The 72089-nt window shown below is 41.4% G+C and overlaps 1 protein-coding gene and 1 long non-coding RNA gene across 2 annotated transcripts; one reads left to right on the top strand and one right to left on the bottom strand.

The window, feature by feature from the left end:
* Positions 1-29397: 29397 nt before the first annotated feature.
* On the bottom strand, positions 29398-32732 carry ID4 (inhibitor of DNA binding 4). The gene is made up of 3 exons (XM_032140867.2): positions 31900-32732; positions 31453-31511; positions 29398-30881 (listed from the first exon to the last, which is right to left on the bottom strand). The coding sequence occupies exons 1-2, from the start codon at positions 32338-32340 to the stop codon at positions 31467-31469; spliced, it is 486 nt and encodes a 161-aa protein (XP_031996758.1). The 5' UTR covers positions 32341-32732; the 3' UTR covers positions 29398-30881; positions 31453-31466.
* A 32729-nt stretch (positions 32733-65461) lies between these two features.
* Positions 65462-66521, top strand: LOC131382086 (uncharacterized). Its single transcript, XR_009211258.1, has 2 exons — positions 65462-65546; positions 66310-66521. It is a non-coding gene; the product is annotated as an uncharacterized LOC131382086 (long non-coding RNA).
* The last annotated feature ends 5568 nt before the right edge of the window (positions 66522-72089 follow it).

Raw genomic sequence — 72089 nt, 5'->3', positions numbered from 1 at the left:
TTGGAGCTTGGCTGAAGTCTGGGTCAGAGAGTGAAAAAGAAATAAATATGGTAGATGAGGCAGGAGAAGCCAGGAAGTGAAGAAGATGGGAAGGGTAGAATGTTGCTGGAAACAAACAAACAAAAAAACTAGTGAGTGTAGTTCACCTCAACTAGGCTGAGCTTTCTCAACCTCAGCGCTATTGACATTTTGGGTTGGATAATGCTTCGTTGCCGAAAGCTGTCCTGTGCATTGTAGGGGGTTTCTTGGTTATCTCTGACCTCCACCTTCTAGAAGCTAGTAGCACCCCCCGGTTGTGATGACTAAAAATGTGTCCAGATATTACCAAATGTTCCTAGGGGGCACAACTACCCTTGATTTAGAACCACTGGGTTAGAGTGTCAGGCTGTTGTCATTGCAGATGCTTGTCTGTTTGTTCTATAGGTAACCTGGATTTAATTTCTGATAGAATATCCCGCTCAGGGCAAGTGCGTCTCTAAGACCATACAGTCTTAGTTGGTTGATCAGACTTCTGTTTTTCCAGGTAGGTTTCATAGACAAAGAGCAGTGCAGTCTTTCACCTGGTGTCTGTAACTTTTCTGCAATAATGGGAAGTAGTCACACAGTGCCTCCCCTTATTTTTTTCAGTAGGAGGAATAACTTTGTGGGTTAAGGTGAGCTTCATGTGGAACAGGAGGCACGTTCTGGCAAAGCAGATTTTCATGTATAGTGTGGGGAGCTTCCTGGGGGCTGTTCTATAGGTCTTCAAGGAGGACTTTGAAGGAACACATTCCCTTTGCAAGTAATAAGCAGGTCTAGGATTGCATGATTGATACATGTTGGGGAAAGCATCACCCTTTCTTAGTGGGGTCATGATGCTCCCATGAATGACAAATTCCCTTCTGCCAGGGGAACAGGACAGAATGTAGGAAGGGGAGGCATGGCCAGTGTCCTCTGTGGATTTTCCCTTGTAGGGCATCATCTCTTGTCTTCCTTCACTCCCATCAATATTCAGGAAACTTGTATTTGAAGTGGAATAGGAAAAAGTAGTATGACATTTTGAGACTGTCACTTTAACACTTAGCAGGTGACAGCTGTGGTGACATTTCTTCCCCACCCAAGCCCCTATTAACCCCTGTCCACCTTTTATTCTTTTCCTCTTCCTCCTCCATCCCTTTTCTTTAATATATTATTAGGTCATTTATTTAAGAATAGTTATTGAGTGTCTATTGTGTCCAGAGCCTGTCAGACAAAGGACCAGCTAGTATCTAGAGACTTTGTGCTGCCCTCAGGCCACCAGATGGGACAGGCTACCTGGGCGGGTGGCAGCAATAGGAATAGGAAGTGTCTGGGAGAGGCGAGCAGGATGTGCAGAGGAGGCTGGCGACTGGACATGACAGAAGTTCCAGTTTTCCAAGCCTGAACTGGGGGTCAGGAATCTAGTCTTCTCCTGGGAAAAGAACCAGAGACGAACACTGGACTAAATGGGGCCAGTCCTAAGTGGGTGAAACCCCAGCTCCTTGCAGAAGGTGGGGACACTCTGACAAGACAGAAACGCCCCAGCTGTTCTCACTGCAGCTCACTGCCCATCAAGGTGATTGGTACGGAGCTATCTTAGCTCCTGACATTCCAGGGGTCCAGGAAGAGGACTGGACTCAAGCCTCAACATTCAAGTATATCCTCATCCTAAAGGTGGAAAAGGATAGGGGTTTCGCACAAAATCGGAAACAGGAGAATGCTGATGGCTTGTGATTCTCAGAACTCTGTAATTCACTTGTGTTGCTACAAAAAAGGGCTTGGATTATCCAGAGTGTGTGTGTGTGTGCATGCGTGCGTGTGTGTGTGCATGCGTGTGTGTGTGTGTGTGTGTGTGTGTGTGTGTGTGTGTGTGTGTAGGACTGGGTTGATGTCTCTTCTGATACCACATAAAGTCTCACAACATACCCTTTCTCTGTAACAAGTGTTATTAACCTGGGGGTCCATGGCTGGAAGTCTGTGAATCTCTGAAATTATAAGCACTAGTGAATTTTTTTCTAAGCAAAGAGGTCCTCAGCATTCTTCAGATCGCCAAGCAACCTATGACTGATGCAGCTTGAGAACATCCCCACCAGGAAAAATGGGCCCTTGGGAGCCAGATGTACGACAGAGAGAGCCTCTCTGTTCATGCTACCCCCTGCTTTTCATGAGTTGCCTCTCTTTTTTAAATCTCCCCTCCCCCCCTTACAGTGGATATTCTCTCAGAAATCTATTTTTGAACACAGAGGAGGATAAATCAGTAATATAGGGTCTGATCCGATGAAACAACTTTGAACACTAGCATACCATACCAATGATTTTCATTTACATTATCTTAATTCTCACAGCCAGGTGAAGAGGGAGGTGTCAGTCCTCTCTTCTTACTTACAAAACAACAACAACAACAACAACAACCACAACAAAGAAAAAACAACCCAAAATCCCTGAGGCTCAGAGAGGTAAAGTTACTTGCCCACAGACACACAGCAAGTAAATATTGCAGCTGGTACACGAAACCTGTTTCCCTGATACTGGAAACAGCAAGCACTCTTTCCACTATCCTGTAATTCTGTCAGGCTGCAGCATGAAGACAAAGATCACACTGATCAGAGATTTACCCAGGATGCTATAAATACCATTGCTAATTACTCATAACCACAAAGTCACCACGTCTTGCCTTGTTGTTCCTTTAACCAATACACAAAGAGCTATTCTCAGCAACGTCAAAAGGTAGAGGAGACTGGATTTCTTGATCTTTGTTTCTCTCGAGGCCTTTAAACAAATGACAACGATGGAGAACAGTTATTAAAAATCCAGTGTACAAAAATCTATGTTGATAATCTTGGAGTCTGACTGTCTTGCGTCTCTCTGGTTGAGCAGGGATCTGAATCCTATATGAAGGGTGGGTCGACCCGGCTGAGAGTTGAGAGCATGATCTGATGATTCAAGGTGAAAAAACACTGTTGTTTCCATCACCTGGAGACTTCAGGCATCATGTTTTGCTTAAGGGAAAATTTCTTTGGTCTGACTTATCCGAATAGTCTCTTGGCTCTTAGCTTTGTTTTGCTTGGTGTCACTCTGGTCATAAAGGAGCTGATATTTCTGCAGCAAAAGCATTTCTGAATTTTATGAAAATGGTGCTATAAAAACAGTTTTCATCAGGGCAAAGGCTTCTGTTCAATAGGCTCCTCAAACACACACACACACACACACACACACACACGATCAGGGATTTTTTTGTGTGTGTGCACAGAGAGTGTCTTTATCGCTAGCCTTCTTCGCTTCCTTCGCCTTACATTGGAATGCTGCATAATATAAACATAGATCATGTTTATGATCGGCTAATTTTGCTCCTGTTCGGTGATCTCCCCTTCTCTCTTTTTCTCTCTCCCACCCTTCATTTCTTTTTGCTGTGCAGCGCTTCTAAAAGCCCCAACAAATATCTGAAGAGCTGTGATACCTCCAGTAAGTCCTCGTTCTGTTATGAGCTCGCCAAACACACAATGCCGGCGCTGCTCAGTAATCTCCTTGTCAAGTCTGCCTCTCTACCTTCCCATCCTCATTCCAGGAGCCTATTAAATTAATGAGATAGAAGTCAGTGCTACAGCGGTCGACGTGTTATTGGTGTACGGCGCCGGTGCTGTTACAGTGTGCCTGTTTTCTCTCCTGGGACATTTAATTTCCGCTTCTCAAATGAGCTGCGAAGCTGTGAGGCCGGCAGCGTTCGTTCTCGGCACTCTGTGATGCAGATAATGAGGGTACTGATAGGTGCCTAGGAGACTTCGGTGGCTCCAAGCTCAGCTATGGTCTGATAATGCTTTATGCCAGCAGTGTCACAGCGGAGCCACTATCATCCCTCAAGGAATGGTTCATCTTTGTGTGTAATACAGCAGCTGTCACCTAAATGGCTAATGCGGAAGCAAAGTAGAACCTTAGTGCTAGTAATCTTTGTCACTTAATAATTTTAAAGATATCAGACTTCAGTGGCTCCTGCAAGTTCTAATAAAAGCGCACTTGCCGATTTTAGGTTGTTTGTGGTGGATTAAATAGAAATTGAGAAATCTATGGTGCTGTTCTGTGCAAATCTAATTTAGTATAATTTGAATAACCAGGTAATTAAAATGTATTATAGGTATAAGATGCTGGGATGGTGGAGTGCCTACATTTAAGAGGAAGATTTACTGGGCTCGCAGCATCCACAGTGAACCTTCTACAACCACATTAGCTAACATCTGTTGGAAAATGTCGAGATTTGGGGCAGAAGACGTGCATGCAGAATATATGCTTTTGTGCATTGGAACGACAAATTGGAAACACGGGGCAGCACTTGGAAGTTAAATTAATTAGTAATGAGACCTGCATCCATGGGCACACGCATGCATGCGTGAGGGATATATGGGTATACGAAGGGGCATGTGTGTGTGCACATAGGTACATGCAAACACACATTTTTTCTAATTAACACCCAGCCCCTGCAGAATGGGAATCGAAGTTTGATTGGATTTAAGGAGCAGGGCAATAATAATAGGACAGTTAGTACAAATGATGTCTGTGTTGACACTCCACCATTAGTGTTTCCTGGCAGATTATTTTGTTTGCTTTGCCTAAGTGCACAAGATTATAGGAGGTGATTTAGTAGGCTAGGGCACTGGATTCTGAAGGGAAGCCAAGCAAATTTCAATCACACCTACAATCAGACTGTTAATCTTTGGGGAGTTACTGCACCTGTGCTGGCAAAGGTTAAGAGACAAGAGATTCTAGAAGGCACAGATATAGTAATTGTCCAAGGGAAGAGGTATAGATGGAAGGGACTCATAATTCTCTTAGAGGATAAATCAGAGGACATTTGGAAATCTGAAAATTTATGCTTATGGATAAGTGCAAGATATATTGCCCAGACAAACATAAAACATGTTCCAAGAAAATATTCGTCAGGAGACAGTCAAGAGTGCTGGCTACCACGTGGGTACATGGGAAATATGTTTAAATAGCAATGCATATTACAGTTTTCTTTCTTCATCATTGAATAGCTTGCGACAATTTTCAAATGTAAGTCCCGTTAAGAGAAAAATACTATTATCGTGGAAGAACTGAGGTTTTGGATGCTATCTGACATTTTCACCTTGTCTCTGCCTTCTGAATTGTTTTACTATCCTTTTCCTAAATCTTTGGTCAAATATGAGCATAGTTAATGAGAAATTTTAATGATGTAATCAACTTCCCTCAGAAGACTAATCCTACCCTGCTGAACTTACTTACTAGGAAATTCACTTATTGGAGGCTGTTATGTATTGTGGGTCTGCAGGTATAACTGTTTAGTTCAGGACCTTTAAGCTTCTGTCTTATTCACAGCACATCTCAGAAGATGCAACGATAGCTGAGTGTTTTGAATAAATATGTAGATTTTAAATAAGGTTTTACAAAGCACCCTCTGGTTTGTGATGTCTGAGCCAAATACAGGTATTGACATAAGTGTTGGAAACATTTACCAACACCTGCAGTCTGTCTCCTCAGTCATGTGCCTCTCAAGTAAGAGAAGAAACGCAAATACGACAGTCATCAAAAAAAAATTAGACTGGTAATGCAAGAATTTTAAAAGGTTGCTTTTGCCTAATATAATAATCACAAGATATTCTACATATATTAAAATTGGGCACTTTTTTTTGGTATTCACTAGAAAAGTATGAATCACCAAGATTCATACTTTTGGGGTCCTTATGGATGTAATTCATAAGCTCTATGCAAAATCCACTTAAATTTGTCATTCATTAAAGTCCACATCATATAAAATGTCATATTTTAGGTCAGATCTTCAGTTCATTGCCATTTCAATAGGAAGCACTGTTATTTGTGCTTTGAAAATCACCTAAAAGATGGCTTTTCTGAGGTGGGAGTTTGAAAGTCAATATTGCCAGCATGAAAATAAAAAAAAAAAAAGGAAGCTAACATATCAAATGTCTGGCTCCTTCTTCTCTTATTTATTCAAACCAAAGGTTTTGCCACACATAGAGCGCAGAGGTAATGACTGTGCATCTGTTGCCATAATACAGTGAACTGGGAAGAACTAACTATGTGCAATTCAATAAAGTATATTTAGCATATTTTCATTGCACCAAATATCAGCTGATCCACCTCTTATTAGTATAAATGGCATAGATTAGTGTCAGGCATTTTCAACAGTGAAGAAATTACAGGAGTCTGCAAGGCTCATTAGGTTCCGGCTGCATGTTAACGAGGGGCCAGGCCTTATTAATAAGAAGAGGAAAAGATAAAACTAAGCTGTGAGGAAAAAAGGGAACAAAACACTCCTTTAGAAATTCTCTGACATTTAGAAGTGAGAAGACTGCACCAGGAGGTTCTTTTTTTACGTCATCTCCTAGGAATTCATGAAGATACGCTTTTCTATATTCTTATTATTTTTTGCAACATTAAAAAAATTATTTTGTTTCAGTTCATTACAATTACGTACAGAAAGCATGCTTTTTAAATGGGTAATATGGTTGCCAACTTTTGCTTTTGAATAGCTGATCTGAAGTAGAGTCTAGATTTTGTATTTACGTCTTCTTTTCTCTCACCTCAATCAATTAAGGAAGGTGGTGAGACCTGCCTGCTTCAGCCTAGAGAAATAATAAGATTTGTGTCTTGTCCCTGCTTCCATACCTCTCTGTGCTGGATAATCCAGGTGGCAATATTCCCAAAGCAATCCGTCCTTGGGAAGGAAGGTCAAGAAGAGACTTTCTATAGTGTTACGCTCAAATGAGGCCAGTGAGGACTTTCTCTGTTAACCCAAAGGTCAGTGTGATGAATTCTGATTGAGAAACAAACCAACCAACAAACTCTGTTTTTAGCATTTTGCTTAAATGCTGAGAAGTTAATCAATAAGGCCTTACACCAGAGTACAGGGGAAAAGTAAGAGCTACACAGGGCACAGTATAAACAAAGGTCCTGGCTAGAGGCTACATTGATTTGGAACCATGTCAGAAGGCAAGAACTGAAAGCAAAGGAAAACACTCCAGGTTCAGTGCATGTTATGAAGTGCTTTTGGAAAAAAAAAGGAGAAAGAAAAATTAGGAATTCATGATTCTTTAAAAATTTTGCATATGGGTGTCTGTGTGGATGTGTGTGTGTGTGCATATGTACACATACAATGGAGCAATTTTATTGCAAAACTTTTATATTTGATTTGATTTGATTTGATTTTGAGACAGAGTCTTGCTGTGTTGCCCATCCTGGAGTGCAGTGGTGCAGTCGTGCTCACTGCAACTTCCACCTCCTGGATTCAAGCGATTCTCCCACTTCAGCCTCCTGAGTAGCTGGGATTAGAGGCATGCATGACCATGCCTGGCTAATTTTTGTATTATTAGTAGAGACAGGGTTTCATCATGTTGGCCAGGCTGGTCTCGAACTCCTTACCTGAAGTGATCCACCTGCCTCGGCCTCCCAAAGTGCGGGGATTACAGGCGTGAGCCACCATGCCTGGCCTGCAACGCTTTTAAAAGCAACAACAGAATGTGCATGTAAACGGTTGGTTTTTAATGCAAAAATTACAACTGCTCAGATTTTGCACTTCTACAGACTTTCTCAGCCAAGAATATTTCAATGTTTCTGTTAGGCTATGTTGTTAGAAAATGATAAGTTTTCCATTAAAAGAAAGATAAATTTGCTAAAGTAATAGTCTATTGTTGAAGAGTCAACAGTAATTAATTTACAGTTTCAGGCTGTTTTGAGTCATCCTCTATTATGTTTATATTATAATCCCCAAAGCTTAGAAATTGCATTTCCTTTACACCCATTCTGATTCGCCTATTGATTTCTCCCACTGTGTTTAAAATGAAAATGAAATGAACTTGACTCTGGAGATTTGTTTTGAACCAGCATTATCACCAGCATCCTTACGGTTCCCAAACATTGCCTTTTTTGGCAGATGACAATTGCAAGGTGAGGTGAGATGGCCAGTTTTCAGCATCAAACCCATTTAGTGATTACACCATGTCTGTGTGCTGAATGCCAACAGGGAGATGCTTGAATTCTGGGTCATAGCGTGAGGGGTATTTAGGGCTCTCTCAATACTGCTTTGTCTCAAACTATTTGGATGATTGAGACAATGGTGATTGTTATTTTAATCTGCACTAAAAATAATAAAACTTTCTTGCCTTTCTCCACTTCACCTAGCCTGTCTTCACATAGCAACAGTTGGTTGCAAATTATTGCAGACATACAATAATATGTGTAGAAATGTTTCCTCTTATAAAATATTGTGTATATACACACTTATGCCCACACAAATTTGAATATTTGCTTATATAAGCATTGTGGATTTTAGGCATCAGATAAGGCATTTTCCAAGATAGCTAAATCCAATTTCTGGGAGGATAATTTTTAAAATAAGATGTATCTATTTTAACCGTATCAGTTTCATCAAAGCAACTTCTGTGAAATAATGCCACAAAAGTGTCTCACAGAGTCAATGTGAAGAAAGCAATTGTTTCTTTTTTCTTTTTAATCTTTAATATGGAGACATAGAAATATTTTCTGGTCATCATCTTTCAAAGCAGCTCTTCCCAGTGGAATTGGAATCTGGTTCATGGAAACTTTGCAAAGCTCAAACCTCCAAAATCCCCATCGTGAAAGATCGTGTGTATTACTTGATTTTCTAAAGTGACAAGACGTACATTAAAAAATATTTCTCTTATTGTTACATTTCAGGCACGTTTACTGTTAGCTGCTTGGCTTCATTATGTATCATAGTCTGAATCTACAAATCAAGTATAATTAGACTTAGCGAACTGATTGGATTTCTAATTAAGCTACATTGGAAACAATGCACAATCAGTAAATATTCTGACTAGGTACATTTTAAAGAGCAACTCTTGGGCTTTTTGCTGATGACTAGACACCAGTGTCATTAAATTTGTTGGTGGCAAGCAAATTTTAAAGCTAAAATAGAGGCAATTAGTAAAGATCTTGAAATATTTAATCACGTTTGTCCAATTAGTGTGCAATTAGGCAGTGGTGTGGCGTGGGACAGGCATTCTGCTTCACTGCTTGGTGCAGAAGGATCCCTTTGAAATTTTGCTGTTTAGTTTATTGATATATAAAAAGGAAGTTATGGTTGTAATTTCCAATTTAAAAAAAATACTGTGCAGATGGTCTGACTATATATTTAACAATGTTAAACAAATCCAAACAAGGGAAGCATGTTACCTGAAATTACACAGCTGTGATCTGTGAATAAGCTCTGGATCATGGTAGATTACAGCTGTGCTTATCTCGATCATTGAAACCGCCAGGCATTTTATACTGGAGGAATCGGGAACCTGATAAGCTTGCCCAACAGGTCTTAAAATGATTGGCAGCTCCTTACTTGTCCAAGTGTGTGCTTCCTGGTGGTTAGCTTGGCTCCTCTGAGTTCCAGGGGTTTTAATTTTATGCAGAGGGAGAGATGGGAAGAGATCTTGTAAAAAGTTGATTTGGGGAGATGGATAAACTGAACAGCCATGGTACCTGATGTCATTGCAAACCGACTGCTCATATCTGCTTAGTTACAGCCTTGAGATGTGACTGTGTGAGGGGGAGGTTTGGCATGCCCAGTGCAAAAAGGAGGAAGAATGTCTCTTGTTTTCAACACTTAAATGGTTTTGCCCAGCTGCAGAAGAGTTCCACTCTCTTTACTTTTGCTGGAATGCAAAGAGTATTTTCCTGAAATTCTTTTTTAGATGATCTTTGGAAAGGCAATAGCATTTCCATTTTTAAAAGATAGGGCTTGCAGGGTGGCGGGTGTCTCAGGCAGTGGTGAGACCCAGGGTTGAATGATATCAAAGATGCCTGGGGAAGGGTCACTCCTGGAGTGACTGGATGAGGCAGTGAGATGACGATGAGAGAACTTTAGGGAAATGAACCAGGGAGAACCTGACGGGGAACCGGGTGTGTACCCAGGTAATCTGTGAGAGAAATATTCCCATACTCTTCTGGGGTATTGACTTCATGCTCGGTCAGACTGAACCATCTCAATATCATTTTAAGTGGAACAGAAACAATGTTCCTAAGTACACTTGTTTTTCTAGACCCTGGTAACCTAATAGGTTGACGTGTATTGCATCTCAGGAGTCCATGGAAGGATTTCTGGACAGAGACCCAGTTCTCCTAGGCATGCTGGCATTACACGTTACCAGGTGTAAGTGTATTTGGTTTGGAAAAGTTTTGGAAACTGGGTAAGAGGAAATTCCCGGGTATCTACAGATGTAGAAGACAAAGGAAAAGTGAAATGTAAAATGTCCTTGAAAAAATGACAGGTAAATTAATGTGGAGGTTGGGGGAAAAGGTACAAAAGAATACAAGGCCTTAAAATAGATTTACTGGGGATTTAGGGAAGCTTTATCGTACTTATTTTCCTATCTCCTGTCTCTCCCCAGTTGTGAAGGTTTTTTTTTTTTTTTCTGCCTCTCTAGAAGCAGCTTACTATCCCCATTAAGTCAACACCAGATATTTTGAGGCCTTTGAGTAAAACTGAATTCCCTTTTGAGATCAAATTAAATTCTATATTTAGAATGTTCACAAATTTACAGTTCTAAATATAGCAAATGCTAGGTTTAAAAACTCAGAATGTTAGTAAATTAGCCGTGGATTACACCTCTACCTAGTTGTTGCTGAGGCAGGTATAAGATTCTAAACTGAAGCTGTCTGCTGCTGGCGATGGTCTCAGTGGAGTTTTGTGGGATTCTAGCCAACAATGCCCTCTGCCACCTAAACTGTTGGGAGAGGAGATTCTGTTGATTGCTTCTAAGATGTGGCAGAATGCATACTTAGATGAGTTCAATAGCCAAAAGTAATTTTGTGTTTGGCATAAACATTCTTCATTTTGTGGTCTTTCCATGGTGTTCCTCACGCCCTCCCTGCAGGGTCTCCATGTCTCTGTGCCTTTTCCAGGCTCCCCTCCCACAGCCTGCTCTCTGGAAACCTTCTGGATAGGATTGGCCAAGGTTAGCAAGTAAAAATACAGGCTACCTAGATAGCCCAATGTTGAAGTTTCAGGTGTTCATTACGGTACTGGTTCTCTATCTTGGCTGCATATTAGAAACCCCTGGGGAGCTTTGAAACTATCAGTGGCCAGGCCAAAACCCAGACTAATTAAGTCAAAATCTCCAGGGATGAGACCGAGGCCTGTGTATTGTTTAAAACTCCCTGGTGATTCCAATGTGCAGCCAAGTTTATAAACCACTGAACTAAGGAAGAGTTTTCAACAACGGTACACATTAGAACCACTTAGGGAATTAAAACACATACTCATGTCTGGACCCCAATTCCAGACATTCTGACTTCATTAATCCCAGTGAGTGACTGGCATCCATAATTTTTAAACCTCCCCATGTGATAGGAAACCATTTAGTTAGGAGATAGGCAGAAGGGTCTTTTGAAAATCAATGAGTCATCCCAGCACTTTATAAATTTGCACCAGGGTCCCCAGTCTGCCCACATATAAAGCTATCTGTGATGCTTGGTTGCTATAAGAAAAGATTCCATCTTCCCCTAAGGGATCACATGTATCTGCTTCCCAGTGAAAATCAGGGTCTTCTATTTCAGGGGCACTTAGGATGCCCATGACAGTTGCCTCAAAAAAAAAAAAGTCAGATGTGACTGTGCAGAATTGAAGGCAACCTTTTTAAGGAATAAAATAAACTGTACCCTGCTGGGCCAGATGGGTAGATCAGGGAGTTACCATGGAATAAACGATTATCAGGAGATCCTGAAGACTGAAGGGAGAAATTAGGTCAGACATGAAAAAATGATCAAGGGGAAAAGGATTTCACAAAAAGATAGAGTGGGATGAATATGAAAATATTAAGAAGGATCCAGTGAATCTTAAATTAAGCTTATTTTGGTTGGAGACTATGTTTTGGCCATAAACCAAAGCAAACCCTAAGAACTTGAGGTGTTTGGGTGACAGGCAGCAACAGGAAGGCCCTCGTAACTCTGACAGAAGTTGGCCGAACATCATACTCCAAATGCTGTTGAGTAAACTGACACGAGACAGTTGATAGACATCAGCTCCATATCGTTTGTGACCCAGCATGTCCCGACAGTAACACGTGTTTGTCCATCTGTCATAGACTCTGTGGTTTAGAAAATGGGAGTCCCTTCAAGGCACTTGATGTGACAAGAGAGTCACAGCAAAAAACAATTTTGGCTGAGGTCAGATGCTGGGGAGGGCATAGAACAGGTACCAGAGCCCTATAGAAAGAAAAGCATGAGCAGATTCAGAGCTAGACAGAGGTCAGGGACTGGTTGAGAGTAGGAGATGCCAAGTCCCAATGTGTGTGTGTGTCTGGGTGCCTATGTGTGTGTGTGTGCCCATGGGTGCCTGTGTATGTGTGGGCGTGTATGTTGAGGATGGTTCTCAAAGAGGGTTAGCATGAGTCTAGGAGCTGGTAAAACAAGAAAAACTTGGAAACATACACTGAAAGTCAGGGGAAATTGCAGGCAGTTTTCTGCCTCCTTCCAGGCCCTCATGGGCCTGCCCCAAGAGCGTGGCCCTGCCGCCTGAAGGACAGACTGGGGTCTGAGGTGTACCTGGCCCCTTTGTGGCATGTGCCTAGACAGAGAGTGTCTGGGCAGAACCTGCCTTGCCCAGAGTTACTGATGGAGGAGCAGTCCCAGGCCCCTCTTTTATATCCTGTGACCCCACACTGCCCGTCTCACAGCTGATGGGGATAGAAGTGGGTACCCTCCAGAAGGGCAGAAAACCCTCAGGCTGGACAGCACCTATAACCCTGTTCAGGAAAAGACAAACTGGGCCAATCAGATTTTCTCTTGGAAATATGAACAAAAGCATCCTAAGACATATATTCAGATGATGGGAAGGGAGCTGCTTGGGGCAGAGCCCTGGGGCGCGAGGCCATGGTGGACTGTATGTAGGGGAATTAGAAACTTTGATGAAGCAAAGACAGCCAATAAGAGAAAGAAGAGAACATAAAAGATATGCTGATAAATGAGGAGATGTGGAAAGAAAGAAATAATGCCACCTTTGAGAAAACTAGCTGATCCCTAGAGCTGCCAGACTCCTAAAGAGCATTGCAGTTCGTGGCTCAACTCCAGTCTGTAAGGTGATCACTTCCTTTCTGGGAGAGAAATGCTTAACGTAGCTCTGTGGTTTGGTCAGCAGGTTTCCTTAGTGTGATCTCCCCATGAGACTGAACAGGGTACCCTCAGGACCACAGTTTTCGCTGGTGTAAACTTTTAGGTGGGGAGATATTTGTACCTCAGACTGAGTCTCTCATTCAGCCGTGGCAGTTATCTGCCAATCTGCCCAGCTGGTGCAGGACTCGGCTACTTCAATAAGAAAAAGGAAAGAAGACGGTTTTCTCCTTCATCCTTCCCCACTCCTGCCCCCCTCCTCCTGGCACCACTGCCACCACTCCTTCTCCCTATATTGTACAAAACCATGTGGATTTGCTGAACAGGTCTGCAAAATTAATTATACTGTGAGTGCTTGGTAACCAATGAATTGTAAATTGTACATTATTAAAACAGCATCAGAGCTCTGACTGATCTATTATTCTTTGGGGAATAAACGAAGATAAGAGCTTTATGCATTTTAGAGGTCTTTCTCGCCACCATACAGCAGGCATGGAGAGGAAATAGGGAGTAGTTATTTTGTTTTGTTTTTCTGCAAGTTGGATTAAATACAAGGAGTGTCATTTTTTTTATGTTATTAAATTGTTATTTGTGCTCTCACATGTGGGTTTGCAGCATCTAATAGTGTAGTGGTCACTCAATAAATGCTATTCTGTAGTGATTGTGATAATATGTATCCATATATGCTCATCCACAAACGCAGCACCATGTCAACCTAATGTGAACAGGAGATATATGATATGATATGGCATCGTAATAAAATAAATTGTGTTGATGTAGTGCTTCTCTGCAAAACCTCAGGAAGAATTCAGAGTAAACAGTAGGAAACATAAAGAACATCGGCTGAGTGTGCACCAGGGGCCTTGTGGCTTCAATTGAAAAGGAAGAATCTGGAAGAAATGGCTTTTCTTGTCTCTTCCTTCTAGACACAACAAGATTACTCCTGGGAGTTGCTTATGAACGTCTCTTTTTACTGAACTATCTCCTCCGTGCAGAATTTCTCAGCACCTTTCTACCCGCCATGATGATTCCTTCCAGGGGCATCACACGGTTCTCCATGGAAACTTCCACTTTGTATAATTGACCAAGCCTGTCGTCCCTGGGACTGTAACTGCCAGTCAGCCACGCAGCATTGCCCCAACAAGCAGGCATTCTAGCTAAGAGAACCGAAACAGGTACCAGGCAAACCACATGCCATCCCACCCCCAAAATAAAGTTAAAAACCCACCATTGCAGTTGGAAATCGGATGCCTCAGGACTCAGCTATCCCTCAATGCTGTGCAGGACCAGCTACATAATCTGAGGCTTATGCAAAACGAAAAGGCAGGCCCCTTGTTAAATAAAATTAGTTAGAATTTCAAGACAGTGATAGCAGAACATTAAACTAAGTGTGGGCCCTTCTATGCGCAGGACATTGTTCAATTGCACACGTTGTCACCCAGGAAGCTGGTGTACAGAGGAAGCCATTGTGTACAGAGGGACATTTGCCCACTGGTTTGGGAAGGTGTCTGTATTTTTTTGGTGCACTTTAATCTTCTAGTGGCCTGATTGGACCATCAGACAATTTCAGCATTTGTTTTGCTGGGAGAAGGACAGTGCCATTCATTTTTTTTCCCCCTATTTGGAGCTGCAGTGAGATCGCTCCTCCCTCTCAATGACCAGGTAATGGCCATTTGCGATATGAGACTACTATGGCAAAGAGACAGGTCAAAGGGGAGTGATGTTTCATGATCAAGCTGAAAAATCTATAGTCGGGGGAGCTCAAAGATGCCTGTGAGAGACAGATAGACAAAGAGATTGCCGTAGAAAAATAGATAGAAATCAACTTTCTGATAAGACATTCTTAGACTCAGTCATACTGAGAGGTGACAGCATGCTGGCAGTCCTCACAGCCCTCGCTCGCTCTCGGCACCTCCTCTGCTTGGGCTCCCACTTTGGCGGCACTTGAGGAGCCCTTCAGCCCACCGCTGCACTGTGGGAGCCACTTTCTGGGCTGGCCAAGGCCGGAGCCGGCTCCCTCAGCTTGCAGGGAGGTGTGGAGGGAGAGGTGCGGGCGGGAACCGGGGCTGCACGCGGCGCTTGCAGGCCAGCTGGAGTTTCAGGTGGGCGTGGGCTTGGCGGGCCCCGCAGTCGGAGCAACCGGCCGGCCCTGCCGGCCCTGGGCAATGAGAGGCTTAGCACCCAGGCCAGCGGCTGTGGAGGGTGTATCGGGTCCCCCAGCAGTGCCAGCCCACCAGCGCTGTGCTCAATTTCTCGCCGGGTCTTATTTGCCTTCCCGCGGGGCAGGGCTGGGGACCTGCAGCCCGCCATGCCTGAGCCTCCCACTCTCTCCGTGGGCTCCTGTGCTGCCAGAGCCTCCCCGACGAGCGCCGCCCCCTGCTCCAGGGCACCCAATCCCATCGACCACCCGAGGGCTGAGGAGTGCGGGTGCACGGCACGGAACTGGCAGGCAGCTCCACCTGCAGCCCCGGTGCGGGATCCACTGGGTGAAGCCAGCCGGGCTCCTTAGTCTGGTGGGGACGTGGAGAACCTTTATGTCTAGCTCAGGGATTGTAAATACACCAATCAGCACCCTGTGTCTAGCTCAGGGTTTGTAAACACACCAGTCAGCACCCTGTGTCTAGCTCAGGGTTTGTGAATGCACCAATTGACACTCTGTATCTAGCTACTCTGGTGAGGCCTTGGAGAACCTTTGTGTGGACACTCTGTATCTAGCTAATCTGGTGGGGAGGTGGAGAACCTTTGTGTCTAGCTCAGGGATTGCAAACGCACCAATCAGCGCCCTGTCAAAACAGACCACTCGGCTCTACCAATCAGCAGGATGTGGGTGAGGCCAGATAAGAGAATAAAAGCAGGCTGCCCGAGCCAGCACTGGTAACCCACTCAGGTTTCTTTCTGCATTGTGGAAGCTTTGTTCTTTCATTCTTTGCAGTAAATCTTGCTACTGCTCACTTTTTGGGTCTACACTGCTTTTATGAGCTATACCACCATGAAGGTCTGCAGCTTCACTCCTGAAGCCAGCGAGACCACGAACCCACAGGAAGGAACGAACAACTCCAGATGCACTGCCTTAAGAGCTGTAATAGTCACCGGGAAGGTCTGCAGCTTCACTCCTGAGCCAGCGAGACCACGAACCCACCAGAAGGAAGAAACTGAACACATTAGAACATTAGAAGGAACAAACTCCAGAGGCGCCACCTTAAGAGCTGTAACACTCACCGCAAGGGTCCGCGGCTTCATTCTTGAAGTCAGTGAGACCAAGAACCCACCAATTCCGGACACAATACTATAATTTTTCCCAGCACTGGTATTGTTGCTATGTTCTTGTCCTCCAAAAAACCCCCTATGATTTCAAGGAAAAGCTGGCAATAGTTTATTTTTATTTTTAGGGGGCATGTTCACCTGTTCTTTCTCGTGTTTGGTAGGCACTAGCAAACAGGAGCGTTGATGATCCAGAGACATCAGGGTAGCACAAGGAGATGTTATTAGGGAGGGGTTGAGGAAGGGGCCATGGTACCAAATGGTTACTGGAGAATGATCCCGTTGCAGCAGAAAGCAGTTGTTAGGGAGGTCTGCACAAAACCTGGGTTAATGAGCCGTGCCCAGCCCAGCAGGTTTAACTTCCTAGAAGGGCTGCCTATGTCCCTGTGACCTGTCACTGCTGTGAGAACCTCAACCTCTACTGTCTGGGAAGGATGGCTATCTTCAGCCGGACAGGCTTGCAAATCGTATTCTGGCATACTTCCTTTCAGTATCTTTATCAACAGAACTACATGCAGACACTTTAGGGGAATTAATAGATCAGCCGAGAGGGGCAGCTGGATAAGAAATGAAATTACAATAGCCAAGATATGGAAACAACCTAAATATCTGTCGATGGATGAATAGATAAAGAAAATATAGTGTATATATACATACTGGAATATTATTCAACCTTCAAAAAGAAGGAAATCCTCCTATTTGTGACAACATGGATGAACCTGGAGGATGTTATGTTAAGTGAAATAAACCAGAAACAGAAAACTGTATAACCTCACTTATATATGGAACGTAAAAAGGTAAAACTCATCAAAGTAGGTTTAGAAGGGTAGTTATGGGGAGGGGCTGGGGGAATAAGGAGATGTTGGTCAACGGGTACAAATTTTCAGTTATGCGAGATGAATAAGTTCTGGAAATCCAATGTACATCATGGTGACAATAGTTAATGATATTGTGCTGTATACTTGAAATTTGTTAAGAGGGTAGAGCGTAAGTGTTCTCAGCACACACATACACAAATGGTAATGATATCAAGTGCTGGATATGTTAATTAGCTTGATTGCGATGATCATTTTACAATGTATACATATGTGAAAACATCAAGTTTTATGCCTTAAATATATGGAATTTTTGTTTGTCAATTGTACCTCAATAAGCTGGGAAAAAAGAAAAGAACAAGTAATAGCATGCTTTATACTTCTTTTGCTGCTTCATAAAATTGGTTTTGCTTTTGCTTTGGAAGAACACCAGCAGAGAAAGTAGCACTCAAAAGGGAAGTTAAAGTGCTGTTCCAGCAGGCTCTGGATTAGCCAGAAGGTTGAAGCAGCCCCTAGACAGGGAAAAGAGGCTGTCTTCAGGCAATGGGCCCTATTTAGGAGTGCAGTGTGCCCTAAAATTCAAAAGAGGGCAGCAGATAACTTGCACTGCCTGTAGGACCAGGAAAGCATGTAACTTGAGGAATGTCAGCAGGAAAATTTACTGGTTTTTCAAAACTCACGTCATGCAAGGGTTAGGTGAACCAGAAATTTGTGTTTCATAAATTGTGTGTTTAAGTGTAAAAGCAAATATTTGATGAATGGGATCTAAGGAGCTTTGGTGATGTGGAGGGGCAAGTGCAGTCAGATTGTCCACCATGGCAGCCTCGTGCCCTGTTATTTAGTGATATAAAAACCTGCGGTGGCAAGGTCAGCAAAGTTAAGGCCAGGGTGCATGAGAAATAGCTGTGAAGTGTGAGGTGAAGAGGCTGTGTGTGTGCTTGTACAGTCTCCTCGTTGCTTTCACCAATTCTCTCCAATGAGCGGGACCCTCCTCACAAAGTGTGCACAGTGCTTCTCTCCTGGGTAAATTTACAGGATGTGGGAGACAATGATCTCTCTGAGATTTTCCAGCACTTCCAGAAGAAAGAAAGTTTGTGTTAGGAAGGACAGACCCCTGCTCCCTGAGGCTTCAGGGAGGCTGGGGGGAGCTGCAGTGGAGAAGAGGAAGAGTTTGCTGAAGGAGAAGCAGCCTGAAGTTCTCAGGTTGAAAACACAAACCTTAGCCCCATCCTGCGAAATTTTGGAATTTCATTCCTAGGATCACCCTATAGACCTCTTTATGATTCAGTTTCCTGGAAAAGATGGTATTATGGTATGGATCCAAAACACAGTTTCACAAGGAAGTTCTGTGTCTTTTGGCAGGGGAAGAATAGTGAACAAAATGCAATCTTATTTTTAAATTAAATCTTGAAATGATATTGCAAGTCTTATGAGATCTCCGATAATCTTTCTTTATTTGACCTGGTTTTAAGTAATTCTTTTTATTCTTGATGTTTTTCTTAAAAGAATCATTCAACCTTCTAAGAAAGCATCAAACCATGTAAGCAATCTAATCTAAAAAATGATACCTCTAAAAGTTGAAACTTTTGTTTATTTTGACTACATTTTTGAGTTCTCGAAAGAATAAAAAAAAATTTACCCTATCAACATTGGATTATATAAACTGTAAAGAGCTTCTACTAAGACTTGTGAAAATGCACATTTTCTTTTTGTATATAACTTCAAAATTAACAGATACTATACTGTTTAGATACATACCTGACGCTAGATAAAGAGTTCCTGAGAAACATGCCCTAAAATTTTGGACTGATTTAATATGAAACAATTACTACAGAGCTGAGTTAATCAGCCCCTTTATAGATTTTGGCGAAGATGATTCTCTTCACATGTATAATAATAAAAACCAAACTTGGCAAAAGCTCACAGGTCTACAGTGACCGTGTATTTCTTTGCATTCTCTAAAATATTGAGGGAGGAGATAATTTTTTGCTGGTGTTTTACTGTCAGGAAATTAGAATTGCAAGTGGATAAACAAGTTGATAGAGTCTTTAGGGCCTGTGTGATCAATCAGGACTTCTGGGGCTCCTGTAGGTATCCTTGAAGTCTGCTTGTGGGTTGTATAGTCCAGAGTGATCATGAGATCTTTCACCTCAGAATGACTGTGATGAAAAGATACATTTCTTTCGCCAGAGCAGTTCTCTAGATCTAGGGTTTCAAAAACAATAATTTTGTTCTCTCAGGAACATAGCCCTCTCAGGAATAACTCCAGTCGGTCCTCAAATTACAAATACAGAAAGAATGGCTGTGTTTACAGAATTTTTATAAGAGAAAAATGATCTGTAAAAAAAAAAAGAAATATATGCATCAGAACAAATAGGAATTTTTAAAAGAAACAACTCCTAAGTACTGAAAAAAAGAAATGCTCTGATCATATAAATGATTCTACTATGTACTGAACTCAGTAAAGGCTCCTTGACTGTGAGTTGGAAGCCCTGAAATTTTGCTGGCAGCTCTGCCCCTAAGTTAGGTCATCTTATGAAGGACACATTTTATTTTATTTTTATTTTTTTGTAGAGACAGTGTCTTGTTCCGTCACCCATGCTGGAGTGCAGTGGCGCGATCATGGCTCACTGCAGCCTTGAGCTCCTGGGCTCAAGTGATCCTCCCACCTTAGCTTTCTGAGTAGCTGAAACTATAGACGCGTGCCACCATGCCTGGTTCATTTTTTAAAATTTTTTTTATAGAGACAAGGTTGTGCTACGTTGTTCAGGACAGTCTGGAACTCTTGGGCTCACATGATCCTCCCGCCTAGGTCTCTCAGAGTGCCGGGATTATAGGAGTGAGCCACCATGTCCAGCCTCAAAAGGCATATTTTAAAGCGTCACAGCCTCAGTTTCATTTTCGGTAAAATGAGGGAATTGGATTTTATTTCAAAATTCTATTATTTTCTGATTCACTGAATTATTGCAAAGAACATAATGAACTCCCAAATACTGGTGTCTCTATCCTGTTGAATTAATCTCAGCTTTAGTTTATAGGGAAGCATAGCTACTAGAAATTATGTTAAACATAAATTATAAAAGGTACATTTTTCTAAGTCATGAAGAAATACATAAATTTTATGTTGTTTTCAACCTTAGTCTGTCTCTTAAATACCACTTGGCGTACTGTGTACCACTCTGTTATTATGTCTTTCGTTTTCAGAATTGTTTTCTTCCAGGAGACTATTATTAGGGTAGCCCGATGACTCTGCCCTGAATATGGGAGTTCATGTGTAGAGTTCCTCCCTCTGTCCCATCGTCAGCATTTATGTCAGTCCTACAGCACTTAGTTAACTATCAGAAAATGGATCAAAAAGCAAACAAGTATCCCATCTGACCATGTTAACAGCAAAATCAACAGATGTAAGGCCCCCTTTTAATTTCCTGGAGGCCGTCACCTGGTTTCTTCTGCTGTTTCACTACTGCAGTCCTTTCTTGCTCCTCAGACTCTCGTCCTTCCTCAAATCCTTCTCCTTCCGTCAACATTTATGTCATTTATGTCTTCCGTGTGCAGAGAACTTCAGGTTTATTCTGGAGAGAAATAAATGAAACAGAAAATAGCTTCTACACTGGGAAGGCTTAAAAATCTCTTCTCCCTGAAATGTTTGTGCATTTTTGAAATCTTTGTCCTCCATATGGAGTGAACACACACACACCCTGTTCCTCTATTCTTCTTAACCCCATTTTCATACTGGAAGAGGGCAGGCACATGCTAATCATTCCTGTCCCTATTCAGCAAGCATGCGACTTGCTGAAAACCTACCTCCTTGAAGCAGCAGGATGAATACAGATAGAAATGGTTAGAGGGGAGGAACTTACAAATACTGAATAGCTCATGTGCCGGACACTGTGTTAGGGGAGACTCCCAGGGCTGAGGAGTACTGTGTTACCATTATAAGAGAAAGTTTTAGGAAGGCTCAGAGAGGTTAAGTAACTTGCCTGATGCCACACGGTAAGTGTTAGAGCTCAGAATCTAATTCTACAAACTTACCGATTTTTCCTTTATAAAAGATCTTATTCAATTTTGGAAGAATTGAAGTTATTTGTTTCTTCATTGTTTTTTAATTCATGAAAATTATATACAGTTCTCTGAAGAAGGAATCTAATATGTGAAATTAAGGTATTATTGTATTATAGCATGTCCCAATTTTACATGGATTTGGTATTTTTGTGTTAGATAGCCATGTATTAGGATAGTTCTAAGGCAAATGCAGCAGTTGAGATAAGACCATTTAGCCTCTTTTTCTACATCATGTTATAGGCAATCCCTTAGGATGACATACTACACTAGGGGAAATGAAAATTTTTTTTTCTAAATTTGTTTTTCCAGAAGAATCTCTTTACCATTAAAGCGATCCTGCTCATGGCTACTTATATGGGCCTACTAGCTTCTCCAAACATCACATAGAGGTAATGAGAGAAGGTAATGATTTGGAAGGACATATAAGAGGGTGAAAAAAATTCTTTCTTTTAGGTTTTTGCTTAGAAAACAATATGATTTCGTGTGAGAACAAACTGGGTTATTATAAATGTTTTGACACATAGCTAGATTGGAATGAAAATCAAGGGTATGAAGGACTCAACATCTTGACCCTAGACCTGTCCCAGGATCCCACTCCAAGTTCTCATATATGTAGCAGCTCCCTCTTGGGCATCCCCTGTTACCAACTTCCTCCTCCCATGAGCTATTATTGCCACTTCTGTTAATATTATATTAACCTTTCCTCTTTACTTGATAAGAGCTCCTGGAAAATTAGAAATTGGTGTTGAAGAGTAGGAGAAACACACCGTGTGTGGCATAACAATAATAGCTTACACCTACATACCATTTTGTAGCTTACAATACTGTTTCTCAATGGTTCCTGGGACACTTGCCTCATTTACCAGGTAAAAGCTCAAATGCAGACTTCTGTGTCGTGCCCCACACCTGAAGAATCAGAATCTCAGTGGTTGGGGGTACCTGGATTAGTGGAACTCAGAAAGTCATCTCTTCAGATTTTTTTTTTTTTTTGAGATGGAGTTTCGCTCTTGTTGCCCAGGCTGGAGGGCAATGGCATGATCTTGGCTCACCGCAACCTCTGTCTCCCGGGTTCAAGCAATTCTCCTGCCTCAGCCTCCTGAGTAGCTGGGATTACAGTCATGCGCCACCACGCCGGGCTAATTTTGTATTTTTAGTAGAGGCAGGGTTTCTGCACGTTGGTCAGGCTGGTCTCAAACTCCCGAGCTCAGGTGATCCACCCACCTCAGCCCCCCAAAGTGCTGGGATTACAGGCATGAGCCACCGCACCTGGCCCAGATGATTTTTATATATACCAAAATTATAACCATTGTCTTATAAATATTTTCATGTATGTTACTTTCTTTTTCTTTTTTAAGAACCCCCTGAGCTAGGTTAGAATTATTATATACTCATTTTACCTATGAGAAAATTGGAATCTGGACAAGTGACTTGCCTGAAGGGACACAGCTAACGAGGTGCAAGTCTTTTGGCTTGGCCGGATAGTCTCTGCCCTTTCCCCACTCCACACTGTTCCCATAGACTGAAGGGTAGATCTGCACACACACATGTGGTGGATATAATTGTGGAGGACAACACAGGTTGAAATTCTTTCATAGAATGTGCTTTTGATGTTGTATTATATCTAAAGATTCATCACCAAATCCAAGATCACATAGATTTTTCTCCCACGTTTTCTTCTAGAATTTTCGATTTTGCACTTTATGTTTAAAATGTAATGGTCTGTGATCCATTTTGAGATAACTTTTGTAAGAGGTTTAAGGTCTGTGCCTAAGTTAATTGTGGACATCCAGTTTTTCCAGCATCATTTGTTGAAAAGACCATCGTTTCTCCATTGAATTGCCTTTGTTCATTTGTCCAAGAGCTTTGTAATTAATGATCCTTGTTATTAAAGTACTTTACCTCTGCTCTCTTTTTTAAAAGGCAGCCAGATCAGTCCAGCATTTAATAATTATTTGCTTAAGATTTGAACCCCACTTCTTAGGAAAGAACATGAGGCAAGTTGTAGATTAGGATAGGGAGCGAGATAAACCACTGAAGAGTAAACTAAAATAGAATCCATCCACACTGAACTTTGTGGCCTTGGCTTAGAGATGGGGAAACTAGGTTCTAGATCTGACTCTATCACTTCACCTTTTGAGCTTCTGTCTCCTTCCCTGGAAAATGAGAGGAATGTTGTTAGACATATTCCATGTTTCTTTCTTTTTTTCTTTTTCTTTTTTTTCTTTTGAGACGGAGTCTTGCCCTGTCACCCAAGCTGGAATGGAGTGGTGCAATCTCAGCTCACTGCAACCTCCACTTCCTGGGTTCAAGCAATTCTCCTGCCTCAGCCTCCCTAGTAGCTAGGATTACAGGCGCCCACCACCAAGCCCGGCTAATTTTTGTATGTTTAGTAGAGATGGTGTTTCACCATGTTGGCCAGGCTGTTCTCAAACTCCTGACCTCAGATAATCTACCTGCCTCGGCCTCCCAAGTGCTAGGATTACAGGCATAAGCCAGTGTGCCTAGCCTCCAGGTTTCTAATTATACGATTCCACTCTAGGGCCTCAGATCATGGTAGGGGTAATGAAAACTTCTATCTGTGAAAGGCTTTCCCATTCAGGCAGCAAGCTTGCCCTTTCAAGACTGACTCATGAGGATTCATTGCATTAATTGTAAGTGATCCATCCCACGTCATTTCATCAATTCACGAGAGTAAAGAAACACATGCAGAGACTTAACTGTACAATTTTTCCCAAGTCCCTGCTTGCTCAGACCCATCACAACCTACGTCATCTCCCCTTACCCCACATTTTCATCTCAGGCACTGACGTGTCTTTGTTTCCTTATTCCAACATGGGTCAGTACTGTTTCTTTTATTTTTTATTTTTTTCTGGGGATACAGGATCTGCTCTGCCTCTCTTCACCGCTTCTCAGTCTCTCCTTTAAACTCTCTTTGCCCTAGGCTGACCACACTCCTTCATTCTCAAGAACACGCAGCTTATCTATTTTCCATGTTCAAGGCAGCCAAAGGCTTTTAAAGATAATAAGAATCTCTCCACTGCAATTTTGAGCTGCAAAGAATTTGCTAGATTTGCTGGCACAGAGAGTTACAGGAATGTTCTCCTAGTACTTGTGGTCTGGAATCTTTGGAGGGTCAGGGATCTACCAGAAACACAGACATGTGAAAATAATTATAATATAGCAGGGGGGCCTAGAGGCTGTTGCGGGGGTGAGGAGGGGAGGCATCAAATAATTTTTGCTGAAGAGGTAACAGTTGAGTCTGGAATGATGGTCGGGTAGGAGTTTAGCAACAGCCAAGAGTGGGAGCGAGGGTCCGAGATCAAGGCAGGGGGTAACACACTGTGCAAAGCAAGAAAGAGTGAAAGAGGATTCCGTTTTGAATGTAGATGGCTCAGCTCTTACTCACAGGTGGGCAAGGCTGACTTAGGTGGTTTGGCTGTCTGGACAGGTGCCCCCTCCTTCGCTGCATTGTTCTATAGTGCATGTGTGTCCTTCCTGAAGTTGCTCCCTTCTTTTTTTTTTTTTTTGAGACGGAGTCTTGCTCTGTCGCCCAGGCTGGAGTGCAGTGGCGCGATCTCGGCTCACTGCAAGCTCCGCCTCCCGGGTTCACGCCATTCTCCTGCCTCAGCCTCTCCGAGTAGCTGGGACTACAGGCGCCCGCCACCACGCCCGGCTAATTTTTTGTATTTTTAATAGAGACGGGGTTTCACGGTGGTCTCGATCTCCTGACCTCGTGATCCGCCCGCCTCGGCCTCCCAAAGTGCTGGGATTACAAGCGTCAGCCACCGCGCCCGGCCACTCCCTTCTTAACTCTCAGGAAATCAAGCATACACTGTTAAGACTAACAAAATAAGCATGCTTTGCTGTCTAGCATATAGGGGGCAAGATCTTAGCATACATAACATGTGTGCTTGAAGACAGCCAGAGGTGGAAGAGACAGAGGACAGCTGGGAATGACTCTTGAAGGATCCGTAGGTCCAGGTGGGAATGGCTCTTGAAGGATCCATAGATCCAGGTCATGAGGAGGCCTTGCATGCTGCTCCAAGAAACTGGGCTTGCCTGCATAGGCAGAGGGTGACTGTTCAGGAGTCATGCAGTTAGAGCACATGGAAGGTAGAGAAGATAAAGAAAGATGAGGCAAGGAGACTAGAATAGGAGCTGACTGCGGGTTCTGATGCGAAATGGAGATACAGATACTGATAGAGTAGCAGTGAGGCTGGGAGGCTGGGGAGGATCTGAGAGAATTTTAGCAGGAATTTTTGTGCTCAGTTGAATATGATGGGGCAGGAGAAAGTCAAGCACAATCCCAGATCTCTGACTTGAGTGATGACAAGTGGCATTAGCCGAGATAAGGAATTCAGAAAGAGGGGCAGTTTTGGGGAAGACCATCAAATCCTATCTGGAATCTACTGCTTTTCAGAGGTGGAGAAGACCAGAGGCAGTTAGATATATTGGTCTTAAGCTCAATTGCGACTCAATGCAGATGAAAGGGCAAAGAAGGAGTGACTAAATACTCTGGGAAGAGACTCTTAAGGGGGCATTCAGTTCAGTTAGTAACAAATATTTTACAAGGTTACTTTGTTAGGCACCGCAGGACAGGCAAAGAAAAGTCTCAAACAAAGAAGCCTACTTTGTTTTAACTACAGCTGTGGACTCAGGTTAAACTTGTATGAAAAGTGTTTCCAATAATTATTGCTTAGGTAAATTGTAAAATTTTGGTCTATAAGTTTATGTCTGTTTTCCTGGCTTTCTCTGAGGTTTGACCTACAAATAAGAACTTCCCTATTTCTCTCTCGCTCTCTCTGAAATTAATCATGAGGTTAAACCAAATTCTAGGAGATGATATGTACATGACAGTTGATTCACCTGTTCTTTAGTTTCAATCCTGCCTTACGCTTAAACATAATATGGTTGGTTACAGCAGTCCAAAAAAAATGGAAGGTACACCTTTATGGAAATTCCCAATCTTAGGAACTAAAAAAGCAGAGAAAATAGAGAAAAGTTTACTTACTTTTTAGAGTAAAAATCCCTTTTGAAAGATATTTTTTTGTATGTCGGCCAACTATTTTTAAACATACACACTCATACTTAACTACAATCACTCAACTGCTAAACCTTATGAAGGAAGTAGTATTTGAAAAACATTTAAAATATTTAAGAGAATATTTAAGTAAATACTTAAGAAACAGTCTATGAACTTGCATGAAGAGCTCTACAAGTACAATACTTTCCTTTGGAAATTAAACTTTGAAATAAAAGATAACATTTTAAAATGCGACTTTTATATGCCTGCCCAAAGTCCTGATAGGTATTTTATATCATAAAGAATTGAGAAACAGTAACTAAAAGCAAATAATAGTGTCTCATTTCACTGGGAATTTGCATATTTTGCTATTATTAGTATAATCTCATAGAAAATTCTCATCTTCAGTGTGAGGTTTCTTATTTAAAAAAATTTCATGCGTTCATGTAGAAAATTTTTCTTGGGTCTCTTTATTTAAACATTTTAAGTTCAATTCCTCTTCAGTTATATCTTAGCCAGTGGAATACACATAATGCATTTTGTTCTTTCCCCAGAAACTGATGTGTTTACTCCTATGGACTCAGAGGGGCTTTTCAAGTTACTTCAATTTTTACAGCTCTTTTCATATCCCATGTGTGAATTTACTGTGAAGACTTATGAATGATGGAGCTCCAGCAGCCTCACCATGGCCTTACTTTGCTTTGGTAAGTATTGAAAACCTTTGGCAATGTGGCTGAGACCTGAGTTTTAACACTTAGGCAAAACTTTTTAGCAGGAGCCAGGATATGAATAAATATGAAGGAGGCACTTGAATGCAAAACACACTTTAAAAATTCATAGCAAATTTGAGAGCATTTTCAATTAAGTATATATGACTGCGGGTTGTCTCCCTTGAACAAATTAGTTCTCGTTTGTAAGGGTTTTATCTTTTAAAGTATCGATCATATCAGTGCTCAAGGTAGAACTGTAAGTAAAGTTACAATCCTAAAACATTTTGGGCAATGGTTCTAATTAATATAACGAATATTTTAGCAAAATATCCTGGGTTGTAATTGAAAGAAATCATCTCGGTCTGAAGAATACCTACTGAGGGCAGCCCTATTAAGATTCATTCTGAGACGGGTTAAATTAATTTCCTGGACTTGCAAAGCAGAAATGGGAAGGTTTTCCTTCCTCATAAGCCTGCAGGGTTTGGTGTTTTGCCCTGTTGAGACCCAAGGGCTATCTGGGCTGATTAACATATATATAATTAAAGTGCACCAGCTAGAAAGGCAGAGCCAGTTTCATTTGGCTCTGTACTACTGTGAAATAAATTCTGTCTGCATTAACTTTTTTTTTTAGTTAGTTTTCCCTGGACATCATCCTGCTGCCTTCTTTAGGAATATTGCTTCCTATCCTAAGCAGGGACTAGAGTAGAGAAGCTTTCTCCAGCATTCAAACTAGATTTTCTTTCCATTCATATCGCCACTTTTCATAACATGGTAAGAAACACTGTAAATAATTGAGGTGATCCATCAAGAGACCCATTCTGGATAATGAAAAATTGCATAACTCAGTAAAAGTCAATTAAAAACCACAAACTCCAGTGCCTTTTGCTCAGTGAAGATTTATTGTTACAGAAGGCAACTAATAACAATAGATTTGTGGGGTCAAAATTTTAAAAAGTTCTAAAAAGGCAGTTAAAGCTTGACAATAAACTTGAGTAAGGTTTACACAATATCAAAGTATATTAGTTCTTTGAAATGAAAAGGTATTTTTTTTTTCTTCCTTTAACATGAGATGTCTGACATGTCAGGATTTTGTAACATTCTTAGAAACAACATCCACTGTGTGGGATACTTTTTTTCCTTCTGCGGTTTTAAACCAGTCTGACTCTTTGGTTGTGCCTATACAATGAATAGTCTACAAACGAAATGAGAGAAGTCAGGATATTTTCCTTTGTTAAACGAAGTATCTGAATAATTAGAACTACCTAGATAAAAGACTCAAAATGTTTTTGTTATCTGGTTGCCTGGTTAGGACATAGCCAACATTTCAATGGAATGTAGTATCTTGTATAACTGCATATAATTTTTTAAAAAATAAACATGACTTTGCTTCTTTAGATACATCAAATGCTGCTTGAGTGGCCAAGGGAAAATGCCAACTCTTTGAAATGTAGTATCTGTAACACTTTTCTTCTTTTAGTAGTTTTTCATGCCCCAAATATAAACTTTAAGGAGTAACATCTATCCTCAAAACCCAAAAATACCCATTTGTTTTGAGGTTCATAGTCCACCAGTGTAAGTTTTAAACTGCGCCCAAAGGCTTAGGTAGGGTTCAGCAGTCAGGCATGACAGATGCATAATTCTAACCAACAGTGCACATGTGACATGCTTCCTACTGAAATTAAACTGCCAAATAAAAAGGAAGGATTGTGCCCTTTTTAATAACAAAGAATGCAGTCGTTAGAATTCTTCAGATTTGGAATTCCAGCAGCGCTCTAGTGTTTTCTTCTTGATGTGTGACAAGAATGAATAATATCAAAAATAAAAATAAACCTCATCTAAACAAGCAGTTCTTTGACTTTGTAACTAACGTTCAATATCAAATACATCAAATTCTAAAAATACTCAAGACCAGTAAATTGTCAGAGCTGAGAAGTAACATGCTGAGGAGAGGATCAATTTTTAAACCTTTTGATTGATTTTAACCTACTAGCATTAGTTTTGTTCATTTCTGTTTAGACATTGCCACTTCAGCTGACTAGTAGGGACCATGGTATTTCATATTCATATAAATATTTGAATTTGACCTCATAAAAAGTCCCTTGGGTCTATAATACTTTTATTCTTGTATAATCTGAAACAAATCCTTTCCTTTTAAAAATCAAACAGACCACGTTATCCACACAGTTGACTATTTACAAAGCACCCAATTAAATCCTACTTAATTCTCTTTCACTCTAAAAATTCCATCTAACTTGTGTGTAAAGTACCCATAACATTAAATGCATAATGTTCACAAACCCTGATAGTCCTGTCTAACCTAGAAAATATTACCTTCCTTAAGGAGAAAAAAAGAGCCTTAAAAAAAAAAATAAGAGTAAGGTTTTAGAAATGAGACCAGAAATCACAGTACAAGACAGAGAAATCTACTTTAATATTCACATGTAGAAGTTACACATCACAAGAGATTGGACAGTAGCTTAGCATAACTAACATAGCTATAGTGAAAATCATTTTTATAAAAAAATAATCTAGATGCGGTCATCAGAATTTTTGGTCTGCTTAAGTTAATGTTTGAAGATCGACTTTTATCCCTGCTTGAAGGATTTGCCATTATGCCTTTTTTTTCTCTCCCACTGTTGCCTATTAATTCTTTGGAGGAAGGAAAGCAGAAAGTGTTCATTTCCAAGAGTTTGTCCTTTGGTAGCAAGCAGAGAACATTTTTTCATTTCCATGATTTAAATAATCTGTACAGACATGAAACTTAGTGACATTAAGCTTTAGTGTAAAATGAAGAGTGATAAGCAATTTTTTTTCACTTTGATAAAACAGCAGATTTCGTAAACTCCTTAAGGATCCAAGCATTTCCTCATCCCATATGCAAAATCATTCAGAATCCATTTTGACCTCAGTTGAAAAACAAAAACAAACACTTACTGTGTATATATTACACTATCAAACCCTGTACTTAAAAACTGGTAAGGTATATTATTTTCAACATGTATGCTTCAAATACGAAGATTTCAATCTACATTTAAAAAAACACATTTGAATGGACTCAGAACAAGTTTAATTTGTGATTAAACATCTCATGCAATCATGCAAGACCACTAGCTATAACTGTTACTTCCGAGTCTATACTGGGCAAAACAAAAGCAAATTAAGAGCCAGGCCAAACAGAAAAGACATTCAAGATATCAAGAGCTCTGTAATTGAGCTGAAAAATAATTTTCCAAAAGAAATATTCCCATAGATTAAAAAAAAAACACACACATAATATTTACAAAAAAATATTTAATTAAAAATATCTTATAATTACAGTAGTCTATTAAAGCATATACTTTCTCACACTTATAGAACATCTCTATATATACATGGTATGAAATGTCACTCATTTATCTATACAATATGTAACATTCTTGCAGAGAAAAGAAAGTTCTCTGCCCCGTTATAATCATCTATTTTAAACAATAGATGTAAAAAAAAATATCTACAATGCTCTGGTAGATTAGTAAAGCTTCAAAACAAAAATTGAGCTCCTTGGTCACAAAGTAGGTTTCTAAAGTCGGATCTACTCTTGATCTTCTATTTATCAGTCCTGTCACACTTAAGCTTAAAAGTTTAACTGCACCTCCAAAAAACACAGAAATGTACAATTCACAGCAGTTATAAATGAAGAGACAAAAGAGAATACGTATGTAGAATGTTTATGAACGTGCAAAGAAAGGATGAAAGTTGTATTTTTCTTTCCTCTCCCTCTCTTGGAATGACGAATGAAAACGTTTCTAGGTTGGCCGATGTTTTTTCCTTTCCTCCGGTGGCTTTTTTTCTCTAACTTCTGCTCTTCCCCCTCCCTCTCTAGTGCTCCTGGCTCAGGCGGCCGCACACCTGTGGAAGAGGAATGAATAGAGGGGGTGTGTGAACCTTCTCGCTGCAGACTAACTGGCGCCACCGACCAAACTCAAGACATGCTTGATCAACAACCCAAAACAAACCACCAGGTCAGACAACACCCGCAGTCCGCGGCCGGGCCAGGCGCCGATCAGGCAGCTGCGGCCCTCGGGAAGCCCGGAGAGGGGGACCCACTCCGGGGCCCTGCCCGTGTCCTCCTTTGTGGGTGACAGACTGCACGGGAGAACACAGGGGCAGCTCCCATGCCCACGAGGCTGCCCTCCCTCGGGAACGAGGGAAGGCAGAAGAGCCCGCTGACCACCAGGAAAAACACGGGGACGGAGGGGACAAGGGCTGACCCGTCTCCACTGAGACTGAACCTCGAGTTCTAAGGCTAAGTACGGGTTTATTTGCTACTTAGGTGGCAGGGAGAGAAGGGATTTACTTCCTTGGGAGTTTGCTCTCAGAAATGCTGGGGGCAAAGAACACCGCGGTGCCTGGCCCCGGAAGCCCTTGGGGACGGGCGTCTCTGGTGACCGGCCACCCGAGACGGGAAATGCGCGCTCACCTGGACAGCGCGGCTCAGCGGCACAGAATGCTGTCGCCCTGCTTGTTCACCGCGCCGGCCTGGAACAGCAACCGAACAGCAAGGGAAAGGTTAGCAGGCGCAAACAACGCGCTCGTCACGGTCCTGGATTGTCTTCGGAAATCGGGCTGGCGCGCCGGCGTCCCCACCCCAGCCTGTAGCCCGGGGGGCCCCTCCGGGCTCAGGCGGGACCTAACAGCCCAGGGCGCGCACAGCCCTGAGTCCCGCCCTGCGCGTTCTCTCGGACCCGCGCTCGCCGAGCCCGGCCGGCTGCTGGCGGCCCGGGGGAGCCCGGAGGAGCAAGGGGAGGGGGCTGTCATTCCCGGCCCGCCCCTGCCCGGAGGACGGTGAGCGCCCGCGTCCCACCACCCCACCACCAACCTCCCAACCCCCGCGGCGCCCGCCCACGGCCGGCGCCCGGCCTCTCACCGGGTCGGTGTTGAGCGCAGTGAGCGGGGTCCGCGCCGGCGCGGCTGGACAGGTCCCGGCCGGGTGGTGTGGCGGCCCGGGCGGTGGTGGCTGCCTCAGCAGGGCCGGGTGCGTCTCCAGCGCCAGCTGCAGGTCCAGGATGTAGTCGATAACGTGCTGCAGGATCTCCACTTTGCTGACTTTCTTGTTGGGCGGGATGGTGGGCACCAGCCTCCGCAGGCGGCTATAGCAGTCGTTCATATCGCACTGCAGGCACAGCGCCGGCTCGTCGGCCGCCGCCTCGGCCGCCTTACAGCGCGCTGCCGCCGCCGCCGCCGCCGCGGCTGCCGAGCCACCCAGGCTGTGGCCATGCTCGGCCAGGCAGCGCAGCGCCAGCTCCCCGCCGCCGCAGCCCGACGGCGCCTTGCGGCCCGAGGGGCGCACCGGGCTCACCGCCTTCATCGCGCGCGCCCTGCGCCCTGCGCGAGCGGACCCGCTGGGGCGAGCGAGGGAGGCAGGAAAGGTCCGGGCCCCGTCCGCGGCCGGCTCCGCTCCCTTTGCCTCCGCGCCCGGCGCGCTCAGGGCACTGCGACGCTCCCGAGCCCAACAATTGACGGGAGGATCGCTCTGGGTTTTACGAGGGGATCTTTGCTCAGTGGGCGACACTCAGCCCGAGCCCAAGGCAAGAAAAAGCAAAAGCGCCGGAAGAAAAGTAGCCCACCCAGGTCCCCTAGTCACTCCCTTCGAAGCTCCGACTAAGCCCGATCGCGGCCGCCGCGCTCCCCTAGCCCGGGATCACCCCACTCCCGGCACTACTCACAACCGCGCCTCCTCCACTACGCTCTCGCCCGGCCCGCCGCGCAGCTCTATTTATAGAGCCGTGCGCCCCGGGGGCGGGGCCAGCGCGCGGGCCGGGTCGCAGCGCGAGCCGAGCGGAGCCCGCTGGGCGCGCGGGCGGGTACGCGGAGGGAGAGGCGACGGCGGGGGCTCCGGGCGGTGCTGGGGGGCGGGGAGTCGGGCTACCCGAGTGCAGGAGTGGGCGGGGGGTCGGGAGTGGCCAGCCAATCAGGCGGGCAGTGCCACCTCGGGGAATGATGCTCGGGCCAATGGGAAGGGCACTCCATTCCGTCAACGCTGTGGGTCGCGGTTCTGAGAAAAGAGAGCTGAGTGGGAGTCGGGCCAGGCTGATGTGTGCCCAAGGGAGGGGAAAAGAGAGAGCGAAGTTCCTGCGAAGAACTGCGGGAATGTGCGGCCGGAATTCACTCTCCACCACCCCGCCTATCCCGACTAGGCTGCTGAGGGAGCGCCTGGGCCCTGCTCGCGGATACCTTGCCACTCCTAATAGCACGGCGCCCAGGGACCCTCCGCCACCCATCACTCCATCCATGGGATGCCAGTGGCCTTAAGAAAGACGCGCTGTTCAAGAAGGCACGTTCATTCTGTTCTATATTTCCCTCCTCCGTTTCATTATTCGCCTTTTCACATTTGCCGAAACCATAATGATGGAATGGAATGTGTAGCCTTTCCGTTTTCTTTTTTAAAAATGCTAAAGCTTAGCAAAAGTAGAAAAAAAAGAAGAAAGAAAAGAATGCCGAATCGAATGCAGGTTTTTGGTGAAGGGAATATAAATAAAACAAAAACGTGGGGGGAGGTTCTTTTACCCCATCTAAATGCAAAAGTGGGCTCAAGAAATGCAGTTGCCTTGCGCATTCAATTAGAGCACGTAAAGATTAAAAATGCATGGACACGGAATATTTAAAATTCCATTATGACATATAATATTAATCTGTTTTATGTGAAATTCATACCTGTAACTTAATTTAGGCCATTAATGCACAGCTTCACGTATTAGTCAGCGTACCCCGCTTTAAATAAGGTGATGAGTATGTCCAGAGTCTCCTCCTTTGACAACAAAGCATTAAAATTCACACTTCCAGTCTCTGGGATCCTGCTTGGGCCCCACCCTGCAAAAAAAGCCTGTTAATTAAGGGCGTTTTTGTGTTAGATTTCTTAGAGAAAAGCTGTCCTTCAAGGGTTCAAAATAAAATTGCACAATGAGCTTTGGTGGAGCATTGTGTGTACCCTTCAAGAAAAAAATTGAGCCCTTCAGATGAGAAAGGAGCATAAAAATTCTCAGTGAATGGGGAAATGAATTTTGAGTGCCTTCACTCTACAAACCCTCCCACCTTTAGACACGCTCGGAGATGAATTAACCCAAGAATTTTCCTCATTCGTGTACATGACATGGATTGGTGTCTTCATTTTCATAGATAATTGAAAGAAAGAGACATGGACCTCATTTCTTCCTGTCTACCCCTATATGGACTTTTTCTACATCCCTTCCCAGAACTGAAGTACCTGCACCAGGCAGATATTTCGTTTAGCTATGTCAGTACTTTATGACTATTGCACTATTACCCAGAGCACATTCCTTTTTCCTGATGAAATGAGGAGCAATTATTTAATTCTGGTTTCACAGGTAGATGCAATAACCCTCCTCTCCCCTAATCCTTGTATGTTACTGCTTCTAATAATTGTTTGGAAACAAGTGACATTCTCATTTATTTACGTGCATACGTAGATGGTCTACATACACATTTATCGAGAAAATCAGAATTATGAAACTCAGAAGGACTTTCTTCTAAAGACAGGCATAGTTATATACATCATTAAATTAATGCGAATACAGAGAAAATGTTGTAATTTTAAATGGGAAGTTGGGGAAGCCAGCACTACTGGTTGTAAGCTGTTATCTTGGAGCCAGTCATATGAGCACAGACGATAATAATAAATAGATATATGTACAGATGTTTTGTTCCATTGATTTTTCTCTTTCCTAGAGTTTAAAATTTGCTTCCAAATTCAAAACCCAAGACTTTCCTCTGTTTGGCAAAATAAAACTATGCTAATGTGCCCAGGACACACTTACATTTAAACATTTTACATATCCTAACGATTAAAATTAAAATTTAAGTTTTGAATATGTAACACAAAGGAAGAATCATATCGACCTTTTTGGAATTTGCTAAATCTCAGAAAGCCATGCCCTGGGTGTGACAAGTGCCAAAGGCGAAAGTTTCAGGTTTTGTTGGAGATGCTCTGTGTGACTGGCTTAAAGTTAGAAAGACTGAGTTACTCTGTGTGGAGCGGGGTGGAAGAAGTGGTTTCAAAGGAATGTACCTCAGCCACAAGATCAAGAACACCCAGGAAAGATGTGATCCGTAAATCCTGCTGGCAGAGTAGGCAGAGGCAGTTACTGTGCTCCTTGTTTTGAAGGTTGGAAGGCATGAAGACATTAAAAAATTAAAGTGCTGCCTAAAAGGTTATACTATGGGAATAAGAAATACAATCCTGCACTTTTTGGTCCATGAAACCAGAGAGTACTAGGGGCTACGCAATGTAAGTTTTTGTATTCTTAGACACAGACACTTACATGACATCAAAGCTGGAATCATGGAAGACTCCTGGCACTGATAATTCAAAACAGAGTTTACCCAACAATTATCACTCAGATTTTAGATAAACCTTACAAGCTATGTTATTTCTACTGTGCAGAGAAGGTAACTTAGTCTGTTGGTGACTCTTTTACATCAAAGTGTTTCACTTGCACCTGTAAAAGTAAGATGGGCTAACCCAAATCCTTTTGTCATGGAAATGCTAGAGACTCCCAAAATATACCTCAGTAGGAACCTGGAATGAAACATTCCTAGGAGAATTGCTAGAAAGCCCTGGTGACCAGAGTCATGGATACACCCTTCCTCCAGACAAAGAGGTCTGCTGTCCTCCTTGAGATGTATTCTAGCTACTAAATCAGGCCCTCACTGAACTGCAACACCCAGGCCTTTAGAAGTCATAGTCACCCTGTGTTTACATGAAGCAAGGGTATGGAAGCATATTGTGCTATTCAGTCCCAGTGCCTTTTTAGGACTTGATACTTGTTTCTCCATAGCCTCCAGGGAAACAGTGAGTGGACTCAGACACAGATAAACGTGAATGTTCCCATGCCTTGGTCACTCTGTAGGTTTGTGGTCACAGAAAGAGGCACATGCATTCTTTGAGGGCATAAGAAACCACTATGTACCCTGCAGCAGGAATGTCCCTTGCTCCCAAAGAGTAAATTGGGCAATGTGGCAATTCAAGCTCAAGGCTGCTTTATCAGGCATTAAGTGTTACAAAATTACTTGTGCTACCCTTGGATTGCTGATACTAGTCCCGGAAACGCTGATAACCCCTTAGTTTGCTAGGTCCTGGAAAAGGCTTGTAGGAAGAGGATGTTGTACGTTGAACATGGCTGGGTGGATGTGGTTGTCAAAAATGCCTTGTTTGGAGAATTTTAAAGGTAGTTGGTTTAAATAAGAAGTGACTTTTTGAAAGCCCCCCTTAGATTAAAAGACAGAAAAATGGGGAGAAATAAGTGGAATTTGTTTTTACCTTAGGAGATGTAAACAGCATGGACTCTGAAGTGAGACAGCCTGAGCCCCAATTTTGGCCTTTTTGCTTACTAGTTTTATATCATTCAGCTTGGTTCTTAAATTCCTATACCTTTCATATTTGGAATGAAGATTAAAATTGCATTTACTTCATAAGGTGTTTATGAGATACACATATATATGGTCTCTGTATAAGAAATTCAGTAAAGTTCTTAGAATAGTGGTTGGCACATAAGTGGGCAAACCATGTTAAAATGTATTACCATTTTTGGCAAATATCTCTCAGTCTGTGGCCTGACTTTTCATTTACTTCACAATCTTCTTTTAGAGCTGAAGTTTTAATTTTTTTTTTTTTTTTTTTTTGGGACAGAATTTCACGCTCGTTGCCCAGGCTGGAGTGCAATGGCATGATCTTGGCTCACTGCAACCTCCGCCTTCCAGGTTCAAGCAACTCTCCTGCCTCAGCCTCCCAAGTAGCTGGGATTACAGGCGCCCACCACCACGCCTGGCTAGTTTTGTATTTTTAGTAGATATGGCATTTCACCATGTTGTTCAGTCTGGTCTTGAACTCCTGACCTCAGGTGATTCGCCCACCTTGGCCTCCCAAAGTGCTGGGATTACAGGCGTGAGCCACCATGCCCACCCTAAATTTTGTTGGTCTCTTGTTTATCAGTTTGTTCCTTTATGGCTCATATTTTTGATATTGGATCTATCTAAGAAATCTTTCACAGCTCAGGTAACAGAGGTTTTCTTCTAGAATTTTTATATTTCTTAGGCAGGGTTGCTTGCATGGTGTGCAGCTTATGCAGTCACACAGGGTCCTGCACTCAGAAGAGCTGTATGCTTGGGTTAGTGCTCTTGCCTTCTTGAAATTCTTAGTAATTTTTGAACAAGGGAAGCTGCATTTTCATTTTGCATTAGGATCCACAAATTATGTCTCCAGTCTTTGTTTTCTGTTTTATGTGTAGGTCTATGATCCATTTTGAGGTTATTTTTGTATGTGGTGCAAGATATGGGTTGAAATTAATATTTTGCATTTGTAGATCCAATTGTTTCAGCACTCTGTCCAAAAGTCTACCTGTTTTCCAAAGAACTGCCTTTGCACCTTTGTTAAAAATTGATTGTGTACAGTGTATACGTGTCGGTCTGTTTCTGGCCTCTGAAATCTATTCCATTGGACAGATTATCTGTTTTCATGCTGCTACCACATTTTCTTGATTACTATAGCTTTATAATAAGGCTTGAAATCAGATAGTGTTGAGGCATTGATCCTCCAGCTCTATTCTTTTTCAAAGCTGTTTTGGCTATTCTGGGGATATTGCATTTCCATATGAATTTTAGAATCAGTTTGTGAATTGCTTCAAAAAGGACTTGTATCCAAACATATAAAGAACCTGTACTCAGAATACTGTATATAAAGAGCTTTCAAAACACAACAATAAGAAAATAAACAACTTAAGAAAAAGTAGGCAAAAGAACATACAATCCAATAAAGAAGAAATAGGCCAGGTGCCATGGCTCACCCCTATGATCCCAGCATTCTCGAAGGCTGAGGCAAGGCGGATTGCTTGAGCCTAGGAGTTCGAGACCAGACTGGGGAACATGGTGAAACCCTGTCTCTACAAAAAATACAAAAAATTAGCTGAGCATGGTGGTGCATGCCTGTAGTCCCAGCTACTGGGGGGTGGGGTGAGGTGGTGGTGGTGGTGCTGAGATGGAAGAATCGCTTGATCCTGGGTGGGTAGTTGAGGCTGCAGTGAACTGAGATCGCACCACTGCACTCCAGCCTGAACAACAGAGTGAGACCCTGTCTCAAAAAAAAAAAAAAAAAAAAAAATGAGGAAGAAATAAAAATGGCAAATGAGCACATGGAAGATACTAAACATCATTAGTCATTTGGGACATACAAATCCAAACTATAACGATATACCACTGCACACCTGCCAGAACTGCCAAAATTAAGGACGGAACATACTGAGTGCTGGTATATGGAGCAACTGGAACTATCGTACACTGCTGGTGGGAATGTAAAATGAGGAAAATTACTTTGGAAAACAATTTGACAGTTTCTTAAAGTTAGACATATAGATACCATATGGCCCATCTGTTCTTCTCGTAGGTATTTACCCAAGAGAAATGAAACCTTCTATCCAAGGGCCACAATGGAGCCTGAGAATGATGAATGTGTTTATTATCTTACTAACTCTGTATCATATTGTTGTCAGCTAGGTATCACAGCATTAACTGAACGGTAGTGAAATACCCTCCAAAGCAGTCATGAGACTAATTTAATATTTCAGCTATCATGGTTACTCATTAACATATTTCATCACTTGTTGGAAATGGACTACGCTAAAAAAGCACATTCACTCTTTCTTGGGTTGTATGGCATGACATGGATTTAAGGCTTCAAGGAGGACCCTATCTAATTATTTGAAATGTTTCTCCCTTTTGCAAAAACTAAAGCCGTGTTCTGTACTCTTGCTTCTCTGCTTCACTCCTGTTGTAGCCTCTGCTGCCTTGATTACCCCAGTTGGCAACTGCCTTGGTATAAACACCCACCGGGTGGGGAAGATAAGAAGCCTCATTATTCCATATTGAAGATGGTCTACTGTTTTCTTTTCCTCTCCACTTTTTTCTTAGCAAGAAAAGAAAAGAGGATCGCAAGATTAGATATATCCCACTGCTATTTCCAGAGCAAGGAGCAAAGATTCCCAATGGGTAACATATTTTTGCCTTTAAAATTCTGTGGTTCAATCCATGCAAGCACAGCTTCTCCAGCTAGCAAGAGGTTCACAGGGATGGGATGAAGATTAACTGCTTTTGAAAGCCCCAGGAGAAAGGCAGTAAATGAATGATAGGGGGTAATACACCAGTATCTAGTGCATGCTAGATACTGAATGTCCACTGATGGCTATACCATTGTTGAAAGGGGGCTTGTAATAGGTAAAATGGTTATGAAGATGCCAAATAGATCAAATTGGTGCTTTAACTCATAATTATAGTTTAGTAGAGAAATGCAAGACAAGAATTATTATTATTCCTTAAAATTCATTCCAATAGTGATATGCATTTGTCTGCTACATTCTTTCTTTCAGCAGATAATACCAAAAGTGAAGTCATAAATAAAAGCTATTCTACTCATAGCAGAAATTATTTCTAGATTCACATTAATGAAAAAGTTTTAATTTTATTTTTCGTTCTTTTAAGGTGGATGCAAAATAATTCCAAAATATAGAAAAAGCATTATTAAATGTATTTTAATTACTTAGAGAGAAGACACTAAATAAACAGTAAATTGCTTTGCATCTTCAAACTGAATACTGAATATGGGTCCATCACAGTAAATCAGCCTTCACTGAGAGAAAAGACTTTCCCATTTTATTGACATCTAGGTCATGGTTGCTAAGAACTGATACAATGTTCAAGGAACAGCTGCCTTTTTTCTCCCACAAAGAGGAATTTTTGAGTCATTTTTGTAGCTCCCTACACAGTTGTCATAAGTTGTTGGATAGGCTATGATGTCAGTGACCTTCGTACCAGTAGTGGAAAGTGACTGTGTGTAAAGTTGATGAACAGTATAAAAACTCGTATGTGAAATAATTGAACTAGTACGTTTTTTCTACTGTCACAACATGTGCAACAAAGCACTAAAGGAATGTTAAAAATCACAATTAAAGGAAAAAGAACTGGGTTAACTTTGAACTTCATCAACATTGGCAATTCTATATTAAAAGCCTCCAGTTTAAACAAAATCATCTCTTTGCAGGGGATTACAGGTATAACTATTTTCCCTTGAATAGAATTAAATCAAAAGTATAATCTTAAAAGACTAAAAGCCTTAATGAAATATATTTTCAAATATAACTGTTCAATGGAAAAATCTAAAAGTTTGGTCAAGCTGTAGATAATACTTGGTGTGATAAAACCATACTTACCATTTTAAAAATATTTTGTTCATTAGGTCAACACTAAAATATCAATCTGTTTATATTATGTTCTAAAAATAAGCAAAATATATGCTATCAGGCAAAATAAGACAATTACTATGACAACATTGCAAAAAATGCAACATATATTGTCATCAAGGCTTGTGGCATAGGATTGAAATTGTATCATATGAAAGTAACTTGTTGAATATATTTTCAACACCAATCTTCAACCCACTGTTCAGTCTTTATCAGGAATCTACAAACTGTAATAAATAAAATAAATGTACCCTTTGGCAGATTGTTAAATGGATCATTTTTGGCACCTTCCAACATTGTCCATTAACAGCCTTTCCAGAACTGCCAGCTCCCAACTCTGGAGAACACGGTTGAAAAATGGTAACGCATTTTTTTATCCAGCTTCTAGAAGAACCATCCTCCTATACCAATGAGGTATATGCTTAAAACCTCTATATTATGAATTCTAGCAAACCTATCTATTCAGCCCCACTTTTCAGGCTCTCTGCTAACCAATCTTCTCCAAAATGGTTTTGGTTCAATTAAAGTCAATTCAAGCCAATCCTACACAAACATGTATGGTACATTTACTATATGACAAGACTGTGTTCAAGAAAAATAAGTCCTTTACCCTCATGGAACTTGTTACTTAGAAAACGGCTTAAACAAATTAAAAATCAGTTGATGCAATACAGTGTGTTCTGTTCAACAATATGGCATGGAGAGGGCACAGTGGGGACAAAAACCAAAGCCTGAGTCAAAGGAAATTTGATGGAGGAAGGGTTACTGGAACTTGATTTTGAAAGAGGACTTCATCAGCAGAAGATGTTCCATGGTGGTGAAAACAGCATGTGCAGAAGCTTGGAGGAGTGAAACTGCAAGGTTCTCCCTTGTTCTTTGCTCTGCTTCAGTTTAAACACTCAACTTTGTTTCTTTCTTTCTTTCTTTCTTTTGAAACGGAGTCTCGCTCTGTCGCCCAGGCTGGAGTGCAGTGGCGCAATCTCGGCGGCTCACTGCCAGCTCCGCTTTCCGGGTTCACGCCATTCTCCTGCCTCAGCCTCCCGAGTATTTTATCTCAATGTTGCAGGACAATGTGCATTTGTTGACATAATACTATACAATTCTTTTCAAGCCATGTCAGGATTATGTGTTTCAGATCTTCGATTAAAGCAAAGCATCTTAGAGGCAAGGCCATTTCTTCCTTATGTTTTTACAGGTCAGTAAAGAGAATTATTCATATAACGAGGCTGTCCAGGTGGGTTGGCACAATCTACTAGGATGACATCCCAATATACAGTTGTTTAGAGATGACCTGCAGATTTTGCTTATGTTCAGAGAGCGGCTGGCCTGTTGACATGGGAAGCAAAAGGGCTGGAGCAGAGTGGTGGTGTATCCATTAGATAGGTGATGTCCCAGGAAGGTTCTGGTACACTTAGCAAAAGGCTTTAGGAGAGCAACTAAAACTTTAAATTATAAATTTGCTAGAGATTTTCTCAGGTGAGGAAAGTAGTGGGAAGGAGAGGCTATAGGGGTAGAAAGAAGAGCGTGTGGGGGTTCTGAAAGAGCAAGAACAGGAACCGTGACATTTACGATGAGTTGGATCATGTTAGGACTTCCACTGCCCTTGTTGGTTCTCTCTCTACTCAGCGTTCTTCGCTAGGCTCAACTTCCTATTCTTTCCTTTCAACTCTTTATTTTCTTGCTCAATCATCTCCTACAACCAGAACATAAATGCGGCTACAAACAATTTGGCAATAGAGTTTATATCTTTCCTGCACACCAGCTACTCACTATATTTACCCTTATTGACCCAAATCTTTTTATTCCCCTAGGTTGGACCAGTTTTCTTTAGAAATCGTGGTAACTGCGGCCGGGCGCGGTGGCTCACGCTTGTAATCCCAGCACTTTGGGAGGCCGAGGCGGGCGGATCCCGAGGTCAGGAGATCGAGACCACGGTGAAACCCCGTCTCTACTAAAAATACAAAAAAATTAGCCGGGCGTGGTGGCGGGCGCCTGTAGTCCCAGCTACTCGGAGAGGCTGAGGCAGGAGAATGGCGTGAACCCGGGAGGCGGAGCTTGCAGTGAGCGGAGATTGCGCCACTGCACTCCAGCCTGGGTGACAGAGCAAGACTCCATCTCAAAAAAAAAAAAAAAGAAATCATGGTAACTGCTAAACTGTAATCTCATGGCAAAAGATAAACCCTCTGTCCTATTGGTAAAAATGTAAATGAGGCCTAAGTAAATAGAAAAGCAATTTTTATCAAAAAATTTCTTTTTTGATAAAAAGAAGTTTCTTTTTAGAGATTCAGATGCTCATTTAGTTTTTGGAATGGCCAAACACAGAGTTATCTAATTTAAGTAAGTATAACTGTTCTATTCAACAATATGAGTTTTAAAATGGCTATAATCTCACCAATACATGTTGTTTATTTTGGCAAAATTTGTCTCGGAGTAAAAATATTCTTAGAATAAAAATGATTTCTCATGTTTCCAATTGGAATATGATTAATGTTTTAACTTGTTGATGAAACAGCAGTTTTATAATCCAGGCAATCAGAAATCTATTATTTAATTTCTGAAAGGACATGAAGCAGTGATAGTATCCTGCAGTGGCGTGTTTGCCTAGGCATCAGGCTCCTGGAGCATCTTTGTATCTGGTGAGCTGAAGAAGATTGGCTCTCATTTTCTTAAAATGCTGGTTCTACAATATTTATGGCAGGTGTTATAAAGGGGCCTCCTCCTTCCTTCTGACTTGAGTAGCCTAAAAATAAGTGTTATCTGTCCTATGTCTTGAGCAAACTTAGAATTGTTTCGAAAAGTAGAAAGCTGTAATGACCATAGTGTTCTATTTCTACTGTTTTTGTCACTAATTTTGGAGACAATCCTAGATATTAGGGGTGAGTAAACAGGTGAAGCTAGTGTGGTAGCCAGCTCCAAAGACCATTTTTCAACTTGCCAATGGGATGGTACATGGCAGAGAAGGGGAACTGGCTCAGAATCTCCCTGCTATTCTCCTTCCTGTGTCATGAATAAAAATCGCACATCTAGAACAATATGACTTCTCTTTGGGCCCGTTTAATTTTTATGATTTTACCAATGATTGTAAAACATGCTGAATAAAGGGTATTTTATAGTTGGTGGTGGGTGGAGAGAAAGTAGAATGGATCAGCAATTCAGAAGCATCTAGGCACTAACTAAGCAAATGCCCAAACTTTTCAGATATAACATAGACAAGAAAATACAAGGGATGTGGTCAGGGATCCAGGTCTGACATTTAGGAAAGCAAATACAAGGAGGCAAAAATATTAGAGATTGTATTTTGAACCAATGAGCTATGTTAATTACAGTTACTGGAACGTGATCTATTTACTAAATACATGGAACTTCCCCTACATTCAGATATTTAAAGTAAAATATTATGATCTGGCTAGGTGATTGAACTGGAAATTATCTAGGTCTCTTACAAACGTATAATTCTGATTCCACAGCCTTCTTACATTACTGTGCTGGCTATTTCTTCTTAACATGCAACATCCAATTAGCTTTACAATTATAGATTTAGTAAAATGCTTCACTGGACTTCACTTTTGAATACCTAATACTACTTTAGTAGAGGCAGCCAAGAGATAAAGAGGCATCTTGGTGATGAAGGTACTTGGCCTATATCAATAACACTAATATTTTATTTTGCAAAAGATTTAGCACTTATTTTAAGGCAACCAGTTTGCTATGTGCATGCCTTGTTTACCATCTAACACAATAGTCTCATCTGCAACTTGGGGGATATTTAGTAGCTGTGATCTTAAAACACAAAGTATGGTTCTAAATAGTCAATTTTTATTTCTATAAATCATCAAAGAAAAATAGACCCATTACTCTATAGTTTTATCATACAGATGAATTCTTGTTATCTTCCACATTTTTACTGACTTGCTTTTTTATGGACACTAGAAAGTAGAGTCTGTATAGTTTTAAAAAGAATTTGCAACAACTTACCTCATATGCAACAGAGCATTGGCAAATTCAATCTTCTAATTAAAGCGGGAAAATAAATAGCCAATTTTCCTATAACTGTGTTACTTAAAGTTTACAATTTAGAGAAGTATATGCATTATTTGTTATTTATTGACTATGTATTAAGCACTATGAAATGGTTCTACATATGGATGTAACCTTTAACTTCACAACAATTCTGAAAGATGTTATCTCAAAATGAAAGACTAAAATTAGTTAGCAGTTGCCATCAGTAAAGGTAGGAGAAGAACTTTAAAAGCTGGGTTTGGTGACTCACACCTGTAATCCCAGCACTTTGGGAGGCCAAGGTGGGCTGATTGCTTAAGCCCAGGAGTTTGAAACCAGCTTGGGTAACATGGCAAAACCCTGTCTCTACAAAATATACAAAATTTAGCCGGCCATGTTGGCACGCCTATATAGTCCCAGCTACTTGGGAGGTTGCAGTGGGAGAATTACCTGAGCCTGGGAGGCCAACCAATATCTATATAGATAGGTATGCATATACAGTATACTTAGTCTTAGAAGTCTAACCACTAATCATTTAAATACTAGTATTCATGTGCATGCTATATTTTCAAGCTTAATATCAAGCCAGGCATGGTTGGGGAAGAATTTGTCAAAAAATAAATACAAAAACCCCAAGATGAGCAGGGCAAACTGGTTCTCCAAATATAGCCTCTTAGGAGAGAAAGGAGGAGTAGAGTTTACCCAGCCAAGTTTCGCTTTGGAGTACTCCCAATGCAGTGTAACCACCACAGCCGCTTTGGCATTGATGTTGATCAGAGCCAGCAAAGGCGAGGGTGGAGCCCTTCTTCTGACAATGAAAACTCTTCACTGAGTTTGGTGAGAACAATATGAGCTCACTCCCTAAAAGATCTCAAAATTCAACAGAATTATAAATCATGAGAAACATATTATTAACTCTGGTACTTAATTTTAAACCGAAGTTACATACAACATATCTTTTTATGAAACTGAACTATGTAACTTCTGTAATTAGTGCATTATCTGAAGAAAAAAATCAGTTGATCTGGGGAAAATGTGATTAATCCTCTGCAAAATATTCTGGGGGAAAAATAAATAAATAAATAAATAAAACCTCATGGATCCCCGCTCTGAGAAGTAATGAGACCTGAGACCTAATCTGACCGTGGTGCTAGCTCTACCATGGACTGAGTGAGGCTCATTTAATCTTCTCTGCTTCAACTTTGTCCTCAATGCAATGAGCGCATAAAACTGATTGATTTGAGGGCTGGGTGTAATGGCTCACACCTGTAATCTCAGCACTTTGGGAGGCCCAGGCAGGCGGATCGCCTGAAGTCAGGAGTTCAAGACCATCCTGGCCAACATGTCGAAACCTCGTCTCTACTAAAAATACAAAAATTACCCAGGCATGGTGGCACGCGCCTATAATCCCAGCTACTCAGGAGGCTGAGGCAGAAGAATCGCTTGAACTTGGGAGGTGGAGGTTGCAGTATGCCGAGATCGTATCGTTGTACTCCAGGCCTGGGCGACAGAGCAAAACTCCGTCTCAAAAAAAAAAAAAAAAAAAGAAGAACTGATTAATTTGTAACTTTCTGCTCAACTCGAGTATTATATGCTTCCAATTAATTAATTAACATGTTCATATGAAATCTTCTTTTCAAACAAATTTAAGTTGCAGGCTATTATGATTTGTCTTCCACGGGAATGACAGCCATTCCCTCAAGCAAGTTTTTAAGCAATGGTCAGTAAGATATTGAGAGACACAGGGGAAGAGCCTCTGGCTGCTGTGTTGAGACCATTCTGTGGAACAAAAGAACAGAAGGAAGGAGGAGGCTACTGTAATTATCCAGGCTTTGACCAGGGTGATTCTGCAGAGGCGTTGAGAAGTAACTGAATGTATTTGGAAGGCATGGCCAGTGGGATTTGCCTATGAAGCGAATGTGGGTCATAGAGAAGAGTCAGAAACGATTCTGTAGCATTTGGTCTCAACATCTGGAAGGACAGGGTTGACATTGATATTGACAGGGAATCCTGTGTGAGGAGCAGGGTTGGGGGAAGAAGAGTTTAATTCTGCAAATATTAATTTGAGATGCCTACTAAGCATTAGCATGGCAATGTTGAGTAGGTAATTGGACATCTAAATCTAGCGTTCACGGGAGACATTTTGGCTGGAGATATGCATTGGGAGTGATTATCTCTACGTGAACAGAATATGAAATAGTAAGACTGGAGAATGTCTTCTAGGGAGAGAGAGTAGCTAGAGAGGGGGTCCCAGAACCGAGTTCTGCATCCCTTCAACGTTCCGAGGTTGCAGAGAAGAGGAAGCAGAAAATCAGTGTGAGAAGAGTGGCCAGCGAGAAAGAGAAGGAGAAGGAAAGAAATGGTTTCAAGAAGCAGGGAGTTCCTCAGCCAGGTCAAATGCTGTTAACATGACACAGCCTGGAAGAAACCTCACAAGCAAGGGAAGAGCCCATTAAAATGGGAGATGCCGGCCGGGCGCGGTGGCTCACGCTTGTAATCCCAGCACTTTGGGAGGCCGAGGCGGGCGGATCACGAGGTCAGGAGATTGAGACCACGGTGAAACCCCGTCTCTACTAAAAAATACAAAAAATTAGCCGGGCGTGGTGGCGGGCGCCTGTAGTCACAGCTACTCGGAGAGGCTGAGGCAGGAGAATGGCGTGAACCCGGGAGGCGGAGCTTGCAGTGAGCCGAGATCGCGCCACTGCACTCCAGCCTGGGCGGCAGAGCGAGACTCCGCCTCAAAAAAAAAAAAAAAAAAAAATGGGAGATGCCTTATCTACATGATCTTGTGCGTTGGGACAGCAAGCACAGGAAAGAAAGACGACTTTTAAATTTGCTATATTCAGAATGTAGATAGGAGCATATCAATTTGTGTAAAAATATTATCACCTGTTTCTAAATTCAGTCTGCTAGGATACCATCTAGTAATTTCTTCCAAGAAAAAATGCTTTTCTGTGTTTTCATACTGCTGATGCAGCCACCCAAAGTGCCTACTTTCCAAGTGGAAGAATGCATTGTAGAAGAATCTTTTCCAAAGTCTCTAAGTCAAAAAAGTATGTATTTTTTTCTCTTTTTCTTACTTGTCATTTAAAAGTATTCCTGGGTTTCCTTGTAAATAGGATAGACGAAATGAATGAATGCACTCTAATAGAATGTCCGCTGATTTGGGGACACACTCCACGCCCCACTTCACAAGGCTCTTTGTAGTGTGTGCATCGCCCTCCGAGCCTCCTCCTTCAGCTAGCACACATTGACTCTGAGATCTGTAATTTAAAACTTCTCTTATCTTCTACCCTCCTTTCATCTCTGACTACCCCAGAGAACATTCAGGGGTTTGTCAGGCGGCCGTGAGGTCACCTGTATTTTTTGCACTTCTCTAACTTTGGTCAGGAAACAGTACTGCCAGCCGCTTGGAAACTCTGATTATGGATTTGGTCTCATTTGCCCAGTCGCTTTGTGGGGGGTCAAACAAAATTATTCCCACTTAGGTTAGTTCTTTCTTTATTTGATACATTTGCTAGTGGATTTCAGAATCTCATATATTAAAATGATATTTTTGCATATTCTCAGAGAGAGAATACTCTTCTTGGTAGCATTAAGAAGAGGCCCCGTTAGTAGCCAGCAGTCTTAGAGAACAACGGTTCATTTAATAACTTTATTATTAAGCTGAGATGTTCCACAGAGGGGATTAGGCAGCTAGCTTGGCTAATTATCTGATATTTCCTTGTTTGTTTGTTTTGAGACAGAGTCTCACTCTGTCACCCCGGCTGGAGTACAGTGGTGTGATCTCAGCTCATTGCAACCTCTGCCTTGCGGGTTCAAGCGATTCTCCTGCCTCAGCCTCCCAAGTAGCTGGGATTACAGACGTGCGCCACCACACCTGGCTGATTTTCATATTTTTAGTAGAGATGGGTTTTCCCCATGTTGGCCAGGCTGGTCTTGAACTCCTGACCTCAGGTGATCTGCCCGCCTTGGCCTCCCAAAGTGCTGGGATTACAGGCGTGAGCCACCGTGCCCAGCCAATTATCTGATATTTCAAGTCACTGGATTCTTACAAGTTTTTGTTCTCATTTATGCAGATTGTATTTATAAGGCGCAAGCCATGGGAGTAACCCAGCAGAAGATGCTTTTTGCTTTATTAAGCTATGTACTGTTTATGTGATACTACTTAGAAAGGTCTGCTTATCATAACAAAATCTAGCATTTCATTCTGTTTCCACAGTCATCTTAACATGTAATTACAGTACACTGAGTGTTCTTTTTCCTTAGAACAATTAAATATTAATTTATAACAATAAAAACAAAATACATGTTTTGTCTTTACTTCCTAAAAGTTCCACAGCAAACATGAATTACTGTTACTGATATTAAAAATGAAAAAGAAATATACCACCAAAGAATTTCTATGGTAAATGTTTTTTATTTTTTATATTTAGCTGTTCTTGTTTAGTATTGTTATTCAAAGAATACAGATTACTTCCCAGTGACTTTTCTAGCTTAATGAGGGACCCTGGGAATATCAGTTCTAGGTGAAGACAATACGCATAACAAACAAGATACATGTGAATTTTCCCTAGAATATACATACAAATCTAAAATCCAGAAAGTCTGGAAGGCAAAGAATAGCACAGAAGGTTTGTAAAGGAAGTCATTGATTCCCTGCAGTATGAGGCGCCTAAGATATTTCAGGTTGTAATAATACATCATGGGGTCAGTCTTCGAGTGAATTTGATTTCTCTGTAGGTGATATAATGCTCTGAATATAATTCTTAACGTTCTTCAATTTTTTTTAAATAAAATTTTTATTTGGAATAATTTTAGGTGTACAGAAAAGTTGCAAAGATAGATCCAGATTGTTCCTATACACTCTTTATCCAGTTTTCCCAGATGCTTCTATCTTCCATAACTGTGTCACATTTGTGATTATCAAGAACTTAGTTATATTACTATCAACTAAGCTATAAACTTCATTTGAATTTCACCAGTTTTTCCACTAATGTACTTTTTCCATTCCAGAGTACGATCTGGGTACCAAATTACATTTAGAACTCCAACTTTGGAGGAAAATTAGGACCTGAGTTAGACCTATGAAGATCTCAGACCCAACAGATAACAACTGAGATCTGCAATCAGGAAGAATAAACAGAAATAGCACAGACAAAAGCCTTAGAAAAATCCTGACTTCAAAGATGTAGCTATACTTATGTTTTACTTTAAGTAATATATACACACATACATACATATGTATGTATGTGTGTATGTGTTTCTGATGCCACTGTCAGGGTATCTGAAATTTTCCTTTATTATTATGGTCCAAGAAGGATATTTTTTAAAACCAAATGATACTGAAAAATCTGTTGACTATGATACACTCTTGGACATGAGTGAAGAACAATATTTCTGAGAGATTTAGCAGCAGCATCTTAATAAAAGTATGCATGTAACCTGGGATACAGTTATCTTTATACATAGTGGTATCTTATGCATCTCATCTCATTCCAGGTTCTCCCTTTACCCTTGAATTTAGCTACATTAATTATTGCAGTGTTTCTTTAATTCATTCATTGACCCCAAATATACATTGAGAAACAGCTGTGTGTTAAGTAATGGGCCAAGTTATATGGACCCAGTGGTCTTTTGGATGAACTCAGATAACTAGGTTTTACTATATAGTGGATAGGTGCTAATACAGGCATTCATAAAGTGCTATGGAAAGAGGCTTAGACAACATACATGAGGCAGAGGAAACTCATGCAAAAGACATGGAGACATGCGGTACCATGGTCTTTTAAGTTCCATTCCACCTGCAGCACATTCCCTGCCTGGGAGGCATGGCAGGAACTGGAGCTGGATGTTGAATGGGGGCTTAGAATGACAAAGGCCTTGGATGCCAGCCAAGGGGTCTGAATTCATTGTGAAAAGGATGGGAAATCAGTGATAATATTTGTGATTTGGAAAGATCAGTATAGGCTGGGCGCGGTGGCTCATGCCTGTAATCCCAGCACTTTGGAAGGTCAAGGCGAGCGGATCACCTGAGGTCAGGAGTTCAAGACCATCCTGGCCAACATGGTGAAACCCCGTCTCTACTAAAAATACAAAAAATTAGCTGGGCATAGTAGTGGGCGCCTGTAATCCCAGCTATTTGGGAGGCTAAGGCAGTTGAATTGCTTGAACCGGGGAGGCGGAGGTTGCAGTGAGCCGAGATGGCGCCACTGCACTCCAGCTTGGGCAACAAGAGCGGAACTCCGTCTCAAAAAAAAAAAAAAAAGATCCGTATAGATAATGGATTGCTAGAGTTAAAAATGTGAGGCAGGGTTACTAGCTGGAGCTTTTGGGGTAGCACGGTTCAGGTAAGAAGACAAAAAAACCCCTTCCTCTTCTTTACTGGACCAGCATTTAGATTATCCTTTTAAGAGCAGGTTGAAATGCCATTTGCTCTGAGAAGCTTTTTTTTTTCTTCACTCCTCAGACATACCTAGTCATTTACTCCCATAGCTCTTGGTTCATAACGCGATTATAATATTTATCACAGAGTGTTGTAAGGACTGTTTTTCATGTCTGTCTCCCTACCACAGTGAGCTTCTCTAGGTCAGGGCTTGTGTCTTATTCATCTTGGCATCTTCAGCATTCAGGACACTGCCTGCCTGGTACAGGGCGTCTGCTCAAATATTTGATGAGTGAGAAATGGAATGAATATTTGCCAATCATGGATAGAATGTATGAGACAGTTAACCTTTCCCCTGAAACCTTAACAATCACTATTATTCAAATTAATTTTTGCAAAATTCCATGCACAATACTTTACTAGTTCAGTTGAGGAAACAAGGATGAGATTCAATTAAAGAAGAAATTGTAAGTCTTTAAATAATTGATATAGATTAGAATTGCTTGGTCATGTTGTAGATAATCCAAGTTCGTGGGTTAAAAAAGAGAAATGTCTATGATTGCAAACTTGGTGTAGAATATACTATAAAAACAATGTGAGATTTACTTCAAGTAAATGCACAGAAGTATATGAACAAACATTTATTTCGTTCTGAGGGTTTATCAATGGGACTAAGCAGAACCTGTGTTGCTGCTGCATGCTAAATACTATTGTGGGAAAAGAGCTTGGGATATTTTATTTGGATCCCTGTTGCCTAGTTTGTAATTACTCACTGGAACCAGAGGTCACAAAAGCAAATGCCTAAAAGGGCCAGACAAGTGGCAGAAATAAATAAAAGTGTAAGAAACTAAGATGTAAGAAACATCTTACATCTTAGTTTTAGGTGTTTAGATGTTTCTTACGTCTTAGTTTTAGGCATTCTGCCACTTGTCAAGTTTCCAGTATAAGAAACTAAGATGTTGGAACAAATGATGCTTGTGAACTGGATGCTGCCTGACCCATCTCTTAAGTGGCAGCCCTTACTCTGATTCAACAGATGGCTGATACGCAGAAACTTGGGATCAGTTTGCCATAGCTCCTGATTTTTTATGAGAAACCAAGTGTCTCAATTTAAGTTGAAACTATATGTCTTTATTGACAGTAAGTAAAAATAATTGATATTGTATAGGTAAATCCTCTTCCAGCAATGATGGCCTAGGTTGTTTTGGATCAACCTTTCCTCTAACAGCTAGAGAAACTGAACTAAATGTTAAAAAATATTAAAATCTGAAATTTTTGCAGAGCCAACAAAACAGTGAAGAATTATGGAGTCAAGAGCAGGGAGAAGATGAAAGTCCATGGAGGTAAACCTGGTATTTGGGTTCACTTTTCTCTTAAAGGTGATTGCTGATTTTGAAAGCCGTGGCTTAAAGGCTGAAAACAGAGGGCTGGACAGACTCATAGAGCTGGGGGACCAAAAATGGGAGATCAGTGTTTGTTAAAGAGTAGGGATCGTGGTAAATATCTCAGGCAGGCAATTTGGATCCAGAGGAGTTATACCTAAGGATAATACTGAACTGGAACTATATCAAATCTAACAGGAACTGAAACTCAACCTCAGATGATCTCCAATTGCTGATTGGATTAAAGGGTTTTGAGGTTACTAGTGCGTCTAACCTAGCTGCTTGCCAAAAGCATGTGTACATTTTCTCTAGAGGAACAAAGCATCATACAGAGTCTTGTGACAATTTCCACATGCAATATCTGGCAATAGAAAACAAACAGCCAGGCTGGGCATGGTGGTTCCCACCTGTAATCCCAGCACTTTGGGAGCCGAGGTGGGCGGATCACCTGAGGTCAGGAGTTTGAGACCAGCCTGGCCAACGTGGTGAAACCCTGTCTCTGCTAAAAATACAAAAATTAGCCAGGCATGGTGGTGCACGCATATAATCCCAGCTACTTAGGAGGTTGAGACAGGAGAATCACTTGAACCCAGGAGGCAGAGGTTGCAGTGAGCCAGAGATGGCGCCACTGCACTCCAGCCTGGGCGACAGAGCGAGACTCCATCTCAAAAAAGAAAAGAAAAGAAAAGAAAAAAAACAGGCAAACAAGGAGACAGGATGTGACCAAAAACAAAAGAAAAACAGGCACCAGAAACAGACCTACAGTGCAATCCAGATAATGGTGTTTTCAGATACAGACTGTAAAATGGCCACCACTAATATTTTAAGAAATTAAGAGTCAAGATGCAAACTTTCCACAGAGAATTGGAAGCAATAATAATTAACCAAAAGAAATGTTCAGAATTAAAATACTATATGGGTCACAAATAACATATACAGAAAATCAGATTTTTGAGCATTGCTCTCAACATTCTGCATGCGGATGTAGCATAATAGGACCAGTGCAATAAATTGCAGATTGACTTGGTTTGTATCATAGTATAGCATAAAGAATTTGGCATAAATAAGAAAATCTTTTTTTATGGATCGCAAAAGATAGCAAAGATTAGAGATACAAAAAAAGTTGAAATAATTTATAAGGTTCAATTAGTTTCAACAATGAATTGGGTTTGTGGTAGCTCTTATTACTATGAATTAACCAATCAAAATTTTTAATCCAAAATCATTCCAGAAAAGTTTTGACAGGGAAATTCTGAGAGGTAGTGTAGAAGGTTCCACGGTTGATGGAATCAAATAGATCTACATTTGACCCCTGGTTTTGCTTCCTACTAGGTAGGTGACCTTGAATCAGTTACTAAACAATCTGACCCTCCAGCATCCTCATTTCTAAAATATGTGCATAATAACTGATTTGTTGAAGTTGTTAAGAAAGTTAGAAAAGGCACCCAAACAAACGGCTGGCGCGGTGGCTCACGCCTGTAATCCCAGCACTTTGGGAGGCTGAGGCGGGTGGATCACCAGGTCAGGAGATCGAGACCATCCTGGCTAACATGGTGAAACCCCGTCTCTACTAAAAATACAAAAAATTAGCTGGGCGTGGTAGCAGGCGCCTGTAGTCCCAGCTACTCGGGAGGCTGAGCCAGGAGAATGGCGTGAACCCGGCAGGCGGAGCTTGCAGCGAGCCAAGATGGTGCCACTGCGCTCTAGCCTGGGTGACAGAGCGAGACTCCATCTCAAAAAAAAAAAGGCACATAAACTTACAAGCGTAGTAGGCCTTAAAGTAGGTTAGACAGTCAACTCATAGAGTTATTGGCAGGAAGAGAGGGTATCTACTCAGTTTTCTTTCCTCTCTGTACCACCCAGACCTCTTACTACCCTGTTGCTTTCAATCATATGCATTTCTTTGTTCTCTCCCCTTTTCTTCATTCCTCTCATTTATTTTATTTTGAGAGAGAAACACCACATCTATCTCATGTAATTACCATCATCTGGACATGAGTACCTTTTAAAACATCACTGATTTATTCTGAGAGTACCAAAAAATGACCTTTTAAATCTTTCTCAATGTTTCAAGAATAAACTATCAGTTTGGGTTGTCTGTTCAAGCTAAAAATCTATTTGGTTTCTACTTCCTTGCCAAGGAGAGAGGGTTACAGCTTTATATTTGTGTGGCTGATAGTCACCCTTGTGATAAGCAAGACAGTTTAGCAGAGTCCTGAGTCATCAGCAAGACCCCCAACTGATTCAGTCAATGTGGAGAATCTGGACAGATGAAAGCTTTCAAATTCATGATCTGAGCCTTTATTTTTTGGCCATCTTTCCTTTCTGCAACGTCTTCTTCTTTTAAGTATAAAGTTTCTACTATACCTTACCATACTGAAAGACAAATATCATGAAATAGACAAACTTTAAAAATACAATGTCTATATTACAAATTGTTTTGAAGTAACCCTTCATGGATAAAATACTATTTAATAAGTATCATTTGTCAAGGGACTTTTACTAGACTAAAAAACATCAGAGAACAATTTCATATCAAAAACATATGAGCACTTTCAATTTTCAGTCTATGTACTTCAAATATTAGTACTTATGAGAATTTTAATATGTTTGCTTCCTTTTATATGAAAAGAAACTGAACCTTTATTCTTTACTTAAAACTATTAGACATTATGTACCTGATCTCTATTTGTGTATTTTCTTTTCTGATTTTAATATCTTATTTTTATAAGGATGGTTTTCCTCCAGGTTAACATCAGAACATCAGAAAAGATAGCAGTATTCTTTTTTTTATTATTATTTTTTTTGAGATGGAGTCTCGCTTTGTTGCCCAGGCTGGAGTGTACTGGCGCGATCTCGGCTCACTGTGACCTCCAGCTCCTGGGTTTTCAAGCGATTCTCCTGCCTCAGCCTCCTGAGTAGCTGAGATTACAGGAACGTGCCACCACTCCCAGCTAATTTTTGTATTTTTAGCAGAGATGGGGTTTCACTGTGTTAGCCCAGAATGGTCTCGATCTCCTGACCTCGTGATCCACCCACCTCAGCCTCCCAAAGTGCTGGGATTACAGGTGTGAGCCACCACGTCTGGCAAAATCGTAGTATTCTTAAAGAATGGAGTCTTGTGTTACTTTCTGCACTAAGAGCACAGTGTTTTCCAAATGTCAGGGTGAACTCTGTTGAACTGGATATCCCTACAAAATTTTCAATCAACTTAAGTACACAAAATATATTTTGCAGTTTTATTTATCATCAGAAGAAAAACATTCTCTTAATGCCTCTTGCGTCTTCCTTACTGGAAATAAATTTTAATTCAGTAACTATGCATTGACCACTTGTTAAAACCAGATACTGTGCACTGGCCATGGAGAATATCAGCATGAATCAATCCCTATACCCAAGGAATTCATGAGTTCAGGTCCCCTGGGTGCTTCCAGTGTCCTGAGGGTTTTGAAGGACACATCCTCACAGGTTAGTTTGTGTTTTCCTCCTTCTCCTTCTTTATAAATAAACTTTATTTTTTAGAACTATTTTAGATTTACAAAGACATTGGAAAGACAGATACATTGGATATACTCCACACCCAGTTTCTCATATTATTAACATCTTACCTTTGTATGGTATATATAATTATAATTAACAAACCAATACCGATACATTATTATTAACTAAAGTCTCTACTTTATTCAGATTTCTGTAGTTTTCCCCCAATGTTCTTTTTCTTTTCCAAGATCCCATTTAGAGTACCACATTGCCTTTAGCCATCATGTCACCTTAAGATTCCTCTTGGCTGTGACAGTTTCTCAGACTCTCCTTGTGTTTGATTATTCTGACAATTTTCAGGAATCATTTATTTTTGCTTGGATAAAAAATAACTTGATCACAGGCTGCGAATCACCTTCCATGATTATTTGGCTACATGAGGCAGAATTGCCGCTTAACTGCATAGTCCTCTGGGGAGGGCTGTGAAGAGTTTCTTCAGTATGACTCCAACAGTGGCCCTCATCGTGGCTCTTCTCCAAGCCCACTCACCTGGCACCTCCAGGCAGCTGCTATATTTTCAGACCACTTTCCTGTCTCTGAGTTGTGATGTTTGGCATCTCCAAATCTTTTCCATTCCACCTCAGTCTCTTCAGCTTCCAAATATTTCTCTATACCAAAAGCCCTAATTGCTTCTTTTAACTAGCATTGCAGTCCACATTTTTATCAAGCAGAAATCTTGGACCTCCTTACTCAAGGGCAGAGAGCTCAGTCTTCAAAAACCACAATCGTGGGCTTCAGCTGTCTTCTTCCTGGAGAGGAAGGGAGTTGTTGTTTTCATTCCATCCCTCTTCTAGAACTCCTAACAATTCCTAATGCAGCAAAGAAAAGACAAAACAATTGAGCTGACATTTCAAAATAGATTGAATATTCATATTCTGCTAGACATAATCACAAGAGCAGAGTTAGTATTATTATTGAGGTATGTAAAAGATGCTAGAGGAGCATAGAGGAGGGAAAACTAAATCTATTGCTCTGGAAAGAAAGAGGAGAAAGAAAAAGAGGATCAGCAAAGAGTATAAGGCTTTCTTACAGGTAATACCTGAACTGAGTCTTCAACAGTGTGTGGTGGGCAGTGCCAGCATCCCAAGTAGAAGTAACAGCCTGAGTAAAAACAGGAGGGCATGAAATAACATCATATATTTGAGAAAGTGCCAGCAACTCTGAACTAGTGCAGAGTAATGGGACTATGAGGGAATGGCAGGAGGAGAGATTGGAAAGTTAAGCAGAAACAAATCAGACTGGGAAGTGCCTTTGATGTCACCCTAAGGTCTAAGAATGCTGTTGAATGCTGTGAAGTTAGGTCACCTTGCTGGCCGAGCAGTAGGGTTTAATATCTAGATCGGAAAGGGGTAGGATAAGAAGGTCAGAAGTTAGTGCACTCAGCGAAGAGATCTATCATCCCAGATTGGGCCATGTAAATAGACTGGTAAAAGAACATATTTAAATTTTGAGTTAAAACAAATTAAAATGTTCTGAGTTTGCTGAGTCGGTGAGTTGACTAAGAATTGGCAATGCAAGATTTAAGACTAGTTTATATGAGACCTTAAAACTCTGGCTGCTTGGACCAAGATACTCTTTGGTCAAAGAGAAGTCCAGGAGGCTATTTGCCCTCTAGTGGCAACCACAAAGCATTTTCTATTTGCTAGAAACTGACTAGAATATTCAGCGCAGAAAAAAATGTTCCCAGGAAGCCAGTGGCCACTATACTTCATGAAGCTGTTTTAATTAGTATCTAGACTTGAATATCTAGCTTAATACACAAGCCCAATATAAGTTAGTTAAGATAGAAAAAAATGCTGTTTAATAATAACCAATCATGCATACCAATCTCTCATTGGAATTACTTAACACAACTTTTCAATACGATCTTTTACAGGATATGATGGGAATGAAGCATTTTATTATAAATAACATCTCAGATTTTTAAGTGTAGTGATTTATTTTAAACGTATAACATAGAAAGATATTTGGAGGATCAGAGATCAGTTTTCCTACATCTCCAAGAATCTATTTTAGCTTCTCTGATCTGTTCACTTAGATTTTACACTTGCCATCTAGAAAATTTTGGTCCCCAATTTAGCATTATAGAATTTCCAGTTCACTTCTTTCATGTTATTTTCTTTTTTTCCACAGAAGTGGTTTATATCTTATTGAAGAGCCTTTGGTATCAGCTTTCAATCTTTCAAATGTACAGTCTTTCGAGAAATAATGCTTTCGCCTGCCTTTGCTAAAGGCATTTCACAGAAGCATCTCATTATTTATTTATAAGTGTAAGTCTCCAGAATAAGGTAACATTACCACTGGTTTACCATTGCCTCTATACACATGAATACATTCATAATTAATAGAATTGTCTATACTAGTGTTGCAGCTAGAACAAACCTAAGGTCAGAGCTCTGGGAGAGCAAGTCATGCCATTATTTTTGTTAAGAAATAAAGAGCGTTAAGTTAAAAATTATCTGAAGGGAGGTGTGCATGTAGGCTAGGGAGACAAAGACAGTGGGGTATGGGAAAGAGGACTGAAAACAATTTGCAGAAAAAAATCTATAAGATTTTGAACCATGTCTTGCCAAAAAAAAAAAAAAAAGTTTTTGTTTTCTTTCTGAGTTTTCTCTCGTTGGAGCAGGTTAATGATTGACCACTGCATTCCCCTTTTCTTGCGGGCAGTTAGGCCCTCAAAGAAACGGAAAGTAGTTGAGAAACAATGGGATTAAACTGCCTTAGGAAATTCTGAACCGATGAACATCAAACAGGCAGGTGAGGTTTCTCGTGGAATGCTTCTGCCCAGGTTTCCTGCTTCTGGAGGGGAAATTGATCTCATTAAAGAGTTCTCTTCCATACAATGGATAATGATGAGGAGTTATTGACATAAAAAGATGTTATTCACTCTAAGGGGGGGAAAAAGCAAGCAACAAAACATATGCATAATATAATGCCATTTCTGTAAAAAATACATAGTATATGGATATTTATTTACATATAGAAAATCAACTAGATTTGCTCCAAATGTTAAATAGAGATTGTCTCAGGTTGATGGGATTGTGGGCAGTTTTAGTCCTTCGCCTGCCCCTATGTTTTTAGTGAGTCATATGTGTAAAAATAATTGCTTCGGCCGGGCAAGGTGGCTCACACCCGTAATCCCAGCACTTTGGGAGGCCGAAGCGGGTGGATCACAAACAAGGTCAGGAGTTCAAGACCAGCCTGCCCAAGATGGCGAAACCCCCGTCTCTACTAAAAGTACAAAAAAATTAGCCGGGCATGGTGGCAGGTGCCTATAATCCTAGATACTTGGGAGGCTGAGGCAGAGTATCACTTGAACTCGGGAGGCATATGTTGCAGTGAGCTGAGATCACGCCACTGCACTCCAGCCTGGGCGATAGAGCAAGACTCCATCGCAAATAAATAAATAAATAAATAAATAAAATATAATAATAAAATAATTGCTTTAAAAAGTATAAAAATATTTTCTTGAAACAGAAAAAGATAGTTACATTGTAGTTAGCTAACGATTTGTAAATAGTAATTAATTTGTTTTAAAAATTACTTAAAGTCCTACAGGAACTAGAAAAAACACAGTGAACACTAAGCTGATTTTAGAATGGATAGACTTTCCTACGTGTTAAGCGAGCAAACAAAAACACATAAAAGATTAGTTTATTTTATCACATAATTTGTACAGCTTTCTCAAGGTTTTTAAGAGGAAATAATGTTTAAATAAGTATTAAAGACACATACCAAACTCAGATAAAATATTTACAATACATAGGACCAATTAAAAATGCTTAGCACAGTGCCTGGAACAAGGCGAGGGTTTAATAAACAGATCATTATTATGATTAGTGTATTAATGTATTACAAACTAGTAATAAAAATTAAAATTCTTCAAGATTGGACAAAAGAGATGGACAAACCTGTAATCATGCAATGGCTAATAAACATACGATAAAGTTCAAATTTTACATTATTCATAGAAATGCATGCTAAGGTAATAGATATGCAATTCTTTACCCATGAAATAAACAAAGATATATTTTTAAAAAGGTATTTTCCAATACCGGCAAGGTTTCAGAGAAATGGGTACTTTTATACCATGCAAGTGAGAAAATGAATCAGTACGAACTCTCTAGATAGCAATTTCTCAGTGAATATCAAAAACCTTTAAAGTATTTATATGAGTCAACCCAGGAATTTCATGCCTAGGAATTTATCTTAAAGAAACAATCAAGAATGTTAACATACACCCTTTAAAAGACCCAATAGTTTTGCTTGCAGAAATTTATCCTACAGATAATACTTCCAGTGCACATGGACAAAATGACACAGATGTTGCACAAGGTTGTTTATGTAATTTCATAACAAAAGATTGGAAACAACCTAAATTACCATCAATAGCTGTAAGAGAAACACACTGTGGTACTTTGAGACAATAGAATATTATGGAAGAATAACAAAATGAAAACAGAATGTGCACATATAGAAAGATATCCTCCCGATATTTTTAAATTTTAAAAAGATACAGAACAGTGTAAAAATGGGAGAAAATGAGAATATGTTTATATCTGCTAGTGTGTTCAAAAAAATAACTCTCAAAGGATAGGTAAGAAATTAATAGTGGCTTCTGTAAGGTGTGAGAGGGAATTAGGCAGACATAGGACAAGAATGAAAGAGAAAATATTTTCTTTGGTTTTTGAACCACATACACTCATTAGTTTTCTTTTTTTAAAAGTAAATAAATGAATTTTTAAAAATACTCACAAAATGCATGTCAAGATAGTATGGGAAGGCCAAGTATCTTTTAAACGTCCAAGCTGAATAAATACAACACCCGAAATTCACTATGCTCATCTTTTCCTCTTTGAAGACAGAGAAAATGCTTCTCTTCTCTTGGCATCCTCCTATCTGAAAAAGTACCTGGCACATAGGACGTACTCAATTAATTTTAGAGGAATAAATGAATCAATGAAGTTTTAAAAGTTAAGTTAGTCACCAAGGAAAAGACTATACACTCTTCTCACATTCAGATTTTTTTTCCAGCAAGGAACGATTATTTTTTAGAGAAGACGCAAAATAAAAGTTCCAATGGTCAAAGTTGCTATTTTAAGTGCTTATTCATCAGCTCTAATCCTAAAGAGGCTGTTAAAGTAGATTATTAAAGCAAAGATAAAATCAAGTAAAATAACTGCACTGCCATACTATGGTACCATATAGGTTCATAAACCAGGTTTATCATTTCCATCCAGTCATGGGCCAAATCACTGTTCCTTCTCTTGCCAATGAGAGATATCAGGATATGTTCACAACTAAACCATGACAGTTAATGAGGGATGGAAGACACTGAGCTTAGAGAATGTGCTATAAACCATCAAAATCCACCACAAAACACACCCAGTATTAAAAATGATCTAGTGGCCGGGCACGGTGGCTCACGCTTGTAATCCCAGCACTTTGGGAGGCCGAGGCGGGCGGATCACGAGGTCAGGAGATCGAGACCACGGTGAAACCCCGTCTCTACTAAAAATACAAAAAATTAGCCGGGCGTAGTGGCGGGCGCCTGTAGTCCCAGCTACTCGGAGAGGCTGAGGCAGGAGAATGGCGTGAACCCGGGAGGCGGAGCTTGCAGCGAGCCGAGACTGCGCCACTGCACTCCAGCCTGGGACACAGAGCAAGACTCCGTCTCAAAAAAAAAAAAAAAAAAAAAAGATCTTGTGCTAGTATAATAGTTAACACTGGGGGAAATGTTCAGGGGCAGAAATGAAGCCTACAAAATGAGCTGGTGACTGTATATTAGATTAGTGATTCTCAACACTGCACATTATAATCACCTAGGGAACCTTTAAAAATACTGATTCTAGGGCTCCACTCCCAGAGATTCTGATTAAATTTCTGTGGGGTGGAGCTCAGGAATTCCTATTGAAAAAAAAAATAGTAATGCCGATGTGAGGTCAGGGTTGAAAAATGCTTCACTAGACCATGGGAGGGATGGAGGGAAGTTTTTTTCCTATTCTTACATAAATGGATGATTTAATCAGCTGGTGGCAGCCATTACAATTCATGCAAACACAAAATTTTTCTGATTCACCTCTTCACCTGCTATTTCCTCATCTTCCCTAGACCAAACCTTCCCCAAAACTCCATGCTTGGACGATTAATATTTCCTATGGGTCTCTTCGCTTGTTTTTGTTCTTCCCTCATATTTTCACCTTGCACAACAATGACAAGTGGTTTTTCTTATATCAAAGACTCTATGTGTAAGGTATTTGTAATCTAAATTTCTCAGATTCAGCTTCCATTCTGAGCTCTGCCATTATCTAATGAGATTGCACTGCTGCTCAGTTTCAACTACACCAAATTAATTGGGATTCATAACCTCTAAGGTTGTCTTACCCCACCAGTAAATCTTCAATCCCATTTTTATAGTTTCCCTAAATATTCCTAATTGAAGTCAGACAAAATCTTCTTCACCCCTCAACTTATGTGTTGCTCCTTTCCTTCCAATGCAATTGTTATTTATGCTGTTTCTTCTGCTTTTTCATTCCCTCAGCCAATCATATGCACAATCACCTGGCTCAAGCTCACCTTCTCCACAGGCTTTTAGGAACCCAGACCACTTTATATCCATTATATTCTTAGTTTATGCTTTCCTTGGTACTCTGTGGTCAAGATTCTCTTTACTCAAAGTGCAGTTCAGCGTTAGCAATATCAACATCACTTGGGGGCTTGTTAAAGGTGTAGAATCCCAAGCCTCTTCTGCATTTCAACCAATTGGCAGGTGACTTCATGCACATCAAGATGAACTGGCCTATACCCGTTTATTAGCACTTGCTTTGTTTTCCAGTTTCTCTTTCTTCCTTCCTTCCTTTTCTTTCTTTTTCTCTCTCTCCCCCCCCCTTCTTTTTTTTTTTTTTTTGAGATGGAGTCTTGCTCTGTTGCCCAGGTGGGAGTGCAAGTGGCACCGTCTCGGCTCACTGCAACCTCTGCCACCTTCAAGTAATTCTCCTGCCTCAGCCTCCTGAGTAGCTGGGACTACAGGCGTGTACCACCACACCCAGCTAATTTTTTTTTTTTTTTTTTTTTTAGTAGAGATGGGGTTTCATCATTGAGAAGTGACAGCGTGCTGGCAGTCTTCACAGCCCTCGCTCACTCTCGGCGCCTCCTCTGCCTGGGCTCCCACTTTGGCCACTTGAGGAGCCCTTCAGCCCACCACTGCACTGTGGGAGTCCCTTTCTGGGCAGGCCAAGGCCGGAGCTGGCTCCCTCAGCTTGCGGGGAGGTGTGGAGGGAGAGGCGCAGGCTGGAATCCGGGCTGCACGCGGTGCTTGCGGGCCAGCGCGAGTTCCAGGTGGGCGTGGGCTCGGCAGCCCAGCACTCGGAGCGGCCCCGGGCAGCGAGGGGCTTAGCACCTGGGCCAGCAGCTGCTGTGCTCAATTTCTTGCCAGGCCTTAGCTGCCTTCCCACGGGGCAGGGCTCGGGACCTGCAACCGACCATGCCTGAGACTCCCTCTACCTCCATGGGCTCCTGTGCGGCCAGAGCCTCCCTGACTAGCACCGCCTCCTGCTCCATGGCGCCCAGTCCCATCCACCACCCAAGGGCTGAGGACTGCAGGCGCACGGTGCCAGACTGGTAGGCAGCTCCACCTGCAGCCCCGGTGCAGGATCCACTGGATGAAGCCAGCTGGGCTCCTGAATCTGGTGGGGACTTGGAGAACCTTTATGTCTAGCTAAGGGATTGTAAATACACCAATCAGCACTCTGTATCTAGCTCAAGGTTTGTAAACACACCAATCAGCACCCTGTGTCTAGCTCAGGGTTTGTGAATGCACCAATCCACACTCTGTATCCAGCTACTCTGGTGAGGACTTGGAGAACCTTTGTGTGGACCCTCTGTATCTAGCTAATATAGTGGGGATGTGGAGAACCTTTGTGTCTAGCTCAGGGATTGTAAACGTACCAATCAGCGCCCTGTCAAAACAGAGCACTCGGCTCTCTGTAAAATGGACCAATCAGCAGGATGTGGGTGGGGCCAGATAAGAGAATAAAAGCAGGCCGCCCGAGCCAGCAGTGCCAACCCCCTGAGGTCTCTTTGCACAGTGTGGAAGCTTTGTTCTCTTGTCCTTTGTAATAAGTCTTGCTGCTGCTCACTTTTTGGGTCCATACTGCCTTTATAAGCTGTAACTACTCACCATGAAGAGCTGCAGCTTCACTCTTGAAGCCAATGAAACCACAAACCCACCGGGAGGAAAGAACAACTGCAGATGCGCTGCCATACGAGCTGTAACACTCACCATGAAGGTCCGCAACTTCACTCCTGAGCCAACGAGACCAGGAACCCACCAGAACAAAGAAACTCCGAACACATCAGAACATCAGAAGGAACAAACTATAGATATGCCGCCTTTAAGAACTGTAACACTGCGAGGGGTCATGGCCTCATTCTTGAAGTCAGTTGGACCAAGAACCCATGAATTCTGGACATGCCATGTTGGTCAGGCTGGTCTCGAACTTCCTACTTCTGCCCCACAGTGCTGGGATTCAGGCGTGAGCCACTCGTCCAGACCCTTAAGTTTTATTCCAAAAAAATTTGTTAAAACTGAAAGTACCTACTATTATTTAGCAGGGACCCTGAAGTGTTAAATGAATGTCACATATATCACATACCGTGATAGGAATAAAGTCAATTGTTTGAAAGGTTGACAAATACAATGATAGGCTGCAGGAACTTCATAGGCCTTAGAATATCTCACCAGATCTCCTCATCTTCCAGATTAAAAAAGGGAGGCCCAGACTTCAGCAGGAAGGGCTGATTTAAGGACATCTACTATAGTGTGAGTGAGTCTGGGCCACACTCTTTGGTTTTCCAGTTTTGGTAACGATGCATCACTACTCTTGAAAAACCACCAAAAACCAACAAGTAAGCACCCAAAAAAAATGTTTAGGAATTCAGAAGTACTCTTTTTACTCCAGCCTTAAACATTATTTGCTCTTGCATTGTGGATTACCCATCAACAATGTCCAGTCCTTACCAGGAGTCCGGGAGAGCATCAAATGCTGGGGATACTGAAATGACCTTAACCCAGTATTTGACCACCTACAGGGCACTGTAATGGAGAGCAAAGCAGGACAGAGGAAAAGCAAAACACAAAAACACCGAAAAATTGGAAATCTTCAGAGCCATTTGCCTTCTAGAACCTTAAAGGCACCCTATAGAATATTAAAGGCACCTTAAAGGCACCTGCACTATAGAATATTGGAAGAGCAGTCTGCTGTAAGTCTGAATCATGAGTTCCTTACACTTTTTTCTTCCCAGTTCAATTGTGGGAACTTCCGAGCCCTGGTCCTTTCATTGTTTTTGATACCCAACACCCAGCACTATGCGGAGCGCACAGTAAGGTGGCAGTGAATTCATCAACACTTTCAAAATCTGTTTTACCTACAAGCACAAGTTTTATTTTATGTTTCCTTTTAAATAAGTGCCACAGTCGCAATAAGTGAAAACAAATCCTGTCTGACACCGCCCCAGCTCGTGGGCCTCCCCGCAGAGCGGGCGCCCGTGGGGGAAACGGGCGGAAAGCGAGGGACGCGGGCAAAGCCACAGACTGGGCGCGGGGGGCACCGGAATGGCGGAGCCTGGGACGCTGGGACCTTCGGCCGCCGCTGGGCGACTGGGCTGGCGGAGGCGTCTCCCGCCCCCCTGGGCAGCGCGGCTCCGGGCGCATTCCTGCACCCTCCTCCCGCGCGCCGCGCTCCCTCCCCCGGACAGCTGATTCATTGGCTCGGCCGCCCAGACTGCCTGGCGCCGGCTGCGTGACGTCACCCATTCACGGAGCCCGCCTCCCCCTTCCGCTGGCGCCGGCCGGGCGGTCGCCCTGACAACGCAGACGCCAGCCCGCACAATGACTTCCAGCTGGAGCAGCCCAGCTAGCCTGCGCGCTCACTCGCTTGCTTGCGCCGGGCTTCAGAGCACCGGGGTGAGTTTCTTTCTCTCCCTCTCCTTTTTTTTCCAGGCTCCCGCGGGTTCCCCCTGCCAGGGAATCCACTCGCTCTAGTTTTCTAGGGCTCTGGTCCCAGTCCCTTCTGAAGTGCGGTTGCAGGCTGTCTTCCTCAGTCGCCCTCTCCCTGGGCGCTGTTTTGCTGGGCAGCATCCCATGCTAGGCTCGGCAGACATTCTGGCGGTTGGGTTCGGCCCTTGCCGCGCTAACACCTGCAGAGTCGAGGCTCCTGCCAAAAGGCATAAAGCAAAGGAGGAAAAAATTCATTGTCGTAATAGCGAAAATGATAAACCTCAGCTGTTTAAGAGAAGAATGTCTGAGTAGCTGTTGATAACCTCCCATAATCACAAAACAACTTTTTTTTAAAGAATTTGCACTCTTCGTCTGTTAAAACGCGGTCATTCCTTTTTTGCTTTCAAATCGAACTTCGCGACAGTTAGCAACTTCAAGAACGCTTACAAATGGATAAATCTTTCCAGAACGTAAAACAAATCTGGAAAGTTGTAGCAGTGTAAATTAGGATAGAGTGTGTGTGAAGGTCGTATTTGGAGAGAGAGAAGGACAGAGGAGATTGGTGGTCTTTGGGGCAAGGCAAATAGCTCATTCCCACCCCCACCTCCAGTTTCCACCCCAGACCTTTAAATTTTGAAGGTGGAGGAAAAGGAGACATAGCTGTTGATTAGAGTTGGGTGGGAGGTAATTCTTATTCTAAATTTTCACTTTATTTATTTTTTGGTGCCAGATTTTTTGCTTCAAAACAGCTGCATTTTTGGAAGAAAGTCCACAACTGACAACTAAGCAAAACCCTCCTGGTGGATAGCATAAATCTGCTTTGTTGAAGCTGCTCATCTGTCTGATCTGTGAGTCCAGAAGTTGCAAACTCCCTTCCCAGCTTATGCAAAAATACTTCCAGTAAAAACAAGCCCTTTGGCGCTTTTCTGCTGTCAGTCCACATTTCAGCATTTTCTTCGCTTTGTTATTCATCATTTTATGTATTTGGACCCATCCTCAAACAGACTTTAAACCCTTTAAAGGCAAGGAGGGATTCTTTCCTAAACCTTTAATCCCCTGGCCCAGCTGAGTAGATGCAGTGTCTTATGATGATGGTGATATAGAATGATTAATAACCACACAAGGCATTCGGTTGGTCAAGTCACTGTTTATTGGCTCAGAATAATCCTTGGCTTCTATATGTCTACAACTCACTTCCTAAACAGTTAAATCCAGGGAGTCTAATAGATAATAGTTGGTGATCATTAATATAAATAACCAATACATTAGAATGTGTAGTCAAAATAGGAATACTTGGTTTTCACGTATTTCCCAAGGGTCGCTGCTGGTGGTAGTCAACACAATAAAATAAAAATTTGAACTCATTTTGTTATTCATCTAAAATGAGAAACTCGGTGAAACATTGACTTTCTAAAATTGCTGCATATTTAAATGTGATTGTAATTGCTCTTTAGCATTTTAAAATTATCGATACCAAATGCTTAAGAATCTAAAGAGTAGTCTGTTGGGGCTGGCCTTTTTTGTGTAAAATGGTCTGTATCATAATGGATGACTGATTATCCCATCCACATTATTTGGATTCACTTAATACTAGGTTTTGACGTAAGGAGAATAAAACCCTCAAGAAACCTAACATAGATTTGTGTATTTAGTTTTCTCCTTCCTTATCATCTTTCACCAGACTTACAGGTGTTCCACCTGCTTGGAGTTTCGGTAATAATACCAGCTGCCGGTGATTGCTAACTCTAGCTACACTTTAAAATTACCTCGTGCATTTAAAAAAATGCAGTTGGCTAGGTTCCTCCCCTAGATATTTTAATTTACAAGGTTTGGGATGTGGCCTGGGCACCGATTTTTTTAACTTTTTATTTGAATATAGACTTACAGGAAGTCGCAAAGATAGTACAGAGAGGTCTCATAGAGCCTCCACTTTGCCTCCACTGTTGGTTACATTCCGCATAGCTAGAGCACAATCATAAAGCTAGGACATTGAGATAAAATGTGCCTGTGATTCTGTGTCACCTTATCCGTGAAGACTTGTAATCATTACGACAATCAAAATACAAACTATTTCAACACCGCAAAGATCTCCCCCTACAGTCCCTTTATGGTCGTCCCTTTCTTTCCCCAACACTATCCCTAACCCTTGGCAACCATCAGTCTGTTCATTTCTATAATTTTGTCGTTTGGGGAATTGGGGAATGTTTTATAAATTGGTCCTCACAGCTTGTGACCTTCTAAAATTAGCTACACCCCCCCCCCGCCCCCCGCCAGCCAACTCAGCAGAATGCCCTTGAGATTTATCCGTTATTGCAGGTATTTCTAGTTTGTTCCTTTTTGTTACTGAGTTCTACACTATGGGTGTAACACAGTTTGTTTAATCATTCAGCATTCACCTGTCATATGACATTTTGGTTCTTTCTTTTTTGGGGGGTGGGGGGGCCTGTTACAAATAAAACTGCTTTGAAAAATTGCTTGGAGGTTTTTCTGTGGAGCTAAGTTTTCATTTCTCTGGGATAAATGTCCGGGAGTGTGATTGCTGGGTCATATGGTAAGTATGTGTTTAATTTTTAAAGAAATTGCTGAAGTGTTTTCCAGAAATGTGGTACTATTTTACATTCCCAGCAGCCATATATGAGAGATCCAGTTTTTCCACATCCTTGCCAGCATTTTGTATTGTCACTATTTTTTTACTTTTACTGTTCCGTTTAGGTGTGCAGTGATACCTCACTCTGGTCTTAATTTGCACTTTCCTAATGACTAGTGATGTTGAACATTTTCTCATGTCTTTATTTGCCGTACACATACCCTCTTCAGTGAAATCCCTCTTCGTGTCATTTTCTTATTTGTTTTGTTACTGTTGAGTTTTGAAGGTTCTTTATATTATAGACATGAGTCCTTTATCAGTTACATCAGCAGTCCTCAACCTTTTTGGCATCAGGGACAAGTTTCGTGGAAGACAGTTTTTTCCACAGAAGTGGGGGTGGTGGGGGAAATGGTTTCCAGATGGAACTGTTCCACTTAAGATCATCAGACATTAGTTAGATTCTCATAAGGAGCATGCAAACTAGATCCCTCGCATTCGCAGTTCACAATAGGGTTCGCGCTCCTGTGAGAATCTGATGCCCTGGCTGATCTGACAGGAGACAGCGCTCAGGTGGTGATGCTGGCTCAGGAGCTGCTTACCTCCTGCTGTGCTGCCAGCTTCCTAACAGGCCATTGACCTGTACCAGTCTGAGGCCCAGGGCTTGGGGACCCCTGAGACATGTGGCTTGCAGATAGTTTGTCCCAGTAGTTTGCTTGTCTTTTCATCTTCTTAAAAGGATCTTTTGGGCCGGGTCCAGTGGCTCATGCCTGTAATCCCAGCATTTTGGGAGACAGGCGGGTGGATCACCTGAGTCGGGAGTTCGAGACCAGCCTGACCAGCATGGAGAAACTCCGTCTCTACAAAAAATACAAAAATTAGCCGGGCCTGATGGCGCATGCCTGTAATCCCAGCTACTCGGGAGGCTGAGGCAGGAGGGTTGCTTGAATCTGGGAGGCGGAGGTTGCAGTGAGCCAAGATCGCGCCATTGCACTTCAACCTGGGCAACAAGAGGAAAACTCCATCTCAAAAAAAAGGTCTTTTGGAGAGAAAAAGTTTTTAATTTTAATGAAATCCAATTTTTTAATTTTAACTTTTAGGTTTAGGGGTACATGTGCTAGTTTGTTATATAAGAAATTGTGCATCATGGGGACTTGGCATATAGATTATTTCATCACCAGGTAATAAGCATAATACCTGATAGGTAGTTTTTCAATCCACCCTGTCCTCCCACTCTCCATACCCAAGTAGGACACAGTGCAGTTGATTTTTGTATGTTTATCTTTTTGTGACTTTGCTGAACTTACGTATTGGCTCTAGGAGTTTTGTTGTTTTGGGGTTTTCTGTTTGTTTTTGAAGGTTTCTTGGATTTTTTTTTTTTTTTTTTTTTTTTTACAACATAGGGAAACCTGTCATCTGCAAATAGCAACAGTTTTAGTTCTTCCTTGCATTTACTTTTCTTGCCTTATTGTGCTGGCTGGAACTTCTAGTACTGTGTTGTGGTGAGGTGGGACATCCTTGTTTTGTACCTGAGCTTAGGGGGAAAGCATTCAGTCTTTTTTTTTTTTTTTTGAAACCAAGTCTTTCTCTCTCACCCAGGCTGGAATGCAGTGGTGCGATCTCAGCTCACTGCAACCTCCATCTCCCGGGTTCAAGCGATTCTCCCACCTCAGCCTCCCAAGTAGCTGAACTACAGGTGTGTGCCACCACGCCCAGCTGATTTTTGTGTTTTTAGTAGAGATGGGGTTTTGCCATGTTGGCCAGGGTGGTCTGGAACTCCTGACTTAAGGTGATCTGCCCATCTCGGCCTCCCAAAGTGCTGGGATTACAGCCACCACGCCAGGCCAGCATTCAGTCTTTCATTATTAAGTATAATATTAGTTGTAGGGTTTTTTTTTTCTTCAAGTTTTTAAAAAGTCAGTTTGAGGAAGTTCCCTGCATTCCCAGTTTTCTGAGAATTTGTATCATGAATGGATGTTGAGTTTTGTTATGTACTTTTTCTGCATCAACTGATGAATCATATGATTTTTTTCCCTTTAGCTTGTGACTATGGTAGATTATTAATATATTGATTTTTGAATGTTAAATCAGTCTTTCATCCCTAGGATGCTAGCTCATGGTGTATAATTCTGTGTTGATATAGTGCTGAAAGCCATTTGCTAATAATTTTGTTGATTGTTACACTTACATTAATGAAGGGTATCAGTCTGTAGTTTCTGTCTCTGTCTCGGTTTATCTCTCTCTGTCTCCCTGTCTCTCTCTCTCTCACACAATCTTTGGTTGGTTTGGATAGCAGGATAATATTGGCTTCCTAAAATAAATTGGAAAGTGTTCATGCCTCTTCTATTTTTGGGGAAAGTATATGTATAATTGGTGTTAATTCTTCTTTAAACATTTGTTAGAACAGTGTGGTAAAACAATCTGGCGGGCCCTGGAGTTTTCTTTTTCTGTAATTTAAAAATTATGAATTCAGTTTCATCAATGAAGTGCTATTTAAATGATCTATTTCATATTGTGTGAGTTGGGATAATATGCGCTTTTTGAGGAATGGGGTCATTTTATCTATTTATTGTCTAATTTTGTCTAATTTATTTATGTGGTATTTACTCATTATCCCTTTGATATCTGCAGGATCTGTAGTAATATCCCTTCTTTCTTTCCTAATATTAATTTGTGTTTTTTTCTTCTTTTTAATTTGTCAGTCTTGATTGAGATTTGTGCATTTTATTGATTTTTTTTTTTCAAAGAACCATCTTTTACTGATTTTCTTTGTTTTTTGTTTCCAGTTTCACTGATTTCTGCTCTTTTTATTATTCCCTCTCTCTGCTTTCTTTGGGTTTATTTTTCTCTTCCTTTTCTATGCTCTTGAGGCATAATCCTAGATTTTAATTTGAGACTTTTCCTGCTTTTTAATGTAAGCTTTTAGTGCTATAAATTTCCCTCTTAGCACTGTTTTTGCTGCATCCACAAATTTTGATATGTTGTGTTTTTATTTTTATTCAGTTCACTGTATGTTTTGATTTCCACTTAGACTTCCTCTTTGAGCTATGGATTATTTTATAGGGAATTTAGTTTCCAAGTGTTGGGTTATTTTCCTACTATCTTTCTGTTACTGATTTCTACTTTAATTTCATTATGGTCAGAGGATACACTCCGTATGATTTAATTCTTTTAAATTTCATGAGTTCGTGTTATGGATATGATCTATCTTGGTGTATGCTCTGTGATTGCTTAAAGAGAATGCTGCTAGTGTTGGGCGGGGTGCTCTGGAAGTGTCAGCTTCTGTTGCTTGACGGTGTTATTGGGTTCTCTTATATCTTTGGTGATTTCCTATCCAATTGTTTTAGCAGTTGTTGAGAGAGGAGTGTGGAAGTCCCCAACTGTAATCGTGGATATATCTAATTCTCCTTTCAGTTCTATCAGTTTTTGCTTCACATATTTTATAAGTCTGTTATTTGGTGCATACTCACTTAGAATTGCTAATACGGTTCACTTAGAATTGCTTATGTAATTCTTTTTGGTGAGTTATGTTTCTCTCTGTCTCTTGTCCTTTGCTTTGAAGTCTACTTTCTTTTAATATAGCCATCCCTGCTTTCTTTAAATACTTTCATGACTTTTTTTTATCCTTTACTTTCAACCTATCTATTTCATTATATTCGAAGTGAGCTTCTTGTAGATAGCATATAGTTGGGTCATCTCTTTTTAAAATTCATTCTGTAATCTCATTTTCTTAATAGTTCTATTTAGACCATTTACATTAAATGTAATTATTGATATACATTCATGCTTTTGTTTCCTATTTTATTTAATATTTGCTCTCTCTGTCTTTTTTAACTCTTTTTCTTGCTTTGGGCTACTTGAACATTTTCTAAAAATCCATTTCGATTTATGTATAGTGTTTTTGAGTGCAACTCTATAGCATTTTT

This window comes from Hylobates moloch, unplaced genomic scaffold (genome assembly GCF_009828535.3).
Source record: "Hylobates moloch isolate HMO894 unplaced genomic scaffold, HMol_V3 SCAFFOLD_20, whole genome shotgun sequence".
In the NCBI taxonomy this organism is placed as follows: Eukaryota; Metazoa; Chordata; class Mammalia; order Primates; family Hylobatidae; genus Hylobates; species Hylobates moloch.
Note: the sequence above shows the minus strand (reverse complement) of the source record. Positions and strands in the feature narration are given on the sequence as shown.

Bases quoted from the DNA above. Each gene is read 5' to 3' on its own strand.
- ID4 (XM_032140867.2), bottom strand. From the start codon at position 32,340: ATGAAGGCGGTGAGCCCGGTGCGCCCCTCGGGCCGCAAGGCGCCGTCG. The intron at 31,512-31,899 runs GTGAGAGGCCGG...TTGCTGTTCCAG, and splicing joins CTGCGCTCAACACCGACCCG to GCCGGCGCGGTGAACAAGCA.